Raw genomic sequence first — 58,190 nt, forward strand, 5'->3', positions numbered from 1 at the left:
CTCCACATCCTGAAATGTGCAGTCTTGGTTGGGCCGGCGTTGCTGCTGTCTTGGCTGAATGTTGACACAGTTGGTGAGATAGTGCCCGGTCTGTGCCACGCTGTTGTGCCTTGGCTCTTCATGGTTAGCTTTGGGCCCAGCGTTATAGTGTGAAGGGGTGTCCAGTTCCTCCTCTGGGATCACTTTGAAGATCTGCGTATTTGGCCCGTTGTGAGGTGAGAGGTTCCTCATCACACAGAGTTGCTGTATGGTGGCTTTCTTCTTGGGCTTGTAGATCAAACTGTCCTCGTCTGCATAATTCTGCCCATTCAATGTCTGCTTAATCTTCTTCATGCCCAGGTAGGAGATCTCCATGACGTTGAGGAACAGAGAAACTGCGGCGATGACAAACATGAAGACCATGAACACGGTCTTCTCCGTCGGCCTGGAGACATAGCAGTCCACACTGTTGGGGCAAGGGAACCTCTCACATTTGTGCAGTGGCTCCAGGCGGACACCGTAGAGGATATACTGGCCCATAATGAAGCCCACCTCCACCACCGAGCGTGTTAAGATATGCATGATGTACGTTCTGAGCAGAGACCCTCTCAGCGGAGCCTTCTTCACCCTCCTGTGCTCCTCCAGCCTCTTCAGCTCCTTCTCGACGCGCTTATGCTCGTCCAGCGCCGTCTCCCCGAGCTCGTCCCTTAGCTGGGCCTTCCGCCTATGGCGTTCCTTCTCCAGGGCGCGGATGCGGTAGAGGGCGTGGCCCATGTAGACCAGAGACGGTGCGGACACAAAGATGACTTGCAGGACCCAGAAGCGGATGAGAGAGATGGGGAAGGCTTGGTCGTAGCACACCGTCTTGCAGCCCGGTTGATCGGTGTTGCAGACAAACTCGGCCTGCTCGTCATCCCAAACGTCCTCGGCGGCCACCCCCAGGACCAGCATGCGGAAGATGAAGAGGATGGTGAGCCATATCTTGCCCACGATGGTGGAGTGGATATGGACCTCCTCGAGGATGCTGCCCAGCAGGTTCCAGTCACCCATGGTCACAGGCAGAAGCTGTTTGCACGATGGCTTTGTCTCTGCTTCAACTCTTACTGCCACATGCCCCTGGGCTGGAGGGGGAAACAAAACCCGGGAAGAATTCCTTAATTCGGAATTTCGAAACACTTTCTTTATATCAACACATATTACTTGTCTGTTTATGAGCATCTTATTTCAAATGTTTTCTCTTATTTTAGCATATAAAGCCAGAAGGTAGGGAGGCCTTCATGCTTTCTGTTGTTTTGTTTTAGTTTCCATAATTTTAATTAAGAATGCCGTCACTATTGGTTAATTTGTAATTTGAGTGAGATGTGTTCATGACTGATTTGTGTAGTTTGTGTTAAAATTGTCTAATTTGTTCAAATGTATTCTGTATTACGTGTCACTACATCATGTAAGCCATGCAATGTTGCAATTTCAAATGAAAAATTAAAACTACACTTACATGTCAATGGTATGGCTACAGTCCACTGGAGATGTAAAAAAGCATTATTACCTTAACAAAACCATCCCCAAAATCACCTTTGACTCAAATTGGTTAGCCCATGGAAAAGCTGGGAGATTGTGTTCCCTTTTTGCACCAGTCCCAAACACACATAGCTGTCTCCTGTTCAGATGTCTGCCGCTCAGTGCGAGTACTCTCTCGTGTCGTTGCATGCATGGTTCACAGGATGTGACCATTGATCTGTCACCAACGGGACAATGCCCCATGGCACATCTTGCCAGGCTATTGTTCAGCCCTGTCCAACCCCCTTTCAATGTACCCACAATGCCAACATGGCTGAATGCCCATCAATACCCCACTCACTGGAAGAGGAGAATATTGCTTTTCTTTCTCATAATGTCCTCCTCTGACAACCTGTATACATAAGAGTGTGCCTTCCAATCGGGAGGGAGGGTACAGATTTTGAAAACGGAGAAACCATATTATGTATGTACAACTTGCCATCATAACTGATTAATCTAATGTAGACTCTTGAAAGGCAGATAGTGTTTCAATGAGTCACGTACGATGTCATAGTTTGTGGCATTGGGGGTTATTGTTACTTTGGAATGTCAGTGATGTGTGTGTGTGTGTGTGTGTGTGTGTGTGTGTGTGTGTGTGTGTGTGTGTGTGTGTGTGTGTGTGTGTGTGTGTGTGTGTGAGAACGAAAGTAAAGCCTCCTTACTTTTTGAATCTTTCAAGGGTACTCTTCATTCATTAGGTTCACGACGATCCTGATCTTTGTTTGAAAAATAATTATTTGGGAAAAGCGTAAGCAAACAAATGACATTTTGAGTTTACAGGTCACCATTATTTTTATTTTTTACTAAGTTACTGAATTACAAGGTACTAACGGAGTGAGCAAGATACATTGGGCCATGGGGTTAAAGAGTACCTACTGTAGGTCAGGGGCCTGCTGCAGGTCGATAATGTCGTGATCATAGGCAATCAGTCCAGAGGGAGAACAAATAAACCATTAAAACAAGAAACAAAGGTAGACACTTTTCCTTAAGAGCTCGAGACCCTCTAAGTTAAACTTTGTATTTTCTAGATGCAAAATCAACATCACATCTTGCAGCTAGGCCAATAGTGGAGGTGAAGTGGACAATTTCCAGGTTAGGAGTATTCTTTGCCTGGCTAGAAGTGTTGTGAAAGCAGTAATGTCAACCTTGTTGGAAATGCAAGGGGCTCTATTGGCACCCAGAAAATAGCCAGGAAAGGGCAAGGCTGTAAACTGTAATAACATTGAGAATACACAAAAAATCTAAGACAGAATGAGGGTCAATTTCATGCAGTTTAGATTTACTGAAGTGGGCTTTGTGGACCACTTTTAGCTGGATCAAACTGAGTCGAGCACAGAATGATGAAGAACCAGTTCCACATCTCACTGAAGACTTCTCAGGTGAAAGTCTGAGAGTCCAAAATGGAGGGAGTAAATAAGTGGTTATTTCCCCAAACATGGCGCTGAGTAAAACTTAAAGTGACGGCGGAACTGTATCCATATCTTAAGTGGACAGCACTAAAAGGTTTGAGGAGTGGCAGCAGGGAGTGGTTTCAGTTCAGGGGCCAGGGACCTGGGCTAGGAAGGTAGCAAATAGCACGCCCTGTCATATTTATAAAATGAGACTCCCAAGTAGAAGTAGAGGAGTTCAAGTAGAGTGTTGCCTGTCCAGATTCACTTACAGGCAAGCAGGGTGGAAAAGCCCAAAGTGAATATTCCTTCTGTATAGTTTGACTTTGACATTGTTGAGGGCTTTGTGTCTCCAGGCCAGGCACACACCTAAGTCAATGTAGAGAGGAATCTTGTGCATGTGAAATCCTCCCTTCTCTTCTCGAAGATGTGTTTCGTATCCTGGTAGTAGTAAAAAAGCACAAAGAAGGCTTAGGATCTGATATGATTGCCACCTGTGGAGTTTGCTCTCCCCAGCTTGTGGGTGTGGTCCAGTTTCATCAGTATAGGGGAGAACTCTACCCTCAAAAGGTCAGTACATAACTCCGACATAAACTTGACCGGGTCCAAGCCTACCATCTTCTCTGGGATACCGACCTACCCCAAATGGACCTGCATAAACGATTTTCCAAATCATCTGCCTAGTCTACTTGTACACTGTATTCAGTTTTCAGCTTTGCGCAGGCATTTTCCAAATTTCTAGACCTCTGTCATTGTAATCGAATAAACCAGTCTCCATCTCGATTAATCACCGGGTTGTGATTTATAAAAAAACAAACTTGACGGGAGTATGTGCGGTCCTCCACACAAACTCTGACCCATGCGTACGCACATTTTTGGAGTGTGGGATTTGGCGACAATTGGCGGCATTCACAAACAAATGTACTCATTTGTAACTCTTGTTCTTCTCCATGGGTGAAGTGGAATTCAATTTTGCCACTGACACAGGCATGAAGAGGACATTTAAGGATCACATACCCTAATAATACTTTGATGCGGAGCTGCCCCTCTCAAATCAGCCCCCAAACCCACTTAGAAACATTGTAAACAGTAATAGTACATAATAGCAGTTGATTTGAGTTGGCTTGGCTTGCAGAAAATAACCAGTTGAGCCTGAGGGCATTTAATTAGGTTTCCACCGCACACTGACAAAGTCGATAGGAGATTGATTTGATTTTCCCTTGCAGAAGCTGCGGCAGCAAATGCCAGATGTCACACCAGGGTCACGTGTTACATAACTGGGGGTTCAACAAGTGCTTAACCATTGGCTGGGAAATGCTTCTCTATCTTGTCCATGTCCTTGTTTACAATCCGCCTTCTCCAGCACACTGTGATCTAATGAATCCCTGATTGACAGGACACTGATTTTGTTCCTCTTTTGAATTGAATGACGTTGAGATCGGATTGACTGCTGAAGGTCCTTGTTTATCAAAATAATGTTTTCATATTCATATTTAATTTTAGTTTAATCATCCTGTTTTACCACTAATTAGTAACCTAGCTATGTTTGACTTATAGACGTCAAGTATTGAAATGACAAGAAACTAAAGGTCAGACATTTGGATTTCACTGTATTTTGTATCTGTTTTATTTTCATGATGCGTCTAACAGGACCCTAATACAACCTCCTCAACCCCATCCTCCTCACTCCTCAACCCCCTCCTCCTCACTCCTCAACCCCCCCCTCCTCACTCCTCAACCCCATCCTCCTCACTCCTCAACCCCCCCCTCCTCACTCCTCAACCCCCCCCTCCTCACTCCTCAACCCCCCCTCCTCACTCCTCAACCCCCCCCTCCTCACTCCTCAACCCCCTCCTCCTCACTCCTCAACCCCCTCCTCCTCACTCCTCAACCCCCCCCTCCTCACTCCTCAACCCCATCCTCCTCACTCCTCAACCCCATCCTCCTCACTCCTCAACCCCCCCCTCCTCACTCCTCAACCCCCCCTCCTCACTCCTCAACCCCCCCCTCCTCACTCCTCAACCCCATCCTCCTCACTCCTCAACCCCCTCCTCCTCACTCCTCAACCCCCTCCTTCTCACTCCTCAACCCCCCCCTCCTCACTCCTCAACCCCCCCTCCTCACTCCTCAACCCCCCCTCCTCACTCCTCAACCCCCTCCTCCTCACTCCTCAACCCCCTCCTCCTCACTCCTCAACCCCCCCTCCTCACTCCTCAACCCCCCCCTCCTCACTCCTCAACCCCCTCCTCCTCACTCCACAACCCCCTCCTCCTCACTCCTCAACCCCCCCCTCCTCACTCCTCAACCCCCTCCTCCTCACTCCTCAACCCCCTCCTCCTCACTCCTCAACCCCCCCTCCTCACTCCTCAACCCCCTCCTCCTCACTCCTCAACCCCCCCTCCTCACTCCTCAACCCCATCCTCCTCACTCCAAGCACACTGATACCCGTTCATAGCCTCACAGCTAACTTAACCTCTTGCATGCAGTTCTTACAATACACCATTGTGAAATGCCATATAATCAATGAATCAATCTTAATTGATTAATTGCTACTACTACTAATAACAATAATAGTAACTTATTATCATAAAAAAATATATATATATATGAAGTTGTTATTTCAGAACAAATATAGTTAGACAAAAGCTAATTACTTGGATGTTTTTAGTTTGTACAGCAAAACATGAATTAAAACAAAATAAATTACAAAGGGAATGTCACATTATGTACTGATATCCTCCCAAATTTCCCAATCATTTTTAATAAAGAATAAATTCATTCCAGAGACAAGTGAATGGTATGAAGTGGAATCCTCCTACGCTGGCCAATAGAGATTCATGAAACCCTCTAAACAGGGAACTAGGCAGAGATGGAGATGGGGAGTGAGCAGGATAAAGGGAGACAAAGAGAGAGCAACCATACAAGAGAATGGAGACAGACGTAAAGGGGAGGGTGAGAGAGGCTGACATGAAATCATTACAGATATAGACAGATCATTACGGATCCATACCATTCTGCACCGAGGGATCTAATTTGATGCATGCTGCCAAATGTGCTTGGGCACGAGAGAGCTGCCTTTGGGACTCAATTAGTCAACCCCAGCCCCCCCGCCCACCCCCACCCCCTCAGGGGAAACTGTTGCCGTAGAAACTGTTCAAAGGTTAGCCCAGGTTTGCATCAATTCTCTGGGCTGCTATTGGCCCTAAGCTGCTGGAGCTCCTCCTCCAGGCTGTTGATTCGTTGAATCAGCTGCGACCTGTCCTGCTGTGCTTGGATGTCGGCTTGCTGCTTGGACTCCTGGATCTTCCTCTCATACCAGCACTCCAGCTGGGTTGACACTGTCTCAAAGAAACGCTGGGTCACCTGCACCCACAGAGGCAGCAAGTATCTGTCATTTTGAAACTATTTCATTAGAATGTATTTTTTTATTTTTTTATAAACATATTTTGATGTGTTGAAGTGTTGATGACACTTCCATTCTCCCAGACCCAACAACACTGCTTAACCAAACCTTGGCTTCAATACAAGCAAACTAAATCCCCCAAACAGAATGCACTTAACTAGATGATACCACTTACCTCTACAGCATGCAAATTACTCCTCTCCTGGCTGAAAGTGGGTTCAGGTGGTCGATCCCCAAAGAACTCCAGGGTCCTGGTCCTGGCTCGAGGCCCTGCTGCCATGCCACGGGTCCTGATCGGGTCCCTCAGGTGCCTCTTGTGGTGCCAGCTGTAGCCCTGGTGCTCAAGGCCCTGGTGGTCCCGGTCCCAGTCACTGGTAACTGACAGACTGCTGCTGACACTGCTGGAACAGTCCTCCCTGTTCTGCCCAACAATAGCCCCCGCCATGGGGTAGTGCTGCAATTCCTGATGCGACCACTGGGGGTCAGTGGAGCTCAGGAGGAGACGTGACTGGTGGAGGTGGTGCTGAGAGAGAACAGCTGTGTTCTCGTAGTCGTCTAGAATGGGAAGATGCGATGAGGAGATCGACTGAACATGAACAAACTTCAAAATGATGTCAACTTTGAAACTGAAATTTTATTTTGAACATTTTACAAACCTGGTGACCTGTCTAGCTTCACCTCAAAGTACTTGCTTCTTGACACTGTTTCAGAGTCAGAGCTGAGAGGTGCGTTGTGAATGTTGGAGCCAGATTGATATGGGAGCAGGTTGACGTATGTGGCCAATGAACTGCTACTCTCCCCAGAAAAGACGGAGAGCAGGGGGAGGGACTCTGGGTCCTGGTCAGTCAGTGATTGGTCCACGGACGGCGAGGTGAGTAATTTGTTGTACTGTGGGTCCCCTGGTGCATGACGATCAATATCGTGGATCTTTGTCATGCACCACCTCTTCAGTTCCTGGCTCACAGATACCTGCTTGAGGGTGAAGGAAAGACAAGTAGTGGATGTGTGAACATTTTGAAATGGTCTTTTTGGAATTGTAACAGCATTTTGTTCTGAATTTTGCCTCACTGTTTTACAGGAGAGAAGTAAAAAAATAAATATTATGAAATTATAATGTCATATTGTTCTTCCAGCTCTTCAATAACAAATCTGTGAGTCGGAAAATATGTATTAAGAGACAGATTAAAATGCTAACATACTGTAAATATGTTTGCAAGAAGGACTACATGCGTCATTGAAAACCAGATGTGTCTCCTGTTTTCCTCCTACCTGTCTCCTGTCTGCCTCCACCCTCCCAGCAGCCCTCTGGTCCATCCTGAACATGGTACCCATCCTCTCTGCCGCCACTCTCTCTTGGATCAGCATGTCTAGAACTTGAATCTGATTATCAGAGAACAGACCAATTATGCAAAACAACTTCACACGAAACGCTGTAAAAAATGTCTATCCATTATGCTAAACATTGACCTGTTGACAAGTTGAAAAAAAAAGTATTTTTTTTTAACTTTTTCTTGATCATGGAGATTGTTTTACACACACAAACACACACACAATATTTTCAAGTGTAAATGGCTTTGCTGTGTTAGACGTACTTGGTGTTTACACTTGCTGTCCATCCTACCCAGCCTGCATTCCACCTGCTCCTGCACAGTCAGGATGTGCGACCTCATTTCCTTTTTGGTGGCCTTGAGCTGGACCTCCAGCTTTTTGATCATGGGCTCACAGTGACAACCATCAGCAGGGGCCTGATCATCACCATGGGACATCATCATCAGAATCATTATCGTCATAAACATCTTCAAAGTTATTTTAATTGTATTCTTTCCAAGCTAGGTAAGAATCAGTCGGATTGAAGTACATTACATTTGGTAAGTAGTAGATAAAGTAGATACATAGTAAATTTATCAAATCAATCGATGTACTGTTACAGGTTCAATATCCTTATGATTAAAATGTTGTACTGACCTGTCGGATATTGCCGTCCTTGTCGCGGTAGAGCGTATACAGCTGATAGGCTGGATTGCCTGGAGGCAGGGGAGCTTCATCATCACTCAACTTATTCCGCCTGTGGATTTGTGTTTGTGTGTTCTCACGTCTTTTGGGAGAGCCCTCATCAGATACCTAAAACATTCAAGTATCTATTTAGGACATATTAGAAACCCATGAGTAAAGTCATTTACATTTAGCAGACGCTCTTATCCAGAGCGACTTACAGTAAGTACAGGGACATTCCCCCCGAGGCAAGTAGGGTGAAGTGCCTTGGCCAAGGACACAATGTCATGTGGCACGGCCGGGAATCGAACTGGCAACCTTCAGATTACTAGCTCGATTCCCTAACCGCTCAGCCACCAATACCTGACATGTGCTGGTCTTTTGGCCGCATACACACACATGCACCAGCTCCAAAATCTATAAGCACTTAGTTAACCGCAGAGCCACACAAACAATGATTGGTTGTATGGCGGGGAGAGGGGCTAGATGCTAATCAATCTGAACCCCGTCATGCCCCCAAATGGAAAAAAAACAAATTTTCTTCAAATTTCAATTAATTATTTTGCAATTTGAAGATTGCCACGTGGACCTTTATACCAGTGCATGTCAAATATATCGTTGAAGAAACACCATCTATTGAAATACAACGAAACACACTTTTTAAACACTTCACAAACACCCCAAGGCTTCATTATATAGGGTGTGGGGATAGTATGTTAGATGACCTTGATGTCTGGATCAACACCCACCAGTTCTGTAAGATGCTTCCTCCGTCTCCGCCTGCTGTGAGGACTAGCAGGGGCTGCAGAGGCTTTGTGGTAATGCTGGAGTGGATGAAGACCCGATTTGATCACCGCTCTGCTGACCACACATTCACTACTGTGAGAGTCCTCATCCAAGGATCCACTATCCTGGTCAGTCAACGCACATGGGGGGCAGAGACATTGGGTGATTCTTTGTGTGTCCATAATACATATTTTCAGAATTGTTTAGGCTTTCCCTGACATTAATCGCATGACATTAAGCGTAAAAAAATGTTATTTCTTGATACCTTGTTTGGTAGTATTTTGACACGGGTGGCAGACTGGGTTCTGCGTTCAGCCTTCAACCCCTCCCTCCTCTTCCTCACTGTTCTCCCTCTTGTGAAGCGGTGAACCTGGACACCACCGTTACATAGCAGGTGGAACCACAGCAAGCTACAGATCACTTGTCCTACCTTGCATAAGGTGCATGGGGAAGGTACAAAATAGGTCTAAAGAAGATATTCAGACACTGTTCATTGATCCGTACATTGATAAGAGAGCTTTGTCCTTCATAGAAATGTTTTACAAAATTAAACACAGCCACAGCCACACACATCAATACACAACCTATCACAAACACCTTCCTCAATTCCCCCAAGTTCGACCATACTGTGCAATAGTAGGATTGTTTCATTTAGTAGGTATTGCACTAAGATTTTTTTTTTCCTGGGTCTCTTTATCTTAGATTTATTTTCATTCATTAAGCAGGTGCTTTTATCCAAAGCAACATACAAATGGTGCACACAGTAAGTAGAGCACATCTAGCACCAGAAGTGCACAGTTCGTAGAGTATTTCAAATTGTGTGACAATGTTTTAAGGGCCCTCTGTAGAATATTTAAAACTCACAACTTTCAAAAAACCTTCACAAAAAATGTTGATATGTGGCTAATAGGTTACTGTAATGATTGCTGATGTCCAAGGGAGTCCTATGTGATACTAACCTGAGGAGCTCTTGCCAGTAGGAGAGTTACTTCTCTATGGTTCTGGTCTCTAGCCTTGTCCAGAGCAGTTTTGCCTGCCTTTAAGCAACATCCAACAAACGCATAATACTGGTGCTCTCTTTGTAAATTATTGTAGCTTCATCACATTTCCAAGTTATTGCTTAGGCAGCCAGTACTATTCCTTAGGTAAATAACAAAACGTTTAGGATTATTTTAGACTGGAAAGGGAATAGGCCTACTTACATTATTTCTAACATTGCCGTCTGTGCCAGCTTCCAGTAAAAGCTGAACAGTGTTCTTGTGGTTCAAAGCAGCAGCAACATGGAGAGCTGTGTCCCCTACCTGCAGGCAAGATCAAGGTCATTTGAAAGTCTAGGTTGTTCCTGGTTGCCCACTGATTTCATCCACAAAAGACAGATTACAGTAATTCACTTTATTTGTTTTGGCTCTAGTAATACATTCTAAACTGAGTGAATAACCCTCTCATACATCAATCTATTATCCTGTTCATGAGTAGAAAATTACCCAAAATCCACTGTTGGATTTTTGGCACAAAGCCATTATAATATTTGTGTAAAATGACCTTAATTGTCTTGAAAAAAGGGAATTAATGGTGGTTGCAGGCCCACATCCCATGCCTTTTTAACAGGCTATGTGATGGCTAAGTGCAAACACTTTCCAGTGCATACCATTTTGTAGCCCACCTGATTTTTCTCTGCCACATTGCATAAGGCACCCAGGAGAATCTTCCCTATGGCCAGGTGGTTGTAGCGTGCTGCCACGTGTAAACAGGTGTCACCCACCTTAAACCAAAATTCAGAAGTCATATTACAGTAAATGGATTGAAAGACTGTTCAATTGTGTCATCATCTCGCCAGTAAACTCAGAAGCATGGACAATAATCATTTATAAAACATTATAAATGATATTCAGCTTTTGGTTCGTCTGGAAAAACTGATAAGTGAATATCAGAGATGTGATATTTCATTATGGTAGAAGACCTACGTTGTTCTTGGTGTCTGGTCTGGACCCCCCCAGTAGCAGAACTCGAGCACTTTGTGCATGTGCGTTCTGACATGCCAGGTGGAGAGGAATGTTTCCTGCCTCAAAGGGAACATTGTTGAATAAGGAAATCCTATTAGTTGTAATGGTAATGGTACCTAATGCTAATGCAGTCAGTGTGTTACTTTACTACTAGCTTTACTCAGTAATTCGATTTTTCGCTCCATCTTGGTAGCTAGGCTGGTTGGTCGGTCCACAAAAAGTTGCATGTGCATAGGCTACATGGTCACATCTTTTGAGATTTGGAGCTTGTTTTTTTCACAGCATAAATTCTGAAATGTGAGGACGATATGTGGATGAAGTGGTTGTGGGTTGGAGGGAGCAGGACGTGACTTTTAGAAGGGAAATATATGTTTTGACAATTTGACAATTCGTATGGTTTAATACCTTGTTTCTAGCGTGAATATTGGCTCCAGCTTTGACCAATAGCTTGACACACTGAGAGAAACCGTGCCAGGAAACCTCATGTAGTGCCGTGTTGCCATCCTGGCAGAAAGGTTGAACCAAATCTTTGTTATGTGATTATACAGTATCTTGCATTGTGGAGATTTGTAATTTGACAGTTGACTGTACTGCATTACTTAAATCAAGTGCACCTCAAGTACATTATTGGGTTTTGAATTACATTTGAGCCACTTCTTTTTCTGATGGGGACTCACCCGGTCTTGCCGATCCAGAGCGCAGCCCCCCTTAATGAGAGCAGCAAGGGCCTCACTGTTGCCCACCTTAGCAGCCCTGTGGAGGGCAGTGTGATGACCCTGCTGGGATGACGAAGGGACATGGACCATCTCTCTGCCACTCATCATGGCTGCAACACTGCAGGAAACACATATTCAGATTATACGCTAAGAACCGTGGGGGTGCTAGGCAAGATTTCTACTAAAGTTTAAGGGAAAGCGATAATTGATCTTTTATTAATGAATGTTGTCATTGGTTCCCAGGCATTCGTTTTTATGTCAGTCTTATTGCTTCCTGTGTGAATGTCAATCCCAAAGACCTCACTGGTTATGAACAGGTCAACCGTGTCCCTCAGATAGGTCTTAAAAGTATTTGGAAATCAGGCATTAATTGGTTGCTCTCGTCGTCGGGTGGAGCAACAGGTCTATCGCAGTGGATGCACCAATCTGCATCCTCAACTTGAGGAAAATATAGTCATAGGCCTACTTGAATCGATACCTGTAGTACATTTATTTAACAATCTAAGGAATGTACATATGTTTTACAGCCTGAATGCGACTGCCAACCTTCAGATGTTCAGGTGTCCTGGTGTGAAGCCCAAGACAAGAAGCCAGGGCTGCAAATGTACATCCTACAACCATGGATACATTAAAAGGCTGTATTCTTGAAAAGACACTGTAGATTAAAATAAGGCATGCATAGAGCGTATTATACAAACATACAATTTCAGAACTATTTTCTGAACAAAAAATGAAATCCAGAAAGTGTATATAGTGTGTATGGGCATGCCAGTGGAAATGCATGTTTGAGTGGATGCATGTCTTTCCATGCTTGCTTGTACAGACAGTTGTGTACATTAGTGTAAGTGTGCGCATGCTTGAATCTGCGCATGGTGCATTTCCGTAAGTGTGCAATTCAGTAGTCTTTGCAGCCACAAATCCATCCATCCATTAAAGCAGATGAATGGAGGGGAAATAAAGCCTTTGTGCAGTCACAGCAGCCAGGGTCAACACAGACCCTGCTGACCCCACTACAAGGCTTTAGCTGCTTCCCTCCAGATGTTATTCTCTCAATGCCACAGCTTTATATGGGGATTGGCAGATGGATGATGGAGGGATGAGGTGGTGGGTGGGGAGGGGGGGGGGGGTTGAGGAATTTAAAGGGTCTTGCCCACAAACTGTGTGCCTGGAGCTAGCTGGTGTACTAGTTTAGCTGAAAACTGAGAAGAAAAACAATTGAAATCATGCACACATGCTAATCTTAAAAAGGGGTAACACTACAACCCAAAATCAAGTACACATGATTGGTTCATGTTTAAAGCTCAGCCATTCATGGTTACATACCACACATAATAAAAGAACATACTTCTCAGCGACATTTGAGGACATATACAGTTGCAGCCAACTCAAATGGTCACTTGACAATACTTTCAACATCCAACTGAAGATATTCTTCCAGTTCTTTAAAGTTTTTAATGCTGTACTTGCGATAACATTTACCTAAATGTTTATTTTGATGTTTATTTTGCAATATCTTGGTAAATGTCAAGATATTCTAAGAGATATTCTATACCCTATGTTGTGGAATTAAAGCTTAAAAAGCCTAATCGGGTATTTTTTATGTATTTTTCCTACTTTGACTAGATCAGAGATTGCTTTTATTTAAGGGTAAACACCATTGGCTAAGAGATGAGTCAAAAAACTAAACGCATAGCTATCTAATATGACACTGAAAACATAATATAAAAAACAAATTCTACATATAAAATGTTTCACTTATCAACACCATTAATTTAAAGTTTGAAATTCAAGCAAGTGTTTCTAATTGCTTGGATATTCTCACAGGTGGTGTTGATTCTGATCTAGCTGATCAGTCCTCAGGCAGGTTTTTACCAGACTCCTGGATATGTGTGATGCCTGAAGATATGGAAAGGGCCAAAAACAAAATGCTGCACCCCTACAATTCAGTGAGCAAACGCTGAAGTTTAGTGAACAAGGAACTATATGAATAACAAGAACATAAACAAGCTATACTCACTGTGCCCCAGGACTCCAAAGCATCTGTATGTCTACAGCGTTTGTGTGTATGTGAGTGCTAGAGCATTAGCAGAGAGAGAGAGAGAGAGAGAGAGAGAGAGAGAGAGAGAGAGAGAGAGAGAGAGAGAGAGAGAGAGAGAGAGAGAGAGAGAGAGAGAGACAGACAGACAGACAGACAGACAGACAGACAGACAGACAGACAGAGAGATAAAGAGAGAGAGAGTAAGAAATACTTTCCACATCCCCATCTGCACGCTATAGTACTACAGAGTAAACCGCTTCCACTCCCTACCCACTTAATGTCAACAAATCATCTCAACCCATTTTATATTACATCCAGAGAAATAGACATCTAACAGAATATTAAGTTGCTTTGGTCAGATAAGTACAATACTCTGTTGTCATGTTTGTTTGTTTGTTTGTTTGTTTAGAGAAAGTACATGATTATCTTCTAGTACACACAGATACATCTTTGTGCTTTGTGTCTTAGTGATTCTTTTTTAAAGTATTACAGAGGGATTATGACTAAAGCCTCTCTCAGGGCACCCAACTGTTCCCTTACTGGAATCTGAGATTTACTCTGCACGTTATGAAGTTGCCATTTTAATCCAAATTTGGGCTGCACAGGATTATTCATTTCTTAAGCGCTTTGCTATTGTTAGTATTACTCGGGTTCCTCCGCCAGAAACCTACTGTTAATATTCTTCTTCTTTTCCATGAAACTGCCTGGTACAACAACTCAAAAGCACCTAATTTTTCATGAGGACGAAAAAAGCCTCAAGAACCCGTTTGTTGTCTCAGGTGCCGGTAAGGTGGAAAGCTAGCTCAGAACATTGTTTTTGCTCGAAATTATTTGATGTGTTGTGTAATTCATGATGTGTTTCATGAAAATTCAAGGAGTTTTAATGGAATTTAAATGGATTTAATTGAATTCTCATTGCTTCAAAGATAGGAGGTCACTATAGGTTTTATTGTCTATTCTCTTAAAAATCTAACATTAAGAATGCAAATCAGTTTGAAAGTAATGTGTTTCATTCTAAGCAAGATCATTGTTGATTTTCCTATTTCTTTCCCAGTTCATGGGCTCAAAGACGGGGACAGGGATCGGTCAGGTCGGTCAGGTCGGAAAACATTTGTGTCAGTATCACATTTTTAGCTTTCTATTGCCTCCTGCGGCAAACCTTTATAATACACCCATCACACAACAGCTTGCATCATTTCGCATCTTGCCGCAACAAGAACCCTCAAATTAAATGAGGAACATCTGTATGTATGTGTGGTCATCCATGACATGAATGACCACCATACACAGCCCTCAAAAATATAAAGATATCAGTAACAATGCAGGGCTCTGGCAATATAAGCTGCTGCACTAACAGGAATGACCAAGCATTCCTGTGTGAAAGGGGTATATCTGGGGGGCAACACTTAATTTGAGCAGAATCAATGGACATTCTGTTACTGGGCAAGAAGCAATGACAACCGCAAAAGCCACAGTGATGTGGAACCAAGAGCCACCATGTGTAATACGGCAGTTCAGAGAAAAGTGTAGCGCGCAAACCAGTGTTTACCCTTGCCGTCTGTGTCAGCCTGGTATTCAGCCTGGTATTCAACCTTGTATTCAGCCTGGTATTCAGCCTGGTATTCAGCCTGGTATTCAGCCTGGTATTCAACCTGGTATTCAGCCTGGTATTCAGCCTGGTATTCAGCCTGGTATTCAACCTGGTATTCAGCCTGGTATTCAGCCTGGTATTCAGCCTGGTATTCAGCCTGGTATTCAGGCCCATACCCCCCTTCCCCCCCCTCCCCTCAAGAATTGGAGGGATAGCAGCAAGGGCAACGTAAGTTTAATACCTTCAGAAAAAAATTGGAAAAGAGAGAGGATAAAAGTTTTTTTTAAATTTAATTTAATTCCATACCGAAATACAGAAGTGTGGATACTCCAATAACCTGTATTTAGGTCACTAACTAGCCGCCCAAGGCTTTAGTTACTATTTTCATAGCTGAGCTGAACTTAATCATTTAGATTAGGTTTTGTCCTTTGTAGAGCCCCAATGGATGCCAAACACATATAGTTTTATATTGCATTTATTGCATCGTTGCTTTTGGTCCACATAAAATGGAAGGACGTACTGGGAAATTTCTCACTGTACCACAGATATGAAAACATTTTTGCTATTCCTCCCAATTTCATTTAACCTTTGGATTTTTTTTGTGTATCTCGCTGATGGCACTTTGATATTTTAAGTCCTGTATGCACTTCATTAGGTTTGACTTGTTTACTGTTTTGTGTTTATCTACATTTACATTTAGTCATTTAACAGACGCTCTTATCCAGAGCGACTTACAGTAAGTACAGGAACATTTCCCCAAGGCAAGTAGGGTGAAGTGCCTTGCCCAAGGACACAACGTAATTTGGCACGATCGAACCGGCAACCTTCTGATTAATAGCCCAATTCCCTAACCGCTCAGCCATCTGACCCACCCCTAGATGTATCTAGGATGTATCTTACACTTGTACCCTGCCTGCTTTTTCCACAGGGATGGGGGTCTCTTGATGCCTTAATGGTCCCTAGTGTGAGCTATATTTATCATCTTATGCAATACTATTGATTTGTCAATCCACTCCACAAAGTTCAGATGGTGTCAAATCAATTGATGACTAATCAATTTGCAGAATTTCCAGTACTTCTGAGGTTCGAGAAATGTACATATTTTGTCATGCTGTCATCATAATGAGGAATAATAAATAAAATCTGAATATCAGGTGTTTAAACATCAGACACAATCCACACTTTGTAATGTAGTCAAGTGGTCATGACACACAACCCTCAACATTAGAAGAGAAACATGATTTATAACCACTGTAATTAGAACAAAGGCACAAGCTGCCTATTTGTGTTGAATGGATCATTCTACTGCATCATACAACACAAACAGTTTTGCTGTGACTAATGTATGTGACATTGCTCAGTTTACTGACCAGTCACACTGTCAGAAAAAAAGCGCAGCTTTGGCCTTTGCAATTGCATACACTGCCCTCCTTCCCATGCATGTGTGTCCATGCATGGGTGTCCATGTGTAAAAGACTGTTACCATGGAAACCCATTAATTCATATAAAATATACAGGTCTGTACTATAAAGGATCTCATCTCAAAGCTAATGACCAGTTAGATATCAGTGACAGAGTCAAGCAAGGCTGCAGGGCTAACCCGACAAAGATCCATAACAGTTCATTTTGTTTCATTATATTTCATTATTTTTATTTATTGAAAAAAAGTATTATTCTGTGTAAGGCATTTAGAGCCACTGTGAAAATTATTTCCTTTTCTGTAGAATGGTCAGTGCCCTCAGTGTCCCACACATATTCCTTATCCTTCTCTCCCTCCCTCCCTCTCTCTCTCTCTCTCTCTCTCTCTCTCTCTCTTTCTCTCTCTCTCTCTCTCTCTCTCTCTCTCTCTCTCACACGCTTAGTTATCTGCCCCCTGGTGTGTAATGTCTGGCTGCAGACTAAGAATCCAATGGTAATTCCAACCATTTCTATGACAACAGTGAGGCAATGTAGAAGCAGTTATCAGTAGAGAGCCAAAAATACGACCAAATAAAAATAGGTGAGACAGCAGGACAACAGAAGTGGAAGGGAAAGAAAGAAAGAAAAAGGGAATAAGCAATGAAAGAAAACAGTTTACACTGCATTTGACCATCTGAGTGAATTGTACAATTTTAAATCCACAGAGTAGGTTTAATCAACGGTCTTGTGAATGCACTTCTGTGTACTATTTACATTTCACATTTAGTCGCTCTTATCCAGAGCAACTTACAGTAAGTACAGGGACATTCCCCCAAGGCAAGTAGGGTGAACTGCCTTGCCCAAGGACACAACATAATTTTTCACAGCCAGGAATCGAACCGGTAAACTTCTGATTACTAGCCTGAATCCCTAACCGCTCAGCCACCTGACTCCCATAATTAAAAAGCACCTTTAGTTCCATCAATCCAGATATAAGTCCACCTAGGTCCTATAGGACCATTTGTTTTTCTTAGCAATGTGCATGTCCACAAACTGTGGGCTACATATGAAGATACACAACTCTTTGGTGATGGTTTTACAAATCAAATCACAAATCACCCCAATAACAGCCCTAACACATTCAAAATGATCTGTAACCCATTTAGCATGACCTAGATCATCATTCAAGCCGTATAATTGGCTGCTGTGAACATTCCATCTTCAGCCAGTTAGGTGCATTTGTAAGTAATTGTTTTTTGTCACTACTTATTTGACCAATCGCACATGATTTCAGAGACAAGGGTAAACCAACAGAAAAATAAAAGGTCTAAGTCAAATTCCATGTGGAAATAACACAAACAATGACATCTTTTTCTCATGTTATCATTTCCTAAATAGGTTTGTGTAATAAAACATTTGAGGGAGAAAAGGGAGACTAAATATTGACAGAGATCAAGACCGGTACCACTGGCATGGATATCTGTGTGGTACATGCCCATGTTTTTGACAGGGAAGAATAGGGAGAGCAGCTGTGCTGGGGTATCCATGGTGACATGATGACGACAAGAAGAGCAAATTGAATCTTGAAGTACAACACATGGCCGACTTACAAGTGTGAGCATTGCTTCTTATTCAGACCATCTGTGGACACAAGGGCACTTAAATGAAGCCAAGTGATATCTCTCTCTTCTCTCTGTCTCTTTCTCAATGTATGTATGTATGTATGTATGTATGTATGTATGTATGTATGTATGTATGTATGTATGTATGTATGTATGTATGTATGTATGTATGTATGTATGTATGTATGTATCTCTATATCTATCTGTCTATATCTATCTATCTACCTATCCATCTATTCCTCCATCCATCCGTTCATTCATTAATCCATCCATCCATCTATCTGTCATCTACTCTTTTCAGCTACATGGTACTGGCTAGACTCAACTTGACTCAACTCCACAAGCTGCTTCGTTTTCCACTGTACTACTGTGCCCCCTCAATGTAGCTGGTCGTCATAGCGACACTGCATGAAATGCACGCTGTGACGTTGCCTTCATCTCGACACACACCACTCTCATAGGATCCTTTCATCGGCAACACAGATGAACATCTACACCTCCACAATTGACCATGACGTGGTTTTGTTGTTTGCCATTTAATCGAGTAGTCCAGTGAATAAAAAAAAATGGTGGCCACTATTATAGACAGCGGTCGCTATGATAGGCCGCTTTAAAGTAGCTTGGCTATTTAATAAGTTTGTGTAGGATGTCCTGTGTAGGTGGAGTCAGGTGGCTGAGCGGTTAGGGAATCGGGCTAGTAATCTGAAGGTTGTCAGTTCGATTCCCGTGACAAATGATGTTGTGTCCTTGGGCAAGGCACTTCACCCTACTTGCCTCTGGGAAATGTCCCTGTACTTACTGTAAGTCGCTCTGGATAAGAGTGTCTGCTAAATGACTAAATGTAAATATCCTGTGTCGTGATTCTCTCTGACCATTCGGCAGTCTTTTCACGTCCCCTTTTGGTATCGCCTGGGCTTTGTCCGTTTGTCTGTCAGTCCGTCTATCAATCTAGTATATATCTATACTATCATCCATCTAGTGTAATACCATCCCTCACTGTTACGTAACTGTCACCTAATGGGCCTATTGAAAGCTCTGACTGTGTAACAAAATCATCTGTTGATGAATTGAAGCAGGATGATGCTCTGGTGAGAGATTTGGAAAAGAACAAGACAAATTTGTTGTTGCATTGTTTTCTCATAATTTCACATTGGTCCATTTTAAGTAAGTAATTTGTAATTTTACTTTTTTTTACTAAATGAAGTATGCTGTGTCAACATTACTTTGTGGATGTGTACATGATGGTACTGGGCTGGGCACAAGGGTCTGTGTAAATAATCCTAAATTATGGCAACAATTAAAATGTGAGCTCTTAGTAATATTGACTACCTTTTAATGCTCTGCTTAAGTCTTCTTTAATTGGTCAAGATATTTCAGGATGTCAAACATCAGTTGACTTGACAACAGCATCAGCCACACACTGAGCATTGATAGGTTAAACTCATTAGACATAAGGCTGGTGGTGGCTGAATATGCATTTGTAAAATCTATTTATTTGGTTTTTATGAAGTAAGATGATCCCGTTTTTTTGGGGAGGTGGAATACAATACTTTGCAAAAGTCTTACACACAAATAAAACATTTAAAAAGTCTAGCAAGAATGCTTTTAGTGTATCAGTAGTTCAAACAGTCTTACGTAGGTGAGCATAAATGACAAACTGTATCATGTGATGACGCCAGCCTCCATTCCCACGCGCTTGCATTGCGCCGTTCCCCCTTCTTGAACGCCTGCTTTGGTTGCATCCAAACAGAACATCATGGCGATTGATGGTAAGTAGGCCAATAACGCTACTTCTCTTATTAGTATTAACTCACTTTGAATATAATGCACGCTGACAAGCGTTTCGTCAACCAGAAACAGAGGCAAATTAATAAGGTTCAACCAGGGACGGAATATCGCGGTCTTTACGGAAATTTGCAAAAGTTTTTATCGTTTGGTCTCTTCTGAAGGGTTTGGAAGGAAGCACAGTGTTATCTCACGGTCTGTAGGCTACTACTGTAAAAATGTAATAGCGTACTAGACGTGAAAATAATGTGGTGCTGAAAGGACAGCTCCCGATGCGTTGTTTCTTATGCACCCCATGTTCGCTTGGAGAAGCGGGACATGTAGGGATACAGTAATTTCTATTTTTAGCCTGATTATTGCGAATTCGACACATCGTAAAGCTATTTTTGATCCAGGGAAGACAGTTGTTATATTGTCATAGTGTGTCGACACTTTAAAGGTTGTAATGAAATCGACCGAGCACAATTCACAAGAGGGCAAATGTTTCTGAATCGGTTTTCCACACTGCTATTCAGCCCCATTCAGGAGCCTAGCTCTGTGCTCTATTCAACCTCAGTTGGTCTATTATGCCATGTCTCTCCTTTTCACTCTGATGATCTTCAGTAGCAAGCTACCAAATTGGAAAAATTGCAAATATATATTGATTAAGCAACTTAGGCCTCCATGTTTGGTTTTAAAGTTATGCCATTGTAACGTCTTGATGTAGTAAATGTATATAGCTTTTTAGTGAGCATTTATACTGCTATGTGCTCATGACTTCTGTTGTGAACATGTTCAGAATGAAGAATTAGGGTTGTTTTCATTTGATTTTACATTTCAGTCTTTGTTTATGTAATACTCTCAAATGTAGCCTATATGAAACTCTGTAGCCTACTGTGTATCTGCTTGGTTTCCACTTATACTCCCACAGCAGCACCCACACACTCATCTGAAATGCTGTTTCCTGTCTGCCCACAACATTGTTGTGCACAATGAGCACTGCAGTGTTTTGTATATACTTTTTAACAGCTGTTGCCTACTGGTTTGATGTTTGTCTTGTTTTGACTTGGAAAGGTGTGTTGACTTTATATTGGCTAAACTGCTTTAATAAAATAAATCAAGCATAACATTTCTTAAATGTGTACAGTACATAGTGTAATCTATCTTAAACCTTTGTCAATATGGTCTGGAATAGCTGAATGTTTTAACCATATTTTATTTAGCAGAACAAAGACTTAAGTAGCCTATACATCACATTAGTGGATAAGGGATCAATAAATCAAACTATAAATCCAGGAATTGCTGTGTGTTTGTCTGTCTGTGGCTTGATAATCTCAGAAACAAGACACCGTTCAACAGGTGTATTGCTCAGGACCCAAGCAGTTCGCAAGGAACAAATATAAACTAATTTGCCACCAACGGGCACTACACTAGCATTAGCCACCTAGCGTTCAACTGGTACTGCACTATTTGTTGGAAACACAGCAACAAGACTCATATAAACTAGTTACTGTATATGGAACAGAAACTAAATCTACTTCATCACTGAGCAGCAAGGGGGCTAAAGAGTCAAGGATTGGTAAACTGTTGTAAGAATGTCGTAACGGGTAAAAAGGTCAAAGTGTGGATTCGTTTTATACCACATAGGGTTAACTACCTGTTATATAGTCTGTCTTTCAGTGGCTAGTATTGGCTAGCTAGCTACCCACAGGACTGTACAGGACTGTCTGTTTAAATGTACTGAATGCACTTTTGTAGGGCAGTGAGAGTCTGCTGTATCAACCAGAGCGAGGTTTGATGAGAATGTTATTTGTAAAAAGTTAAGAACTGGCTGGCATGGATAAACTGAGCAAACAGATTCAGTGATAAAAATGACAATATGTGTGGGCAATAGACTATATTCAGATAAGACCTTTAGTTTTAAGTGTTTATCTTTTTTTTCTTATTTCATACTTTTTCTCAGATGTGGGGGTGGTCAGGGATATCCATTAAGCATCTGCAATAATCATGTGTACTAATCATTTTATCAAAGTTAATTACTCAGCTATGCACAAATTGATTCTTTGATTACTTAGGAACTACGCATTTCATAAAAGCCTCTGATGGTAAATTCAGCCTAAACTCACAAATATACTTTTATTTTGTAGTCACACTTAAAACATAACATTTTAGTTGTTTTATATCACTGCTGGGTCAGTGGAATCTTGAATCTTTCTTATTCTTCGTGTCATAAAACAATAAATAGGACAAATGTAGGTCCTAAAACTATTCAGATTTGATACTGCTAGCATGTGTGTAGGTGTGTGTGAAACAGCTTGAGTGCCTGTGCTCAGTAGGAGTGGGAGTGTATTAACTGGGATTAGTTTAGCATTAGCTGACAACGAGGTTCAGTGCTTTACTGGGATGTGAGGAAAGGAGAATGAAGGCTGGTCTGCAGAATCAAGTGGTTAAAGGACACCACCGTTTCTAGACCCGTATATCTTAAACCTCAATATTGTTAAATATGTTTTGTCCATAGGATATTACTGAAGTGTTTGAGTCGGGATATACAGTACATGAACTGTGTCATGGATCCATTTAGTGAGAAACCTGTTAAATGTTGGAAGCCATATCAGACAGCTAAAGCAGTAGGAAGTAAGGAAGTACATTACCGTGTATGCATACTGTATACGATCTACATTACCGTGTATGCATACTATATACGATCTACAGTATAGCCTATAGTATATAGTTATCAGATGCATTGTGTATACATTATAATGCAGTATAATTAAAAATTTGACAACACTGATATTAAACTAATATTAAAATGGTTTCTACATACAATTGTGTGTAGAAACTTACATCTTACTGTAACTGTGAATGGATGTTTTTGCTATTATTGCTTTCTGTGGCAATATTTAAATGGTTGATCCAATCCATAGTTTGCAGCATCAAAGGAGAAATATATTCCTATCTGTAATATGACTGAAATGACTGTGACATAGATTTCTGTGCATTGTACAATAGTTATTTTCCAGGTCATTTTGTACCTAAGACATACTCCTGGTATATTTTGCTCATCCTGAATGCATGACTTTGCTCCCTAGTTTTTCAGTGTCTCTGCCTCTGCCCCTGTCCTCCTTCTGCTCTCTTTTAGAATGTTTATTTTGCACTCCTGTGATTCCTCATGGGGCTTGTACTAGGAGAGTGTAGGCCTGAACTCCTTGGTGGAATGTTGGGTCTTTTGGGTACACACATGCATACACACAGATAGAGACAGACACACATACAAACAGATCCATGTTTTCCCTCTGTTATTGTTGAGTGATCAAGATTTGACAACATATCTAGAAAGACTGTGCTTGACTGTGTAGTTGATGTAATCTATTTTCTGGGTTTATGAATAGGGGTTGGGGAATGAATAACAATGCCATAAAAATGTATTGTGCCTTATGAATGGCATAATGTGTTTTAACATTATGGAGTACATGTGGTCTGTCACTAAGGTAGCATTGCCTTAAGCACCCTCTTCTCTGTGACCCTACACAGACCCTACACAGACCCTACACAGACCCTACACAGACCCTACACAGACTATGCAAAACTTGTGTAACAACAGTTGTTGTTGTTTTTCTAATTTGACTTTGTGGTTTGGCAGCAGTTAAAATAACTCAAAATTTTAAATTCTCACTTTTGGATGGAATAATGGAACAGTAGGTCAGTTCTAAAAATGTGTCACTTGGAATACATTTAAAGAGTGTTTCCAATGCTGCCAGGCCCAAGTAACACAGAGAATAACAATTTATGTTAATCTCCCAAGACACATTCAGATTTGTAACATTCTACAGTGCAAGAATAGCCTGGCTGCCAGACCAATTTATCCCCGCCCACAAAAAAATGTGGTCGGGAAGTTGGGTCTGGGATCGCTCGGTTGGGGAAAAAGTATGTCCGAACAGGAGCTGTTCGGACCAATCAAATTGTCAGGGCGGGCTTTATACGATGATTGACAGATGATCAACAGTAACGTAATCAACCACGTCACCAAAGAGCGCTTGGGTTGAATTCGTTTTCAACAAACATGGCTGCCGCTGGAGAGCTGAGATGTGATGATTCTGCCATCGAGTCTGTTTTAGACGACATTGACAGGGCATTAATTTTGAAAGAGGAACAGAGAAACGCAATCAAGGCATTTGTCGATGGAAAATATGTTTTTGCCGTCCTTCCTAAGCTATTCGGTAAAAGTTAACATACTATGTTGCTCTGATTGGTTGTATGTCTATCCAATTGAGCAAAGAGGCATTTTTTTTCCGGGTTCGGTTGAAACACGCCCCATACTCACAGCCCACGGAGCGGTTTCAGACTCATATTCTGACTAGAATGATGAGTATGACAACATCAGGCTAGTGCAAGAATATCACACCTAAAAAATCCAAGATGTCCTTAATATCTGCATGGAATCAAAAGTACTGAATGTTGATCTAAAAATGGCATTGCCAGTCCACTATGCTTCAAAGAATGTCAGCCATACAATTAAAACAAATCTTACATGTACTTATAGTCTGAAACGTTTATTAATTATTTGGTATACTTAACGTCTGCCGATATTTAAGTAACATGACTGACTGAACTCATACAGGTCCATCTGAAATCAGAAAGAGCATCTCTGACTCATGTTGTATATGTTTGTGTCGTGGAACTAATGGTCAAAATGTTTATTGACTCCCGACACAGCTGTACATCAGCTCTTTACAGTGGCGACATGCAGTCACCATTAGTGTAGTAGGAGTTCGGGGTACATGTACATGACTTTGGTTCAACTCTTAGACACCCTCATTCTATAGTCTGATATGTGAATTCCATACAAAGGTGGTCTCTTCTAATTCATCCTGGAGTTCATACAGTTTATTAACAAATAAGAAAACAAATTAACTTATCAGTAATACACAGTGCTGTTTCTGGCCATGCTCGTGCCCCAGGAACCCAATCTACACCCCTGTAGGTGGCGCTTTAATGATAGTATCTCATGGATCTCATGCCGTATGGATCAATCTCTGTTCAATACTATCAGTTGTATGGCATTCAATGGTGCCCTTTTTGTACCTGTTAATTCTTGTGCTGTTCTTTTGTGCATTTCAGTTCACAAAAACATGTTTCTGTCAAACATCCCTGTTACCTGGTTGTCTTTCACTTTCCACTCCATCCAGTTGTGGGTCTTTAAAAATGCATTTTCATTACAGGTGGTGAGCGCAACTGTGGAGTACATGAGCTCATCTGCATCAGAAAAGGTAGGGGGCAAAAACACAGGGACTCATAACCCCAGACAGCTCCTCCTATGTCACCTTCCTGTTTGCCAATCCCCGATCATCTGGTTTGTCAGGATGGTCATGTCGGTGTCTATGATTTGCCATGCTACATCTGTTTAACTTCATATTGTTTGAATTTTTATTTATTTTTTTGTGTTTTGGGCCTCATCAAGATGTGAGGTGTTTGCAGAGCTGGACCTAGCACACTTGGTGCTTCATGCCCTGGCTTTAGGGTGGCCACCATTTCTCAGAAACAACCTCTTCATTCTTCTTTGAGGGCTTCCCTCATGACCTATACGGTTGACCGGATCTGAGTGTTTGGGAGCCCTCACTTTTGACAGTCACAGTCAAGTCTTGTTAGTATTGCATATGTGAGCACACGGAACCTGTGGACATGGGAAGATTGGACAAATAATTTATGTAACTGAAAATAGTACAACTGGTTTGAGATGAGAGAGTGCACAAATCGTGAGAAATCCCTCACAAATTTTTCTGACCTTAAAAATATGACATTCTTGTTTTCATAGAGCACTGGTTTGCTGTAAGGTGCAATTGTTCTCCAAGGGAATCTCCATCTCTCAGTGTCTTTCACACTGGTTAAGAGTGATTTTGGGAATTCCAAATGTAAGGTTGGGACATTGTGGGTTGTAAGCATATTCAATTTACAGTGGTAAAGCAAGACAAAGTTGTTGGATGAGGATTGATGTGGATCCATTTGATACAAATCATAATGGTGTTTTACTACACAAGATCTTTAGAATATGACGCTTAACATCTCACCTGTTTCAATGACTTTAGGACATTAGGAATTAAGAAACTGTCAAGTTCAGTATGTTAATAACACGTTGTGCACCTTGTATAACATTGCTTGTTGTCACACAAAGTCATTGATTTGCATATACTTTGTGCTGCTGTGAAGGACATTCTGGACGTTATGTAATGGATACATGCCCTTAGTGACCCAATAACATGATTGAGAACAACAATGTGCAGCTGTACTGCACCCTACAATCCAAAAGTTAGCATTTCCTACTCTTCTGTCCACAACGTAATCTTTATATATTTGCTCAAATAAACTCCACATCTTGATAGCGATCAATAAATCAAATGCTATGACAGTACAATAAAATAAATCTGCAGCCATTGCATGACTGATTGCAATGGTTGGATGACATTCGGACCGAGTGCAATGATTGGACGGGCTACTTGCCTGTTTACCTACCTACCTGTGCACACTGTCCATGCACTCATTGCAGTGGTCAGGCATGTGTTTTGGGGGAGTGACTTTAAAGGAGGGGGTGGGATATTTTGGGTTGGATACTTTCAAACTTAAGCCAACGTAGCTAGTTACTTTAACTTACCTACCCTGCCTTTAAGTGACCATATTTTGTCCACAAAAATTAAATAGGAAACTATATCAAGGGGTATAATTTATGTCACTGCACTTATTTCTTTGAGAAAAGATACCATGAAAGTCAAAGAAAATACATACAGTACATATACACACACACACGTTTGTTTTCTTTGATGTAATTCCTTTATGCCAAGAATAATTGTAGCAGGATTTTCAATGCCCATGAGGTGAACACATCTGTCACATTGACCCCAGCTGACCCAGTAAATTAGTACATGCTGTATCAATAATTTTATTGCATGTTACATAAAACGGTTGCTTTCCAGTCTGATCCACACTCAATTAAATCAGACAGGATAGGGCAGAGCATAACAGATTAAAAAATTTATTTTATTTTTTCTCTACTTCCTCTACAGTATTTCAAATTATTTAGTGCCCCCTTTAAGTTCAACTTTTGTACACTGCAATTTTGAAATCGATCCACTCTGTTTATATCAAAAACTGATCTCAGTTTCAAACATACTTGTCAGAAACCACTGAACCAAGTTCAACAAGAATTGAGTTTTTGGGAAATTTGTCTGACAAAATGATCTAGTTACCTATGTGTGTAGCGGTAGTAGGAGCTAGCTAGTTCACTGCAGCAGCATGTGTTGACCTCAGATTGGCAGTTGATAATTAAAAGGTCTGTCCTTAAACCACTGATCAGTTATCACAATAATTAAGATAATGATTACTTTATTACTTTTATACTATTTGAAATGTTCTGAATATAATTTTTAAAAGAATTATCTATACCTTGCTATATTAAGTTCATGAGCACATAACCCTTGGTTATGTCCAGGAGAGAAATATGCCTATCTTCTGTCATTATGCTGTTTTCTTATGTCTGCATAGCCATAAATTTGTTCTTTGTAAGGTGCGACTAGGAAAGGCCTGTGTCACTAATGTGTCAGAGGTCACAATATTTCCAAAGTGTATAATGCCATGCAACTTTGAAAGAGGAAAATAGAAGGAGTGACAAGGCCATTTTTAGGAGCCCTTTCTAAAGACCTAAACAAAAGCTATCTAGCATACAGTGTCCTTTTTCTATGCCTGCGAAGGCTATGCTAATCATCTTGTAACCTCCCATATGGTGATACAGTATACTCCCTTGATTTCCTGTATTCATTGTCCATTCTTCTGTGATACTCAACTTGAGTGTATCAGACACCTACACCTTACATAAATAAGCTTATTTGTCCTGAACTTGTCTTAACTATTCCCTTCAGTGACTTGGTACTTTCAGAGCAATTGGGTATTATCTAATACGTCTTCAATATCAATACACTGCTGAGGACTACGGACAGCTGACCCCGTCGCAATCCACACATTCACTCCACAAATCTTGAATTTTTTGAAATTTTGAATTGTACCTTCTCTAGTTATAATTGTTATTTGTTTTGTAGTATGTAACTTGTTGCCCGGTGGTTTGTTACGTTCAAGCCTTGAAGCATAATCTTTCCTTGCTTTTCTCTACTTTTTCCACTTCAACAGATCCTTTCAATGCAGATTTGGATCAACCTGAGAATTAGAAGGCTATCTGTCTGTTTGCATCATCCATTCTTTTTTCTTTTCAGATGGAATGGGCTATCAAAATCAAGGTTTTCATTTTCTGTTTTTATTGGATATGCCGATGACAATCATCTTAATGGATTCTATCTTGTTTTTCCCCCTTTTGCAGTCTCTCCAGAGGCACTGGGGTTTCTGACAGCCATCGGAGTCTTCATAGTCCTTATGATTCTTCTGTTCATGTACCTCAACAACAAACTGACACCAGGGAATGCTGGCAACCTGCAATGCCTTGACACATTTGGGAAAACCAAGGAGGTGCAAGGTAAGATGTCTGGATGCCACACATAAATGAACGCCAGATTCCACACCCAGAGAATCTTGACAATGCTCTAAAAGAAAATAATTAACTGGTCCTCAAGAGACCTCACCTTGTTGCATGATTAAATAAAATATGCTTTCCAAATGTGTAATTGAGATCACCATGTTGAGTTTAGAGGGAGATAAGTTTTAGTTTAACTGGTGGTAAAGAGCACTAGGAGACTTTAAGGGCAGGGACCTTTCTCTTGCTTGTTCCTGCATTGGAAATATTTCCATCAATATGCAGTACAATTGAGAGGCGAGTGTAGAGTTGCATAACACCTGTAGGTTGGAAATTTCACTTTCAACCCACCCCCTTTTCTTTCTATCTCTTACCTTTTTAATGAAGAGACACAGACAACACACGTATTCTTATACACACACACACACACAAATACACACTTAGCAAACCATAGCATTTTTAACAAAGCAGTACTCTTCTTTCCCAGCTTTTGGCCGACATATTCTCCAAATAGCCTGAATAACCTGGATTTCTTCCAAACAGTAGGCACTTCTCTATCAATAAACAGGTATTTCCATCAAGTCAAAGATATTTCAGAAGCTGATTCATGTAAAACTCTGACCTGAAAAGTTGAACAGGCTTGACATAAAAGGAAAAACAATTCTGACAATACCAGGACGATACACAGGATTGCATTTTATATAAGGGCGAGAGAGTGTCCTCAATTTAGGATTCAGTCACATAGGGTGCTCAGGTTCTCTGTGTCTAATTTTTCCTTTCTTCTACAAGGTGGTTTTCCTTATGTCCTTTTGGCTCAAGTGGGGTGCTACCTTTTTCAACGAGCGGTTAAGTTTACTACACTGTTTTTAAAGTTGTTTAATTTCAGCTCAACTCTGAGTGTTCCCATTAATTTGTAACCGGATATGAATCTGAAACTACTTCCATGACAGTCCAGCCCTTATTTCACATTGCCATCCTCTGCCATTTTAACTCAAATTTGGAGCCCACTTTGCATGGAAACTTTGGAACTATTCAACAATGATTATTTTTATGGCCAGCATGGATATTGTTATGATCTAAGCTTTCTTGTCAGATTCACGGTGATGTCATAGAGGTGCTCTGAACTCATGTTTTATCTGTCATAGGGTTTCATTCAAATGAATGTGCTGCATGTCTTCAGTTGTTATATTAACACACTGATGATAATACAGTTTGACCCATACAGTTGAAATGAAATGAAGGTATGCCAATTTCAGATCAGTTGTTACAATGACAACATACCTAGTTAATTAATGCATCTCTGCTACTCTCTGCTGTTGGTGGACTGTAACAACGATCTTCTATATATTATAAAGATAATAAAAAATATCTTTGGCATGTGTCTACCAAATATGATGCATGATATGGAACATGTGTAAGTATCCATAGACTGGTAGGCAGGATAAATCACATTCATACCAACTTCCTGTGTTCCTACCCTCCTTCAAATTCAAGTAATTTGAGTTGAAAGTTTATGACACTCAAAGTTACCACACCATTTTGTCTCTCCCTTCCCCCTAGACAAGGTCTACCCTGATGAAGACCTAAGGGATTCGTCTGACAGTGAGGACGAAGTGATGGGCCAATACCAGGAGGCAGTCAATCGTTCACAAAGCCTCCAAGGATGCAGGACAAACTCTCAGCAGCAAAGGGGTTATTGCTGGGAGACCAGGCAGAAATACAGCCCTCTATCTGTGGAGTATGATGGTTACAGCAGCGAGGCCTCTGTTGAGGATGGTGAGTAGATATTGGTTCTACTTTAGTCAGTAACATGTTGTTACATGTTGGACTATAGTTACGTTATGTTAATTGAACTCTACACTTGCAGCAGTTGTTGGAAATATCCTGGTATGACCCATTTTGGAATAGTGTGTCAGATAAACAAATAGTAAAAAATGTATTCAGTAAAAATCGTTTTAAGGTCGCGCATTTGAATCTGAGCTATGGTTTGTCACACAACTTACGTGGAAACAGTATGCTATGCTCATGTGTCAGTATGTGCCATAAAAGTTAAAAAAAATTGTAACCGTGGTCCATAGTGTGCCCCACATCAAAAGAGTTATATTTGCTTTTGTTTGTAGTGTATGTGTTAAAGTAAAAATGATATGTTGTCTTTGGACACCCAGCCAACTGCATCCAGAGGATGCGGCGAACACCCCCGCTGGACGAGCTCCAGCCGCCGCCCTACCAGGATGAAGACGGCTCCCCACGGATGTCCTGCTCACCCTCGGACTTGGGCGACACCAAATGTGACCTGTCCTACACTGATAGTCCCCACCATTCCTATGGCAAGTGCCCAAGTGAGGGCAGCGGAGGCCAGGAGATGGAGAACTACTTACACAAGTGCTACGAGGAGGATGTACCCAGTGACAGCACAGCCGTGCTCAGCCCAGAGGTGAGAGCGTCAGAAGAGGATTTATTTAGACTTATTTCTCCATGTTTGTCTTTTGATCAAGGATAGCCTACTTAATGTAATTTTGTCCAATGAATCTTGTAACTTTTTATTTAAAATAGTAATCGGGTTAGTGTGAAGTTGAAGTTCCTTGTCTCATGCAGTTGTTTTCTTTATTTAGGCCTAACTATTATTTATTCTAATAGCTTAACAGTCAATATTCTTGCCAGAAAGTCTAGTGGTGTCTTTGTGTTTACAATATAATTTGTGTCATGTCAGGCTAATTAGGCTACATAACGGAACCACAGGAGCATAAAAACTAAAAAATTAATATCCAGATATCTGGATAGTAAGGGATACTATTCCAATCGCGAAATCATGTCAAATGCACATCCCTCATTTGAATTTCATCGTTTTTCATTTGAAATGTTAAAACTGTCAATGGTTCCATTCACTTTAGATTACATGGAAAAAAGGATCTCCCTGTCAGTAGTCTGTGTGTTAAAGAATTCCTATAAATTGTTTATGTTTTTATATGACAGAAACCCTTGTACAGGGCGTGGTACAAGAGCAAAGATTCACATCAGAAACAAAAGGTAACTCTGATCGTCCTGATTCATGTTCACATGTGGTTCTAATCCCCTACTGTGTCTTTCATTATGGTCTCCAAAGTAGAAAATAGACATTAAGCATTACATTTACATTTAGTCATTTAGCAGACGCTCTTATCCAGAGCGACTTACAGTAAGTACAGGGACATTCCCCCGAGGCAAGTAGGGTGAAGTGCCTTGCCCAAGGACACAACGTCAGTTGGCATGACCGGGAATCGAACTGGCAACCTTCGGATTACTAGCCCGATTCCCTCACCACTCAGCCACCTGACTCCATTAAGTACTTTACACATGCGCAACTGTTAAGAGGCTAGCAAACATATGTCTCAAACGGTCCTTTAAGTACCTACAGATTCTTTACCGTATAAGTAGCATTGATTGTGGTTGTGGAAAGAACATTTTGGAGCGTATACAATCCAGTATGCATTGATTAGCATATTGGTATACCATTGGTATTTGATGTCCATTTTAACAGCTTATTGTATGCCTTCTTTAGGACATGTCAGCTAGAGGGTCAATGGTGCTGCTCCCCAAAGGCTATGAGCCGGATCCAGTGGCCAAATACGGCACCCTAGATGTCGTGCTTGACTACGGCTCTGGGGACCAGCGGCTCACAGTCACAGTCACAGCTGTCACTGACATCCCCGCCCTTAAACGTACAGGCAACGTCTCCTGGCAGGTTCACATGGTTCTTCTTCCCACTAAAAAACAGCGGGCAAAGACGAGCATTCAGAAAGGGCCTTGCCCTGTGTTCACAGAGACCTTCCGATTTAGTCACGTGGAGTCCGATATGATTGGAAACTACGCTATCCGATTCCGCCTCTACAGTGTGCGACGGATGAAGAAGGAGAAGGTACTGGGAGAAAAGGTGTTCTTTCTTACTAAGCTGAATCTTCAGGGCAAGATGTCAGTACCGGTTATATTGGACCCCTGCTGTGCACTCCCGGTGAGTAGATCAATGTATCCTGGCGTTTCTCAAAGGGTTTTCTAAACTCTTATGCCTGAACACTGTTGTGTTCAGGCATATTCAGACGGTATATCTTTTTTCCCATGTATTTTTCCCATATAGGATACATTTCCATTTATGTTTGTATTTCTGATTTTAATTGGCTTTCACTTTATGCAGTTAAATGCCAAGATTTATGAAAGAAACAGAAACAGTGCATCAGTTTTTTTTTCATCTTTCATGGCAACAAAAGAAACAGGGAAACACATTTTGACTGTAATGGATTACTTATTTGAAAACATAATTAAATAACGGAGTACTTGAATTGCAAAACTAACGCCTTAAATTACATTTTTACAATAAAAAGGTTATCTGAGTAGTCTAGTCTTACGCATTACTTTAACGCGGTACCCCCAACACTTTATGAGTAGTCTAGATGTGTCTGTGGGACAGTGATAGAAGAAGGAAATTCGAACATTTCCTATTTACATTTTTAAAACAAAAGTCCTGCTGAATTTGTATTAATCTTGCTCCTAAATGGCCAATACCCACGTGTTTGCAGGGTAGTGAATCCCAAGGCAGTCTCTCAGAGCTGTCATGCAGTGGGAGCGCTTCTTCATTCCAGACAGTCAGTCAGGGCTCCATGGCAGAGATCCTGGTGGGTCTCGTGTACAACGCCACCACTGGGCGTCTGTCGGTGGAAATCATCAAAGGCAGCCACTTCAAAAACCTGGCTGCCAATAAGCCACCCAGTAAGTACACTAAAGCATTCTGGAAAAATATTTGAAGCAGTTGAAAACAGGGAACGTATGGAAAAATAGCTGAAGGTCAATAGAGAACTAACATGAAATAAAAGATTCCATAACTCTAAATCCATATGTTTGTGTCTCACTGTTAAGAAAATCACTGTGTACAATTATAGAGAAAATCTATCAGACCAAAAGACTGAAGAACACTCACTAATAGTTTCATGGTAAATAGTAATTGACTTCTAGCTTTTTACCATTTTTCCATGTCTGGTTAGTGATAAGGCCACTTGTGCTAAATCCATCAGTTCACCAGTTCAAACTCTTAATTTGAACTACCCCCCAACTACGGAGCAACTGCATTGCTAATTTCACATATCCAAAGCCTGAGACCATCAGATCTCTATTCATGCACTACCTACTGCACAACCTACTGCAATCTGTCCCTTCTGTTTTGATCCTCCTTTCCTTTCATCTTCCCACCCAGCCCCCAAGTTACCAGAGGATCCAGCAAGTTCAAACAATTTTAGACCCTTGTTGAACTTTGTGTGATACTGTTGACTTTTTGACCCTGTTTCTCTCTCCTGCTGTTGTTTGTGTTCTCTCTCTTTCTCTTTCTTATGTCTGCACCTGAACTCTCACCCCACCTATTGACATCTTGGTCCATTGTTTCTCTTACTGCTTCCCAACCCTTGTTGTCAGATGGGTTGTTCTGTTGTCTAAAGCACTTGATAGGTGGACAGGTTTATATTATCAGAGGTGAGTCTCTGTCTAGCAGACTGAGGTGTCTGCCACCTTCCCTACCATCACTCTTTCTCTCACTGTATTTTTCACTCTCCCAATATAGCCTATGCTCTGCACCAAGACCTGCATGAAGTTAGACCCCCACCCAACGCAAATTTTCGCCAAAATAGTCTCAATCGTTTGCGCTCCGTTTGCGCAGTTAAATAGTTTGTTCTGTCTGTGTGCTGTCAGTTTTGAAATATTAAAGAATATTTTTGAGGTCATTCTGAGGTCACTCAGCACCCCAACATGCTGCGAATTCACTCAAAACAGTCTTGTTTGTTTGTGCTTTGTTAGTGCCTTTAAAAGTTTAAAGTATGTGCCACAAAAAAAGCGGCAAAAATGAAACTTTTACCAGCACAAACGGAACACAAACGGTTGAACCTATTTTGAGTGAATTTTTGAGGATGTTGGGGGGGCTGGTGATGTAATCTCCTATAGTTAAACGTCTAATATTTCAACAGCAGCACATACAAAACATTTAACGGCACAAAAGCACAAACGAACCACATACAAGCGAGACTATTTTGAGCGAATTCGGAGCATGTTGGGGGGCTGAGAGACTGCTTAATCACCAATAAAATACTATTTAATATTTAAAAATTACAGCAGCACAAATGTAAATGTTTACTGCGCAAACAGAACACAAACGATTGAGACTATTTTGCCGCCGTTTTGCGTTGGGTGAGGGCCTACTTGACGCAGGTTTGCACCTAGTTGTATGTACAGTGCACTTGGATGACAAAGTATTCTCATGGATGTAGGAGATCATTGACTTCTGAGTTTTGTCTTTTGACATGGGTAGAGACAACATTGAAAAAATCCAACCTTGACACAAAAAACCATTGAACCATTGAGCCTGTAACAATCACATAATACAGCTAAAAGCTGTTAAAACGGTCTTTTCTAGCCTGCTACTAGACCATAGGTTAACATTTTAGCACTAAGACTCATCCATGAAGAGCAATGCTAACCCAGATCCTTGTATACTAGTTTGTATGAATGGGAATACTATATTCTGTCATATCATCCACCATGTTATGCTAATTATCATGCATGCTTCTCCCAGTCCACCCTTCGGCCTTGCTCCCTGCTTACTTTTATTTTGGTGTGGTGCAAAACTGCTTGCCTCTTCAAAACAAAGCTTTTTTGTCTTAAGGCAAATGTGACACTTTATTGCACATTGTCTTTGTCACAAAATATGTGTACACAAAATTATATTTTTGAAGATGCTTTCTTTTAAATAAAAAATATAATTATTTATTCATTAAACTACAAAATGTAGTCACTCCTATTCTTTCACTAATCATTCATGAAGCAGCATGGACAGAATATGTCGTAGTGTTTGCTTATTGATTGATGGATAAGATTGCATAGAGAGTATCATTTGACATCACTGATGAACCCTTAAAGTCCTACCAAGCCTTTGTGATTATAATTTGGGATGGAAAAAGCCTGTTTTCAATTGTAACATTCAGTCAGACACATCAGTTGTCTGTCACAAACGCTCTCATTTGCTAACAATGCCAACAAAGTGCTGGCCAATTGAGATATCCACAGATTAACAATCGAAGCCATTAAACTACATATGAAAGGGAAATCAATGCTACTTTAGTGGTCCTTTTATGTCAAAGTGCTCTATTTGACATAAAGGTGAATTTTAGGCAGTGAGCTACACTTTTGAAAACCGCAGCTGGCTCTGAAAAGCATAAAATATCCTAGAATTAAATCCTTACCCACACAAACACAAGTGAAGATTGTATAACATCATTGTGAAGTATGGTGGTGGACAAAGATGAAACATCCTTTATGATTGGTACTCTCGCTGCAGTTTCTTACAATTTGATATTGTGGTCTTTGTCGTCATCAGCTGTTCTGTCGGGGTGTACGGCAATGAAAAGAAAGGGAAGTGGAAAAGAAATCCTGAATTTTTGCTTGAGAATAGTTGAAAAGGAATTGCTCCCCACTGGGGGGTAATTTGATGAGTTGAATATGGAATGATTTTTTATTCGCACTGGGATTCTGAAAGAAATGCAAAATATTAGATATGGGTAAAATGTTTTGGAAGAGTCATGGTTCAATTATAATTCTATTTCCCTTTTGCCCTTTGAGCCATGGTAAGGCTCATTCTAGTAATGCAAGTCATAAATTATCGTATGCATTGTAGTGCTTTTTGTACTTTTTTATTTTTTGCAAATCAAATGCACTATGATCACCTTTAAAATGTATGTTTTAAATTTCAAACATTGCAATTATGAGTATTTTAGTCATGTAAATACCATATGTTACTGTTGTGTAAGTGTGTATGTTGTCATTTATCTCTATTCTCTCTCCTCAGATACATATGTCAAGCTGACCTTACTGAACTCAATGGGCCAAGAGATGTCCAAGTGTAAGACATCAATATGTCGCGGACAGCCCAACCCCATGTACAAGGAGACATTTGTCTTCCAGGTTGCCCTGTTCCAGCTGTCTGATGTGACCCTCATCCTCTCTGTCTACAACAAACGCAGCATGAAACGCAAAGAGATGATTGGCTGGATCTCATTGGGTCTCAACAGTTCTGGGGAAGAGGAGCTCACCCATTGGACCGAGATGAAAGAGTCCAAAGGACAGCAGGTCTGCCGTTGGCATAGTCTTTTGGAATCCTAGAGGAGCTGAACAGAGGAATGGATAAAAGGGGAGAGTTGAAGGGAAGCTTGAAGATGTCTTTGGTCTGGCACAGCTGACAGGCTTGGTACTGTAACTAGGAAGATATGCCATGTGAAATGGCTAACAGCCCAACACTTGACTGAGCTTTATACGTTTTTGCACACATTGTTTTGCTGAATTATTTGGTTTGTTGTTTTGAAGGTGATTGGCGGACAGTTTGACAAGCAGTGATGTTGATACCTGTTGCACACTTGCCAAAACCCAAGTTGGTTGGTTGGAATGGGTCAACTAAATATATTTTACTGGGGTAGGTGATGTGGTTAAGAGGTTATTAAACATGCTGAAGAGTTCTCAGTTTCTACATTTAACTGTGGAACCTTTTGTCTACGTTTTTTTTTTTATCACATGAACCTTGCGCAGCTGCTGTGCCAACCAATAGATTTGTTGTAGATGTCAGTAATTCTTCACAAATGATTTTTTGGCTCAAAATAATATGGAGGCTAATTTCACTTATTCAAAATGTTTTGGTAGCGAAGCTGGCTAAAGTGATGTTTAAGAAAGGTGATTGTTGAGTGTGTGAGTCAGACGAACTCAGGTTGTACCCCTCGAGTGGGCAAGTAAGGGAGGAAGCGATACTGACAAGCGAAACAATGACACCTATAACACAAGCTATTTAACTTCAGCACAGCGCATCAATAATTTACACTTGGCTGGATCACAGAGAGCTTCTCTTAATCCCATAGTTAAATATTTTGGTTAAAAGCAGTACTGGTCTTCCATATGAATAACATGCTTATTAACCATGTTGAAGTAAATGATCTGGGTTAACCCCATTTAAACTAATCTGGCGAAAACCCTGATTTATTTAATGATAGTTGTAAATCATACGCTAGTGTTACTTGCCCACAGTACAGACCAGAAAGTGATTAGTCATCACATTTCAAAGGCTTAGTCTTTCTAATAGACAATACTGTCATGGTGAGTGGCAGGTGACACAATAATGTATTTAAAAACTCAATATGTGTTTTATTGGCATCTACTTGCGCAAGCTCATTTTCTATTTTAAGCACTTTAAATTGTATAAAGTGTATTTAGCCACGTTGATGCCAACACTTGATGCAGATCAAGTAAATGTTTTACTCTATGGTTACTTTTACTTTTATGTTTCTGATCAATATAGATCTGATAGATCTATATTTTTTGTCACCCTTTCCAAATTTTACTTACCCCAGTGCTATTTGTTATTGGAAACCACACACTTGCCTTATATGTTGAGCTTGGGCACTTCGTTACCCTGTCGAGAGGAAGAATCCATGGGATCCTATTAGCTTTTTCCCTTAGGGGTAGAGTACACATGGTCGGTTAACAGAAAGCACACAGCAGTCTATGAAAATGAATTAATTGCAACTAACGTTGATTATATTTCAGAAATAGAGCCTTGGAGTTAGAGTTTGTAGGTTAAATTTTTGTTAGCCAAATTAACAAGGGTGACTGTTATTATAGTTACTCCATCTTGTCCACTGAAAAGAGTAGTTGTTATTGGCTGTGTCTGTTGTGGTGCAACTTTGCAATGTGCAGCTTATCAATAAGAGTGTGTATTATTAAGGCTAGAAAATGTGTTTTAAAAATAGGGGTTGGTAACATTTACATTCTTGTGGTGTTGGTTGCTGTTTGGGTGTCATATTGGGTGTCTGTGTTTGTTTCGAGAATGTTGAACTTCTCACTTACAAATTGTTACTCATTGTATACTTTATATATATATTTTCTAGATCTATTTTTGTATCAATAATGTGGACCTTTTTAAAAGACAATATAGGGTGTGAGTTAAATAGTCTGGTGAGCAATATGCTATTACAGCCATATCTGTTCATCCAGTTTAGTTGACTTTGATTTGGTTCAGCAAGTATGCTAGAATAAACACCCTTCTATGTTCAGTGGAAATTAGAGTAAAGGTCTGGGAAAAATAGGGGGAAAAAATGCTTATTTTACTAACCGTGATTGTAGGTGCTGTGTCAGTAGGTTGTGGTGTTTAGCTGGTATCCATCTCAGACAAGAAAGAAATGCAAAGGTAAAAAGAAAAGCTAGTCAAAGTAACTTGTCAAGTAAGATTTTTTTATTGTTGTTATGTTTGTAATAACACAAAAGCACAGCCTTACCTTGTATTCCTTCTCCTACCCCCAACTGCACCTACTCTTGTTCTTGCTATTTTAAGCTTGTGACAAATGGCAAGAGACAATATCATAACTTGAATAACGTGAATATTGTATCAAGCAAAGCTTGTACCTTGCCACTGGTTATTTATTTAACTATTATAATTATAAATAGGCCTACTAGCACATTCAACACATTATCAAGGATTTAAAGTTTTACTGATCTGGGCTGCGTTTCCCAATAGCATCATAAGCCTAAGTAGATTGTAGAATCCATCGTACGATTGATCTTAGTTTTGCGGTCCGTTTCCAAAAGCCATCTCAATTTACGTAGTAGCCTAGGCCTACTTCAAACTGCTTGTAGATTACCAAGTACTCCACAGTAGGCCTGGTCGTACAGCTCGCTAAGTGCAGCATCTTAAGCAAAAATACTCCATGTAGACACCGGCAGGCCAACCATAAACCCAACATGGATACATAAACACAGACCGTTTTTGAGATGGGAAAAAAAGAATGATATGATGACAATATATATATATATATATATTATTTTTTTACAGCAGTTAAAATGGAACTGGGATATGTTGACATGAAATAGGGCCTACAAAAGTTTGGTGCAGACAAGATTTAATTAATTAATTAGGTTGGTTTGTAAAAATGTATCTTTCAAGTTCACAAGGAGTTAATAATAATTAGGCTACCCTACAATAAATGTAAACCGTTTTCTGTAATGAGATTAGGCCTAGATAAGTAATTTTTGTGTAGACCTACCATGATTAATCAATTATGTTGGTTAAAGTTTTATTTTTAAAAACACTCTTTAAGTTGCTACAGAACAACATTTCAGCACTGGATAGATAAGTAGTAGGCTACTTAAGGCTTGTAGGCTATGAGCGTTGTTGTTACGAGCATGTTTGGGAAACTCACATAAAAAATCAACGTTCAATAAATCGCTTGTAGAAAATGCTCTTAACAACTAAGATCAATCATTATTGTAAAACGAGGCCCTGGTTGTCTGTTAAAACAAATAACTTTCTTTTAAACATATGACTTAAGAACACATACCAGCACTAACGTCACACAACCACCCAAGAGAAACAGGGATTCCAGGCATTGGCATAGTCTATGATTAATAAAAATGACCAGTGGGAAAAACTCAGAATTGACATGGATGTTGTGACCAAAGAGAAGTCTCTGTGGTAATGATCACCAGCATTATTAAATCCCCTTTGAATAATGGATTGTAGCAGTCATTGGATGTAGGCTACTTAAGGCTTTAAGGATCAAATACTACACTTGGTGTTGGTAGGCACTGTTTTCTATCAGTGACATGCTCTTGCAGTCACTGATAGAAAGCTGCAACACTGATGTCCATCCCCCCATAGATGGTTGGGAGTGGAGTTAACCAGCTTTTGTTCGCACCCAGTACCTGCCTGTGAGAGGTGTGAAAAACGTCAGAAAACACCAAAATACCAGCACACGTCACATATCATGAGAGGCTGTTGCTATGGAAACGTTAGGCTTGGGTAGTGAAAAAGTGCCAAAGAGTAGACCAAACAATCAAAAATAAATAAATAAGTGATTTTAATTTCCAAATGAACACAAATATTTGTCATCAAATGACAACAAAAAGAGGGAAACAGATTTAAACAGCAGAGTTGACCAAAGATTTTAGATCAGGCCACAGTCAACAAACTTCTACCACTGGCTATCCCTTCGTCCCTTGGCATATGCCTACTGTGAGGCAATTACCATTCTTGATTCACCCGAGGTGAGCTACCCTCCACACCATCTAGGAGAATGTGGTCTTTGTGGAGGCCGCCATTTTAACTTAGTCCTGCCAGACACCTCTAGAGGCCCTGCAGGCTAACCCTAACCCTACAGCACCCAGCCTCTCGTGGTGTCACAGCAGGCTAACCCTACAGCACCCAGCCTCTTGTGGTGTCACAGCAGGCTAACCCTAACCCTACAGCACCCAGCCTCTCGTGATGTCACAGCAGGCTAACCCTAACCCTACAGCACCCAGCCTCTCGTGGTGTCACAGCAGGCTAACCCTAACCCTACAGCACCCAGCCTCTTGTGGTGTCACAGCAGGCTAACCCTAACCCTACAGCACCCAGCCTCTCGTGGTGTCACAGCAGGCTAACCCTAACCCTACAGCACCCAGCCTCTCGTGGTGTCACAGCAGGCTAACCCTAACCCTACAGCACCCAGCCTCTTGTGGTGTCACAGCAGGCTAACCCTAACCCTACAGCACCCAGCCTCTCGTGGTGTCACAGCAGGCTAACCCTAACCCTACAGCACCCAGCCTCTTGTGGTGTCACAGCTTGTTATTAGGGGCATTGGTTGCAATAAATGTTTACAGAAAGTAATAGTGAATTAAAGGTACAAATTGTTCATAATGCATTTCACAGATGTGGTATGTATTAGGCCCACCCTTTTGCAGAAATGGTACATTTCCTATTGTTGGGGTCTGTATTATTTAGACTCAGTACCCTTTCAGAAATCTTTTACAAGGTGTGTTCCTGATATGTAATAAAAGTTGCGACTGTACACTTGACTGAAAGAAATGTACTTGTTTATAACTCATTTAGCGTTTCAGTTTCTTCTGCTTTTTCAAACTGCCTATACCACCGATTCTATCGGTGCCTTCCTTTTTTCTTAAGGACATTGTTTTCAAATGGTGTAAATGTACATATTTATGTCACCTTAAATTTGACAGATTCTTGGACAGTATGATTTCTAATAAAGAGGATTTGTATGGGAGATAAAAAGAGGACCTTTATGTCTCAGTGTTTTCTCTGTTTGGGGGGGGGTCATTAACGGGGAACCAACAGAAGACACCAGCTACATTTTAGCTGTCATACTTGATCGCTTATCTTGCAGTTTCTGCTTTGTTGCAGAGTCCGCCAATCTTTAATGAGATGGTCATAGAAAGATCATAGATCATTTTCACAAACCACTCATCACAGCGATAGGCCTACACACCATTTCAACTTCACACTGTCCAGTGAGACCTGTGGCTCAAGCGCTTAGATCTCACTTTAACCTGTGATATTTAGATCCACATTGGGCCAGGTCAACATGGCTGTGAGATAATGGTGGGAAACTCGCTGCCTTAAAATCCCATTCTAAAACCACACACACACACACTCAGAGAGAGAGAGAGAGAGAGAGAGAGAGAGAGAGAGAGAGAGAGAGAGAGAGAGAGAGAGAGAGAGAGAGAGAGAGAGAGATTTTTTTTGGTATTTGTGTCTAAGCGATTGAAAAAAGTCGATGTAAACAGTCAATGAAATGTAGGCAATTAACTGTTGGCTACAATATAATTCAACGTTAAGGACCATCGCGAGTTTACAAACTGAGGTGTTTTTGTGAACATTCCCTACTGCACTTGCGAGAGCCGCGACATCGAACTAGTTAGTTGTCTAATCATGAAGAGGCAAACTGCACGAATTGGCGCTCATCCCAAAGCTACATAGGAAAAACAAAACGTTTGCAGGATAAGCTTTGGAAAATAAGACTCGGCACTGCTGAATCAAATGGAAAATACATTGCAGATGACTGGGCTCGCTCCCTCCCTAATGCTTCTCTTTGTCGGATGTCGGTCACATCAAACCCTGTGCGTATGTCATTCTAGAAGGGGACTACAGCAAGAACAGAACAGATTTGAAAAAATTGTTGACAGAGGGATGGGGCGACGTCGGTGTTCTCTCCAGACATTTATAACTCTCCTTCCAAAAGAAGACGCGTTTGCACATTGTCAGCGAAGATTACCTTACTTGCTGCTTGGAAAACCAACCTACATGGACTACTCGAAGTTACAGTGAACCATTCTCTCTTCATTCTAATACGGAAAAAGTGTAAAGTAGGCAACATGATCGACCTTTTATGAAGAAAGCGCATAGGTGTATGTGACGGTGACATATGTGAGACAAGTCGCGCGCATTAGGGTACATTTTGTCATCCGTGTTGCGATAATGTGACCACGGTCATCGTTTTTCAAATACCATTTTCTTAAAAAATATTAGGATATATAAATAGCCTATGTATATATTCACTTTGCAAAATAAGCGGTGATTTCACAGCAATAAGGCTGCAACTGCACAAGTGGGGACAAGAAGGCAACGTCGACCAACTCAAAGGAGGTAAGTTATAGGCTTACATGTGTTTTTATTTCTGTCACTTATTTGAGTAAATACCTTTATGACATTACATTTCCAAAAACGATCGGACAAGTTCAACAGGAGCTGCCATAAGCCTACATCTTAATAGTGAAATCTCATGGAATTTCTCAAAAAGCAAGACCGTTTTTTAAAAACTAGGTTGTATGCCAACGATTGTTTTGTGTGTTGTAGAAATGATAAGATGTTAATTGGTGTTAAAATCAATATACATTTGGTGAACATTGGTTTTAATCAATATTACACTATACTGCACTTCTGTATTGCTGAAAAATAATATATTAGAATGAACCTTCAATCTGAGAGGTGCTCTGCAGTGTATCTGCTTTCACTTCATCATGTGCAGCGATGGTATTGGATGTGGTTCATGAATTGGCAGAAATATTACTGCTGCCTTCAAAGGAATAGACTGGGTTGAATCATTACTGTCATTCTGTCCTTTTGAGTGTATCATTTAATTGCCCTCTTAATTGCCCTCTTCCGGATTCCCCTTGCAAAGGAAAGACACAGAGGATATAGTGTGAAAAAAGCCTTTCTTTGACATTAGTATCTATCTCCACTGAACTGAACTGATCCTCTGAATTCTCTCTCTTCCCTTCCCTTTTTTGCAATGTAAACCTTCCAAAGCTGAGTGGGTTGGCAATAAGGGTTGGACACAGTTCACCTCCGCTTACTGCCAGCAACATCTGGAGTCACTTCCCAGAAATTACACCTTTGCTATTTGTTTCCCGTAGAAGGAAAAGAGTCAGATGGAATTCAGATAGCTTTTCAGGCTGCAGGGAGGATGCCATAGACAGACCCTCCAGCTCATCTGACATGCATTGGCAGGGGAGGGTGGTATTGTTTGAGGAAGCACTCATATTTTTCCTGACGGCAGCGGTGACAGTGTTGTCATCTAGTTACGAGGCTGCAGGCAGTCACCCACGCGGGGGGGTGTACCTAAGAGATATCCATGCCAGATTGTTTTGCTTGAGTCCCACCCTTCCAGCCATATATGTATCAAAAGTCCTCACTGTGTCTCCCCTACTCTAGGGTTGTCTGGCATGAAACCATCCATCATATTTCTTTCTCAGCAGAATCTTCTCATCATCAAGGATTTCAACGATGTAGACAGCCTTCAGCCCACTCAGTCATTCATCTTCCACAGCAGGGCAAAGAAAATCCCATCTGTTGCCCTGTCTTGCAACATTGAACATATCAGAGGAAATGTTTAGTAGACGGATACAGTCTTTAAAAAACATATATTACAGGAATTAAACGATTGTGTCACCTAGCAGGTACTGTAGTTCTAACATTAGTTGAGGCCTATTGTGACTGCAATGAAAAACCCAAAGAAGGTATGAGATAACATGACATTTACATGTAATTCTACACACATTTATGAAAGGTCAGCCACATTCTGTGCCAAATACACATTTCTCATCAATTGTTTTCTCGTGATACATCTTTACAGTTTTTTCAGCTGTGATGCATATTCCACCAGAATAGTTAATTTATGTTGATCTGGCATTGTGACGGTGTGATCACATTTCTACAACGCATCATTAGTTTGATACTAGATGTCATTGGATTTGATCAGTTTTTGATCATTTTTTTTTTTTAATGTTAATTGGGAATTAACGATACTTACTACCTTTTGTCATCTGTTTGGCCTTAGTAAGGGAATACTTTTTCTTTTACATTATTCTTGTGCTATCTGAACTACATAATCTAGTGAGCATGTTTTTACATATTTTGCAAATATCCAGTCACAAGACCTTTTCCCTGCTATGATAAGCTTAAAGCTGCTCTGCCTTTGAAGAATGGGCACTTACCTTTAATTTTCCTTCCTCAGCAGACCAGAGAGGAGTAAGAGATGACCCAAGTCTTGTCAGTAAAGCCCTCCCTGGACCCAGAGGACCCCCTTCTCCTGCAGAACCAGCACTTACGGGAGCACTGCACCAAGACCTCCAAAGCCACTCCCATGGAGTCAGGGGGCCCTAACAAGCAGCTGGTGGAGGGTAGGTTAACCACACTGGCTCAGATTTGACATTTTTGCTGCAATTTCTAATGAAGTCATGGAATCAGAATCAGTGACTAACTTTAACCCAAGTTTTCACCAGTGTTTCCACCGCAAGTCCCCAGAACTTTTAGTTCCCAGGACTACTTTTCAAGGAACTGCTGCCCATTGTTAGCCGTGTTTCCAAACAGGAACTTTCCTCAGAAGTTAAAACAAATTTGTCCACTAACTTTATTTATATATAGAATAGAAATCTTAAATTAAATTTATATACAAATGAATATGATTTGCGGTGTGAAAAAGTTTCTGTTTGCTTATCACGCCAGAGGTTTTAGAATAAACTCAGATTGCGGGTCACTGATTCCAATTGCCGACGTATAGTAAAATACATAACCCCGAAACTCAGTAGTTCCTGCTTATTGGTCCCCGGAATTCTATTTGGTTGCTGATTCCTGCGGTGGATGCACAGTGAGTTCCAGGGTATAGCTCCTAGTTCCAGGGTATGGCTCGTAGTTCCGGGGTATAGTTCCTGTGGTTGAAATGGGGCTTTTGAAGATATGTACTCAGGGGTTTTGGAGTTACTTATTATATATATTTTATAGGACCCAGTGGGAGTATATACTTTATGCTCAACTGAACTTGTACTAATGATCAAAGAACACTTTACCAACCATCCCTAAAAGAGTGGTACTTACTACAATATGTGCATTATCAAATGTGCTCCGTAATTTCTCAAATTATTTTCATTCTATGTTTCCGAATAATTAATGAACTTTTCTCCCACACAAGAGCTCCCCTGTAGGCGAGTGCCAGACCATATGACTATGTCGAGGATTGCCTATATTAAAAGGAAGTACGTGGAGGATGAAGACTCATACATCACTTTTAGGAGCTACTGTAAAACTGTACGTTTAAATCAACCTTTCTCACAGCATATTTTTGGTGCAAACTTTCTCTGCGTCTGTCTAGAATAGTCAAATCAGATTGGTTGTTGGGGTGTGCATTGGTCTCATGTTATCGCTGACATATATTAATTAACGACCAGTCCTCCTAATTCGTCCATAAAAGTGCTTTTTGAAATACTTTTTCAGTTTCTTCCTTGAAGTCATAACAAAGGTAATAATAAAAAGGGATGTCCCACAGATGGCACCAGTGCTCGAGGAGCGCGCGCAAGTGCTCCGGCTCTCCCTGGAAAAACTGCGTTTCATTGACTACCCTGAGTCCTTCCTCCGGCGCTCTGTCCTGGTCAACAACCTTCTGCATCGCCTCCGTGCCGAGATACTGCTCCAGAGCGACTGGTGCCTGCCACAGAGCCTGAGGGTCCCCGCCGCCTTCCCCTCATATCTCATCGCACCAGCTGATGCGACCACGCCCTACCTGGCCTTTCATGGTTCTCTGCCCCCACCCTGCCTGACCGCACAGGGATCCCCCTTACGCAAGCGGTTCCGGCTGATCCGTGGAGGGGAGCTTCAGCCCAAGTGTGTCCAGACTTGTGGCTGCCTCTACACGGCTGTAGCAGACCAATACCTCCATTTACCCTTTTCAGTGTACAAAACTGTGGTTAACAGCTGCTCCTCTGCCCCGCACTCCGCCTCTTCTTCATCCCCCTCTCTCTTCCAACTAGGGTCTGGTGAGAATAGACTGGGAGTGGAACTCGATGTAGAGGAAGAGGGCGAAGACGGCGACGAGGAAGAAGAGGAGGAAGAGGACAGGGAAATGAGAACAGCCAGACTTCAGATGGCATCCATAGAACGGGCAAGGCCGAGGAGCAGGACTAGAACCTTACGACTAAGAAGAAGAAAAGAAGCAGGGGATGGTGACAGGGGAGAAGTGACGGGGGATACAAAGGGTGACTTTACTAGAAACTGAGGAGTCACAGAAGGGGACTGGTTGATTTATGTGGTCCTTGTAAGATTATTAAAAGGAACTTACTCTCTGGTAAAGTTACAATGTTGGGATTCAAATACTTTAAGTGAGCTGCAGCTTAGCTTTGCACTATCTCTATAAACCCCCTCAGTACAAAAGAGGAATTGAGGCTCTACTATTGGTAAATCTAAACCTTATTAAACTGTCTATGAAATTGAGAGTAGGTTGAGTTGAGATATATCAAATGTAGCATATTAAAACTTCATATTTAAAGCAGTTTTGAACAGGTTTGGGATAAAATTAGTTCCTGTTGATTGTTATAGGCAGATGTAGTTAGCAGGAGTCTCGGGCTATTGACATGTTGACAAGGATGAGACAGTATTCTATGCTAGAGCAAACTATTTTGGGAATTGCTGTGAGACACAACAGTCAAAACAAAACATCTGTTTTTCACCAACAACAAAAAAACACGTGGTGCCTTTTTATTTTTTATATTCTTCTGTAATAGAGTACTGTTCTGTGCTTGTTCTTGTTACTATGTGTCTTGCATTTCAAGTGACTGCATCACACCGATACCAAAGGACAGGTAAAATAGCTGGAAAACAATTCTCTGAAAGATTCCTATTCCGCAGACGTGAGTTCACTGCACTTACCGTATGCTTGATCTTATTTCCTGTCAAAGAACAACCTAACCCAACGACACACAAATGACATGCAGACCATTGACCTGGTTTGAGAATTAGTAGTTTGTGAAAAACATTTTAGAATTTACAGAAAATCCCTACTTCAAAGGATAACTCAATTTACTTGTACTTCAGAACCCACTAAAGTAAATCATTTAAATGTACTTTTGAATATGTTGCACAGCTTGATATTTAACTCAGCAGAGAAGCAAAGTGCAGAAATGCAGGGGTCAGATGGCTGAGCGGTTAGGGAGTCGGGCTATTCATCAGAAGGTTGTTTTTTTGATTCCCGGGCCGTGCCAAATGACGTTGTGTCCTTGGGCAAGGCACTTCACCCTACTTGCCTCGGGGAGAATGTCCCTGTACTTACTGTAAGTCGCTCTGGATAAGAGCGTCTGCTAAATGACTAAATGTAAGTTGCTCGTTTGAGTTAAGGCAGTCGACCGCTGTGTGATCAATCCCAGTATACAATTTATACAAGTCTTTGCAACAGAACATGTCATTAATTCACAATAATAGAGCTAGTACAGTAAAAAACTGCACATTAATGAAACCTAATACAAATTTGACATTTGATCTTAAAAGAAAGTCTACAGACATTTGTAAAGATATAGTTATTTCAACACACGAAATGTCTGTAGGTCTTTACTCCTGTGAGTCCCTCTGCTCTACAGAATGGATAGGATCATTACCTTGTCATTAAGTTAGTCTGAGTCTGTAGAGCATGGTATGAATCACCATTTGTAGATAAGAGACATGGAAAATTGGGTTTGATAAAATTGAACTGGATTCACATACATTTTGGTTTTGCATGCAATTTTGTTCTTTGTCATTTTTGTTGTTTGCAAAGTACTTTTCTAGAATCTTAAAAAATGTGGAACAAAGTCATGCAAAAGGGAAAAAGCAATACACATATTTCAAGATAAAGCTATTTTCACGTAATTTCTTTGTTTGAAAACTGTTCTAAACAAATAAAAGGATTTTGAGTTTCATATTTCTAATGTCAATTTTTCTGAACTGTTTAATGTATAGCCTGATACATTACAGGTGACAAGATAAAGTGAAAACAATACAGATATTATCGGTGTGCTGCTGGATCAGTCAAACTCCATTTTTGATCAAGATAAAAGGTTCTGTCTTTGAAAAAGGATTCATTATTGGGGAACAAATGCATTGAGCTTCAGTTACAAAGACTGCAAAGTGGCTAGTGTTTCAAGAGTAAAAGTGACTATAGTGACTGAATTTAGATAGGAAAGACATCTGTAAATAGGATCTCTTTTTTTTACTGTTGTTAAAGTAGTTAAGGTCAATGCGAAATGTCTGCCAACAAGAACAGCCTGTCAACAACTGCAGAAAGACCTGGACGCTTGACCCATCTCCCCTTCATTCTGTCAGCTCTCTTTCTGCCTTTTTATCTTGATCTGTCTCTTTCCCTCTCCCTCACTCCTCTCCCCACACATTCACACACACATCCTGCCAGCTCCTAAAGCATAGGGACCCACGGTATCCATCATGCACGTACACACACACACACACACACACACAGACCGTGGAAGAAAGGAGCTGTCATTTTTCAACAAGGAACTTGTTGGCAGCTCATTGTTGCTATGGGAACTGTCTGTTGGCAAGGTCTGGTTTTGCATCACAAGGCCCTCAAATAGGTTCCAAAGCCTCACAGGTCTCTTCCCCCTCTGTATATCCATCCAGCTTACTCCTCTGAGCTCGGTGTCAAATACAATGCCAGTCTCTCTTTTGCCATCATCTTTTTTTCCATTTATACTCACATATGTTTATTTTAGCCAAAACTACAGACTAGGGCCAAATTAACTAGAAGGAATATTGATTAGTTTTTTTCTCATCACTCTAACTAACCCCTTATGTCTTGTAGGGAATGTTGTTAATAATGTCACAATTTAGCAGAGGTTTTTATCTAACGTGACATACACACACACCAAATGTACCTGTGCGCACAATCTCCATTTAACACTGAATGAACTAACCAACAGCTCAATCACATTCTGATTTAAGGGCACTGGCATCACAGGCACAGAACTAATATGTATAATGGAAGCTATTCGATTGTAGTGTTCATTAATGCTGTTAAAATGAAATATTCTGTACCACATGAACAATGTTACAAAAGCAAATGGTTGATGCTTAATATGTTTTGATTCTCTTTTTACATAGGAGCAGTAGTAACAGTAGTAATATTCAAAAGTAGTTTCAGTAAAATTACTGAAAACTGTTTTAGTAAAATCTATTTGAAAGTAAATGTTTTCCCCAAAAGTCTCAAAACGATCTTTGGACTGTGTGTGTTAACCACACTTCTTAACACAAGAAATGCTAAATGAATGGCGACTAAACCATTTAAGTTTCTTGCTTAACTGGTTCCTTTTGGGTCAAGCAAGCCATTGTATTTGCATAATCCTTAGACTTTATACTTTTGTCCTTAGAACTACTTGGACAAAAACAAAAGGAAAGTCAAACATTAAAATGTTAACTGAAATGAAAAGCATAACTCCTATAACTCTATATAACTCCTATAACCTATTACTCTGATAAATTTGAGCTTTACATTCAGTATTGTATGTGTTTCTAAATGATTTTAGCAAGACATTTAATCCAGTCCAGATGGATACAGCCTTTGGTTCACATACAGAGTAAAGTCAGACTTTCTGAGGGACAACTGGTACCTGTGCTAGTGCATTACTTAACAATACAGAAAAATACAAAATAATCAGGCAGACTAAACCATAGAGCCAATGTACATTTGAAATGTACAGAGGACATCAAAGCACATCATTAAATTCCTGAGAAAAGCCTCAGATTAGAGTTTACATTCTGTAATATGAGTAGACATTTGGGGACAGGGTGGGGTGCCAAACCGGTTCAAAGAAAGACAAAGAAGGAAAAACTAGCAAATAGCTTTTCTTTATCCAATCTCCTAAGAGACAGGCTGTTATGTAAGAATAATCTCAATGGTCACACCCTGATCCCACACAGAATGTTAAGAAAATTGTAGCGGTAGGGTAAGGAGGGTAAATGAGTTCAGAATTATAAAAGGAACAAAAAGGCTATTCACCATGTCACTTGAACTAGCAGAAAGGGAAAAGCATCAGTTACAGGTTAAAAGGCTTGGAATTCTTTATCAAGTATGATATAATAAATATGGTAACCATTGTTTGAACAGGAGGATGATATATAGAACCAATCCCAAAGAATCACTTAAAATTTGTCAAATATTCTTGTCACACGGGAAAACAGAAAATATGTGTGACATGTTTTAATCATAATATGGATATTTTACAAGACAGCAATGATTCCATAGTCAGGATTAAAGACCCTAAATATATAGCATTTTTTGGTTAAAGGGGGATGTAGGGTTTCACTAGATTAAGTCCACAAAGGAGAAAGTAATGCAACATAGAAAATACATTCTGTAGGGATCAGAATAGTCATGGTCAGTGTCCTAAGCTGTCTTTTTGCAAACGTGAATGAAGTAGCAGGGTGCCTCAGCCTGGCCAGGCATGTAGGTCTTGAAGTCACCGTAGACACTGTGCTCCAGCTTGTTGTGGAAAGCCTCACTCAGGATTGCTTTGAAATTCTCCAGGCGATGGGGGTAGTAGGATAGGCGAAATTTACTACAGGAACACAAACACACACACTTGGTAAGACACTGATACATCAAGCAAGTTGTATTAAAAAACTTGGGTGGTTGGTTGGAACTTCCAACATGCAAGGACCCTTTCCAACAATAACTGTATATACAGTATTTTGAGATTTTTTATATTGATACATTATCTTCAATAAACATAGTGTACTATTTTACAACTTATTGACTGGCATATAAACAAACAGGTGCAAATACAGAACATCATGGTAGTTAACAGCCAATATATGGATGGTTTTTAAATTTCTGTTCAATATCTACAATTATTTATTTTTTTACGTTTTCTTACCTATGAATATATAAATGTTTCAATTTCCTACAGATAATGAGCTTCAAATGAACTTATTGTTAAACTGGGTTTGCAAATGCAGTCCTTGTGAAGACCAAACTTTCTCAACCCTGGTCCTCAAGGACCCCCTGCCCTGCATGTTTTAGATGTTTCCCTCTTCCCAAACACCTGATTCAAATGAATGGGTCGTTACCAGGCTCATAAGGACCAGGGTTGAGAAAGGCTGCTGTTGACCAACACTGTCAGTGCCAGTACTAACTGTGTTGTTGTACTCTAATAATTCCTTCTTGATTGATGCGGTGGGCAGAGTTGTTGGAGCTCAGACTGTGAACTTACAACGCAGCATTGATTACAACAGGGATAAGTTTGCGGCTCTGCAAAGGAAGATGGAGGACATGGAGACCTTCCTGAAGGGTGGACGTGAAAATTGAGTTGCGGCTACTCGTCAAAACAACTACCCCAATCTTATCCACTTTCCGCCCCGTAACCAGCACAGGCCTTGGCCAAGGCCGTCGCTGGAAAACAACTCCCCTGGAGAGCGCTGAAGCGAGACTATCTTGCTCCTCCCTTCCCCCCCCCCCCCCCCCACCGACATCTGTGGTTTGGTCTCTGCCCGGGTCATGACCAAGGATGTCTCCTGGACAACACAATCTGCATAGGGAGAATCGGACTGATTGTGGTCTAGGTCGAGGGCGCCAACCCAGACCTACTCACACATTAACTTTCACCTACTACAGATATCACCACCCCCCCACCCCCATCCAACGCCTTCGCCTGCTTGTTTCCCCAGGGTGGCTGGCGGGTCTGTGTCCAGCGCCTACCATGGCTGCAGGTCCAGATGCTGCTTGTCTACCCCCCCCCCCACTCCCCGTTGCAAGTCACGTGTTTTTGTAAATGTTGTTGTGCTTATGTGCTGAGGTTTTTGTCTGTTCCCACACGGTACTCCTCTAGGAGAATTGTCTGGGTATTGCCTTTTTCTCTCCTCCTCTCTCCTCATGTTATGCTGTGACTTTCTAGTCTCGTCCTGTCTACCCCCTTGTCATGTTTGTGTATTAGAAACTGCAAGTGGCAGCTCGGATCTAAGATGGATTCGAGAGACCGCAGATAGAGTGCGGCTAGTTTGGTTTGTTAAACGTTTTAGATCAACACTTGTATTATTGTTTTTGTTGATTTTATGTAAAGCACTTTGAGCTGCAATTCTTGTATGAAAAGTGCTATATAAATAAAGTCTTACTTACTTACTTACTTCTATAAGTCAAGCTGGCTAAGACTGTTTTAACTTACAATGGTTTGTATTGTTCCCAAGCCATGACCTACTCTATTCCGTTATATCAGTTACAGTATGTGTCATTTTCCTATAGTGGTGGACAATGGTACAAATAATACAACCGTCTAAATGGCATTGTTACTTTGTAAAGTGTTTTGTATTATACCTCACTTCAGGATGGTTTTGTTCTGGATGTGGCACCTGTACAGTGTAGTCAAGGGTAATCATGTGAGGTTTGTTGTTGACCCAAAGCACCGAGGTGGAGATGTCCTGAGTAAGGTCACTCTGAAATCCAATACACACACACACACGATTGGTTGAGGCACAGTGCAGCTATGTAGGGGTTATTCTACAATAGCAAATGGCAATATCCACACGCACACTCAGTGCTTCAGGTAAGATAGTTTACTAGTCACTAACTTGCTTTAATAAATTATATTAGCTTATCTTATTTATTATTCTGGGGATATACATTACTGTAACTGGTGATTACATAGTAAGAATTGAGTCCCAACCTCATCTTAAATGAAGCTCTGTGGGATCAACTGGACAGGGTAAAGAACAAAAGCTACCAAAGATAAATTACAGCTAATCCTGCGAGAATCTTAGAAGGATTTATCACAGGAAAAAGTGTTGTAAAATTGTATCAGACATGGCCAAGTATATGGTTCTGAGTGGCCTTTCTACGACTTGAGCAAACTGCTGTATGCACTGTTTGAATCACGTAGAAAACATGCAGTTTGGGTCACATGTTAGCATCTAGTACCTTGTAGTAGATATTTTTCCCCTGGGGTGCTAGGCCAGTTTCCAGGATGTAGTCATAGTTGCGGTGGTCAATGATCAAGATACCTCCTGGTCTAACCATACTGGCTATGTTCTGCAGAGCTAGCTTCTGGTCACTCTGGTCCCCTCGGGTCAAAGTTAAGAACAAAATGTTAAATGTCACACTTTTGAAAATGAAATGTATTTGAATTAAATTGATGGGAATGGGTGGCTTCAGATTCTAAAACAAATCCAAATTATTTTATTTCAATATAAGCAATGATTTAAGGCCATTTCTAGCATTTATCAATTCTTGAAATAAATAGGTACTGTACCAATGTACCATAAGTACTTAAGAATTTGAAATCTAAAAAAACATTGATTCCCTTCCTGCCTCCTAGCCAACACTACTATGGGCACTGTAACTGTCCCATGCCAACCTTACTGTAATATTTATCAGTTCTTTTCCTTCTTCCACTCACCTTTGAAATCTGGCAAGTGGGCAAATGAGTTCCCCAAGCAGATGACGGCATCAAATCCATCACCTGGTTTCTGAACATCTTCTGTTAACGTCAGCCAGTTTGCCTCCTCAATCTCTATAAAGTTAGAATATGTAAATAGGAATCCATGAATGAATGTTTTTTCTACTTTCTGCAGTAAGATTTGTGACAAAACGTGCATGCATATTTTAGCAGAATATGAGGTTATTTTGTCACCTTACTGTGGAGTGCAATGAGCTGGATGTGCTTCTTACCCCATTGGTCAAAGGCACGCTCTTTTCTTCTTTCCCACCTCTCCTTCAAGGCATACTTCAGCATTTTGTCGCTAGCATCCACACTCACTAGCTTAAAGCCCTCTTCAACCAGCATGATGGAGTCAACTCTGCAAAAGAAGGTTTATTGACTAATTCAATGCGTTTCATGCAACTTTGTCGAGAAAACCCTTTCTTAATTTCCTTTACATTGGATTAAAGAGTCTGCTAAATGAATACAGTCTCATGTACTGAACACTTGATGTAGTGACCCCTAAAATGAATAACCATAATGTCATCAATCTTGTTTCTTTTCAGTTTCAAAATTCCAAATGGAGTAACTTGACCCTGCATAGGTGATGGATGTTCAGTTCACTAAAGATGTTAGTTTTAACAATTTGTTAAAACTATTCATTCAGTCAGACCTCCGTGCAGAAAGTCTGCCGGAGTCTGCAATTTTGACATTCCACTTTGTTGCCACCCCCTCCCCCCCAACAAACACACACCCAAAAAAATCTGTTATGACCTGGGTATATAGGCTACATATTATTTAATACATACAATTGGTCATTGTGAAATTTAGTTTGTGCCTGATGCCTACAATGTACAACAGCACATTAGACTTTTAACCAACATCGCATAACATCAATTCCACAGCATAGAACTCACTCTGCGTGAATTAAAACTATTATCCTCAATCATTGGTGATGATTTATTCATATTCTAGTAATCAATGGAAACAAGGCATTTCCAAAATGTAGGCAAACATGTTAGCAGAAGGGGTGACCAAGGATGCTCAATTTATGATCATGGGCCGTTACCATGGTCACAACAAGGGACAACATTTTCCAGAGATGCTATATTAAATACATTTACCTTCTTGCTTCTACAAAGCCTTTCCCTGACTGTCCCACTCTGCCCTTTTGTAACAGCACATTGCATTCAGCAGGTAAGCAGCGGCGTGTACAATTTCTGCCAGCTCCTTTGGTTCATTCAAAGGTTCACAAACGACTTCTAGCAGTATGGCTTGTGGCATTTTGTTCACTTAAAAGATTTGTTAAAAAATAGCAAATTGTTCACGAACGACCCATCACTACCCTCCATTAAACAGTCCATACAAATAATTCAATTCAATATTGTTAGCAAAGTATTTGGGGATACAACATTTTGTGTTATTGTCAGATTCACTGCTGAAAACCACAGGAGGAGGCGTGTTTTAGTGGACAACTGATGAATGGGGTGGAGCTGCTTCTTTGCTGAGCTGGCAGTATGTGAGTGTCAACCCTCTTCATAGAAGAACAGCTGTCACAGGCAAAGAAGGCAGCAGTACATAGTTTTAAAAAACTTTTGCAGTTTACTCATTGGCAGGGAAATCAGTTCAGAGAGAGAGACAATGTCCAATAGCTCATTCATCTAATAGGTTTACATAATTGTATTGCTGGACAATTTTGAGAACTCAAATTGGATGGGGCCACTAATCTTGTTCCACTAGGCATTTTTGTGACATGTGACCTACTACGATACACTTAATGGAATGCAGACAAACTTCGAGGTCTACTGGACAATTTGCGATATTCCCATTTGCTCTTTAATACTTTTGTTTTCCCTGAAATGTTACTTCTTTACACAATTTATGTGGATATCCCAAATGAAAACTATATTCAGAGACTTAGGTTTTGTAATTCGATATTAAAGTTGCGTAAGGCCAAATTTGATCCTCGTTTTTATCGTTCAAAGACATGTGTCCCATTTTCATTTGGAATCAATTGAAGGGAAAAACGAGCAAAGCGTCATAACAAATAGGAACTGAATGCTGCATTTAATGCAAAAGAATAAACGAAAAAAAATGTTGTTTACAGGCTTTTTCAGCAGCCAGCTTGTAACAGATAAGAAGATACGTAAAACAATTCTAGGAACTTTTGTTAGAATGATGATAACTTACTCTGTCTAAACCACAATCTTGAATGAAAAACTAGCAAGTTTTAACAGATTTTATAAGTTTACATCCCAGATCAAGAAACAGATATAATTCAAATGTTTGTACCAAGCTCTACTAGACCAATACATTTTTCATTGTTCGAGCCATGTTGAAACCTACATATGATGCAATAAACAAAATCACAATCTCGGCCCAATTATTTCCATACAATTATTTCAGTTTGAACAGGGTTATGCAGCCCTTCTGTTCCATCCATGCAGTTGTTGATCTTCACCCACATTCACTTGTTGTCCTGAACTGAAGCAGGCCATAGGGCTACCTTGCTAGACAAGACTGGCTGTACAATTTGAAACAAAACTTTTCATTCAGTAGCAAAATGTGATGGTTGTAGACGTGTTTCTTGAAGAAACAACACTTTGTTATAAGTATCTTAATTACAACCAGTTGGTTTAGGCCATGAATTAGGCACAAAGTAATGAAATTTCAAATGTCATGTCGGCCACCATACCCTGTTCCGCATGCTACGTCCAGAATTTTCTGTACACCCTGCTTTTTCAGCAAAGACACCACCCAACTTTTATATTCTTCCGTTCTACTCCGCGTGTCTCCGATGTACAGCTGCCATACTTTTGCTGCTTTTCCGTCAGCATACTGATCCGGGAGACCAACGGCAGCAACACCGAGAGAACGAGTCCTAAAAACACTGTCGACCGACATTCTGTATCATCAAAGACTAACGCTGCAAGATATCACAGTAAATGTATCCAAGACTCGTGGTGTAAGTAAACACCTTTCAATAATCCGCCTTTCCTGGAATAAATGATTTGACAATTCTAATCTACAGGGATACACTCTACATCTTTCGAAAGTCTTTCTGTATTATATACCGGAATACAGTGGTGGAGACACGTTGATCCAATGAAACCCTCGTGTAGTATCACGCCTACTTTATGATTGGAGGAAGCAATTAATGACGCTAGTAGGCTACTGTAATGTCTCCAACAAATGTTGCAATAATAACCTGAAACAGTGCCCCGTCTTAAATCTAAAATGTTCTGATTGTGATTGTGATTTTGATTGTACAGATTCCCTCAAATATTTATAAACCTGACCAAATGATAAATTAAATTCATTCAAGATTATTGCATTTAACGGAATTCAATATTAGAATAATCCTTCAGAAAGTTGAATGTAAGTTTGTGTTATAGCCTATCTACAATAAGCAAAACGTGTTAGTGCAAGCTTTTTTGTATTTGTCAGACAGAATTTTTTTCCCACGAAAAGTCAACAACACACCCACTTTGACTCGCAAATGGAGCAGAGTAACAAGTAAACATATCCAATGACATGGCTAGTTCAGCTCGTTACAGACCCACCACATTGTTTTGTCCAATCAAATCTTTCGTAGATACGGTAGGCTACAACCAGTTCCATCCAGGTGAGTATTGTACCCAAACCACTATGCAAATATATGTTTTAACCCTATCTCTACTACTTTACCACACTTCACATAAATGATAATTGTTCTGGAATACTGTGTCTGGGTCCTTGGGGGTGAGGGTCTGCATGAAAGTGTACAGGAATGTTCAGGGGTTTATTGGTTGTTTTGTGTTGTTGGAACACTGGATTATGCCTGTAATGTTGCAATACCTTGAATTGCAAATATATTTGACCCAATAAACCAGTAGCATGAAGTGAAAGAAAAAATTTAGAAACTT

The 58,190-nt window shown here is 40.7% G+C and overlaps 5 protein-coding genes across 8 annotated transcripts in view; 2 read left to right on the forward strand and 3 right to left on the reverse strand.

The window, feature by feature from the left end:
• LOC136949133 (gap junction alpha-5 protein-like) overlaps positions 1 to 1,038 on the reverse strand; it is a 2,091-nt gene extending 1,053 nt beyond the window's left edge. The window contains exon 1 of the mRNA XM_067243339.1: positions 1 to 1,038. This exon is cut by the window's left edge and continues 421 nt beyond it. Within this exon, the coding sequence (XP_067099440.1) occupies positions 1 to 1,029 (1,029 nt within the window). The 5' untranslated portion in view covers positions 1,030 to 1,038.
• A 5,063-nt stretch (positions 1,039 to 6,101) lies between these two features.
• Positions 6,102 to 18,398, reverse strand: ankrd6a (ankyrin repeat domain 6a). Its single transcript, XM_067243340.1, has 16 exons — positions 18,317 to 18,398; positions 15,402 to 15,648; positions 11,786 to 11,942; positions 11,514 to 11,612; positions 11,070 to 11,168; positions 10,769 to 10,867; positions 10,308 to 10,406; positions 10,065 to 10,142; positions 9,371 to 9,475; positions 9,045 to 9,230; positions 8,293 to 8,448; positions 7,920 to 8,072; positions 7,597 to 7,707; positions 6,984 to 7,299; positions 6,503 to 6,882; positions 6,102 to 6,287 (listed from the first exon to the last, which is right to left on the reverse strand). The coding sequence occupies exons 1-16, from the start codon at positions 18,396 to 18,398 to the stop codon at positions 6,102 to 6,104; spliced, it is 2,553 nt and encodes an 850-aa protein (XP_067099441.1).
• A 1,831-nt stretch (positions 18,399 to 20,229) lies between these two features.
• syt14a (synaptotagmin XIVa) lies at positions 20,230 to 36,915 on the forward strand. Its single transcript, XM_067242720.1, has 9 exons — positions 20,230 to 20,242; positions 25,457 to 25,504; positions 28,597 to 28,749; positions 30,307 to 30,522; positions 30,912 to 31,180; positions 32,285 to 32,734; positions 33,297 to 33,486; positions 34,162 to 34,239; positions 36,602 to 36,915. The coding sequence occupies exons 1-9, from the start codon at positions 20,230 to 20,232 to the stop codon at positions 36,913 to 36,915; spliced, it is 1,731 nt and encodes a 576-aa protein (XP_067098821.1).
• Positions 36,916 to 42,788: 5,873 nt separating this feature from the next.
• Positions 42,789 to 48,732, forward strand: sertad4 (SERTA domain containing 4). 4 transcript variants are annotated; one of them, XM_067242724.1, is made up of 5 exons: positions 42,789 to 43,210; positions 44,323 to 45,246; positions 46,035 to 46,150; positions 46,389 to 46,723; positions 46,870 to 47,000. In XM_067242724.1, exons 2-5 carry the CDS (start codon positions 45,102 to 45,104, stop codon positions 46,877 to 46,879), a joined length of 606 nt encoding a protein of 201 aa, XP_067098825.1. In that variant the 5' UTR covers positions 42,789 to 43,210; positions 44,323 to 45,101; the 3' UTR covers positions 46,880 to 47,000. The 4 variants fall into 4 exon arrangements, with proteins under 4 accessions (XP_067098825.1, XP_067098823.1, XP_067098822.1 ...); XM_067242722.1 differs by having other exon boundaries at positions 44,320 to 45,246; positions 46,389 to 48,732; XM_067242721.1 differs by having other exon boundaries at positions 46,389 to 48,732.
• Positions 48,733 to 51,025: 2,293 nt separating this feature from the next.
• Positions 51,026 to 57,336, reverse strand: gnmt (glycine N-methyltransferase). The gene is made up of 6 exons (XM_067242726.1): positions 56,981 to 57,336; positions 54,537 to 54,664; positions 54,265 to 54,378; positions 53,787 to 53,929; positions 53,187 to 53,305; positions 51,026 to 51,435 (listed from the first exon to the last, which is right to left on the reverse strand). The coding sequence occupies exons 1-6, from the start codon at positions 57,187 to 57,189 to the stop codon at positions 51,264 to 51,266; spliced, it is 885 nt and encodes a 294-aa protein (XP_067098827.1). The 5' UTR covers positions 57,190 to 57,336; the 3' UTR covers positions 51,026 to 51,263.
• Between the last annotated feature and the right edge of the window lie 854 nt (positions 57,337 to 58,190).

Source organism: Osmerus mordax, chromosome 9 (assembly GCF_038355195.1).
Source record: "Osmerus mordax isolate fOsmMor3 chromosome 9, fOsmMor3.pri, whole genome shotgun sequence".
In the NCBI taxonomy this organism is placed as follows: Eukaryota; Metazoa; Chordata; class Actinopteri; order Osmeriformes; family Osmeridae; genus Osmerus; species Osmerus mordax.

Coding starts and splice junctions, on each gene's coding strand:
- syt14a (XM_067242720.1), top strand. Junction 30,523..30,911: donor CGAGGCCTCTGTTGAGGATG/GTGAGTAGATAT, acceptor TTGGACACCCAG/CCAACTGCATCCAGAGGATG. Junction 34,240..36,601: donor ACAGGTTTATATTATCAGAG/GTGAGTCTCTGT, acceptor CTCTCTCCTCAG/ATACATATGTCAAGCTGACC.
- sertad4 (XM_067242722.1), top strand. CDS start 45,102: ATGACCCAAGTCTTGTCAGTAAAGCCCTCCCTGGACCCAGAGGACCCC. Junction 45,247..46,034: donor TAACAAGCAGCTGGTGGAGG/GTAGGTTAACCA, acceptor CTCCCACACAAG/AGCTCCCCTGTAGGCGAGTG. Junction 46,151..46,388: donor TTAGGAGCTACTGTAAAACT/GTACGTTTAAAT, acceptor GATGTCCCACAG/ATGGCACCAGTGCTCGAGGA.
- gnmt (XM_067242726.1), bottom strand. CDS start 57,189: ATGTCGGTCGACAGTGTTTTTAGGACTCGTTCTCTCGGTGTTGCTGCC. Junction 53,930..54,264: donor CCACTTGCCAGATTTCAAAG/GTGAGTGGAAGA, acceptor CTTTGACCCGAG/GGGACCAGAGTGACCAGAAG. Junction 53,306..53,786: donor GGAAAAATATCTACTACAAG/GTACTAGATGCT, acceptor ATTGGATTTCAG/AGTGACCTTACTCAGGACAT.
- ankrd6a (XM_067243340.1), bottom strand. CDS start 18,398: ATGGATACCCCAGCACAGCTGCTCTCCCTATTCTTCCCTGTCAAAAAC. Junction 8,073..8,292: donor AGGACGGCAATATCCGACAG/GTCAGTACAACA, acceptor GGTGATGATCAG/GCCCCTGCTGATGGTTGTCA. Junction 6,883..6,983: donor GAAGCTAGACAGGTCACCAG/GTTTGTAAAATG, acceptor TTCCCATTCTAG/ACGACTACGAGAACACAGCT.